General features: G+C 35.4%; 4 protein-coding genes across 7 annotated transcripts; 1 reads left to right on the forward strand and 3 right to left on the reverse strand.

The window, feature by feature from the left end:
- Positions 1 to 14306: 14306 nt before the first annotated feature.
- LOC113324677 (26S proteasome non-ATPase regulatory subunit 10-like) lies at positions 14307 to 18759 on the reverse strand. Its single transcript, XM_026572975.1, has 11 exons — positions 18690 to 18759; positions 18421 to 18591; positions 18208 to 18339; positions 17914 to 18053; positions 17405 to 17491; positions 16661 to 16803; positions 16543 to 16618; positions 15915 to 16067; positions 15632 to 15733; positions 14596 to 14766; positions 14307 to 14408 (listed from the first exon to the last, which is right to left on the reverse strand). The coding sequence occupies exons 1-11, from the start codon at positions 18757 to 18759 to the stop codon at positions 14307 to 14309; spliced, it is 1347 nt and encodes a 448-aa protein (XP_026428760.1).
- Positions 18760 to 34099: 15340 nt separating this feature from the next.
- On the forward strand, positions 34100 to 35299 carry LOC113323778. Its single transcript, XM_026572121.1, has one exon. The coding sequence runs from the start codon at positions 34162 to 34164 to the stop codon at positions 35197 to 35199; it is 1038 nt and encodes a 345-aa protein (XP_026427906.1). The 5' UTR covers positions 34100 to 34161; the 3' UTR covers positions 35200 to 35299.
- Positions 35300 to 35388: 89 nt separating this feature from the next.
- LOC113323777 (caskin-2-like) lies at positions 35389 to 41779 on the reverse strand. 2 transcript variants are annotated; one of them, XM_026572120.1, is made up of 10 exons: positions 41493 to 41779; positions 41241 to 41411; positions 41021 to 41152; positions 40706 to 40845; positions 40201 to 40287; positions 39319 to 39444; positions 38561 to 38713; positions 37280 to 37381; positions 36112 to 36191; positions 35389 to 35749 (listed from the first exon to the last, which is right to left on the reverse strand). In XM_026572120.1, the coding sequence occupies exons 1-10, from the start codon at positions 41554 to 41556 to the stop codon at positions 35689 to 35691; spliced, it is 1116 nt and encodes a 371-aa protein (XP_026427905.1). In that variant the 5' UTR covers positions 41557 to 41779; the 3' UTR covers positions 35389 to 35688. The 2 variants fall into 2 exon arrangements, 1 of the variants encoding a protein (XP_026427905.1); XR_003347838.1 differs by having other exon boundaries at positions 35688 to 35749; positions 36112 to 36336.
- Positions 41780 to 48133: 6354 nt separating this feature from the next.
- LOC113320234 (ankyrin-1-like) lies at positions 48134 to 54056 on the reverse strand. Of its 3 annotated transcripts, none has more exons than XM_026568163.1 (12): positions 53877 to 54056; positions 53733 to 53798; positions 53460 to 53630; positions 53250 to 53381; positions 52810 to 52943; positions 52217 to 52312; positions 51565 to 51690; positions 50844 to 50996; positions 50073 to 50174; positions 49150 to 49320; positions 48828 to 48907; positions 48134 to 48523 (listed from the first exon to the last, which is right to left on the reverse strand). In XM_026568163.1, exons 2-12 carry the CDS (start codon positions 53794 to 53796, stop codon positions 48499 to 48501), a joined length of 1254 nt encoding a protein of 417 aa, XP_026423948.1. In that variant the 5' UTR covers positions 53797 to 53798; positions 53877 to 54056; the 3' UTR covers positions 48134 to 48498. The 3 variants fall into 3 exon arrangements, with proteins under 3 accessions (XP_026423948.1, XP_026423947.1, XP_026423949.1); XM_026568162.1 differs by having other exon boundaries at positions 48134 to 48422; positions 48455 to 48523; positions 53733 to 54055; XM_026568164.1 differs by having other exon boundaries at positions 53947 to 54006.
- Between the last annotated feature and the right edge of the window lie 11087 nt (positions 54057 to 65143).

Below are 65143 nucleotides of genomic sequence, written 5' to 3' on the forward strand. Positions count from 1 at the left end.
TCAAAACATGTATTTTTTCCCACCCGCTCCACCCATGTTTTACAATACATATATAAGAGTATGATTATATAGTGGAGCTCCTCTTTAGTTTTCCACAATGTGGGACTAAAGGTCCCATTTCATTCACCCAAAAAATGAGTAAGTATCCTTAGACCCTTAGGTCATTAGATCAAACCACACCAAGACCATAAAACCTTTTATTAAAACTCATTTTCTCCAACAAGTCGAGTGCTCTCATAGTTTGTTTTTTTTACTGCTTTGATAATATGTCTTTGATGCGTAAATGATCACCTCAAACAATATCTTTATTTATGAACCATATGCAGGTAGTTTATAAGGTGTAGGGATAGGAGGTTAGGTATACTAGCACAGTCAAACTAAATGATAACTTCGGTCTATGGTCCACTTTTTTCGAAGGAGAAGTTATATTAAAAGAAAAAAGAGGAGAAAACTCTTTTACAAAATTACAAGAGATTACACAGACATGAAAGAGCTCCAATTGTTCCAAATAAGGTTGGAGTCTACAAATTTGAAAGTATCTAGATCAGAGGACCATAGAACTACTAACATTTTTACATGATCAATAACTTCAGAGACACATATGTGTCTAGAATTAAACACTCTTGCGCTTCTCTCCTTCCACAACATCCAACAGATCGCATAGTGGATAATTCTCCAAACCCCTCTAGCTCTTCCACTCATAACATTTTTTTTCCATGCATCAAAAAGCTGCAACAAGTTTGCTGGCAGTGGCCAAAAAATCTTGAAGGCTTTTATGAAATAATTCCAAACCTCAAAAAAATATCCACAGTGCATAAACAAATGATCATCTGATTCCTTTTTATTGTTGCAGAGAGGACATAAATCACATTCAATATCTATGCATTTGTGAATCAACATGTCTCTAGTTGGAAGAGAATTATGAAAAACAACCCATAGGATAAAAGTAACCTTGTGTGGAATGTTGCTCTTCCAAAGATGCTTCTCAAAACTGCACGCTTCAAAATCACCAGCCAAAATATTATAACATCTCTGTGTACTGAAATCTCCATAATAGTAATCTCATCATCCTCTTCCACAAGAGTAGGTCTTTTGAGTAAGTCCCACTCAAGTTGTTCATTCGCATCCAGATTTTTCTTGAAAATACAATTCCATCCATTCTCACTAAGCACATCAAACATGGTAGCATCCTTATCTTTAACAGTTTAAACACCACCGAGAAAATCTCTTGCAAACAACCTATGTTCAGCCATCCATCCTTCCAGAATCGAATACCTTTCCCGTTTCTGATAGTGAACCTTGCAATTTTTTGCACTTCTATAACCAAATTAACCATGTTTTTCCATAAACTCTTGCATTGGGGATGATTATCAACATCAGGAACCAACAACTCACTGTTTCTTTTAAACTTTTGATGAATTATCTTCCTCCATAAGTTATGTTTTGACCTCGAATATCTCCAAATCCATTTAGTCAGCAGAGCACGATTTGTTGTTCAAAATAAATTCCTCATACCCAGACCCCCATTCTCCTTAGGCATGCATATGTTAGTCCAAGCCACCCAAACTAACTTTATACTACCTTCCACAACTCCCCACAATAAGTTCCTAATTATCTTTATCATTTTCTCTTTCCACATTAACTAGAAGATGGAACAGAGAAAGATAATAGATTGGAAAACTTGCGAGAAAGCTCTTGATGAGAGTAATTCTTCCTGCTTTATTTAATTTTCTCTTCTTCCATGTAGCTAACTTTTGTTGCATTCTCACCAACACATAATCCCACACAGAAGTACTTCTCCAGTGAGAACCAATAGGCATACCCAAGTAAGTAAAGGGTAGTTTCTCAGTTTTGCAACCAAGTTCCTTAGAAAAAGCACCAATTACATTATCAGCCCCAATAGTAATCATAGTTCTTTTCTCAAGGTTTAACTTCAAGACTGTGATAGTCTCAAACACATCCAGAATAATGAGAAGTCTTCTAACTTCATCAGCATTAGCATCTAAAAAGATGAGAGTGTCATCTGCAAACTGTAAATGGGAGATTATGGTTTCATGATCCATCACAGTGAACCCAGTTAGTTGACCTCTAACCACTGCATCATTTATTAACTTAGATGGATAAATGTCATTCACCAAAACTGACAAACGAGTGGTTGTTACACACCACTTAATCCAAGAAATCCATTTCTCACCAAACTCATGCTTATGCAGAATAGTAAAGAGAGAATGCCAATTGACATTGTCAAACGCTTTCTCCGTATCAATCTTAGAAAGAATACCTGGCTTTTTAGACTTCAATCTGCTATCCACACATTCATTGGAAATAAGAACTCCATCTAGTATTTGTTTATCATGAATGAAAGCACCTTGAAAATCAGTAATAAGATCAGGCATCACCTTTTTTAACCTCTCTGCAAGCAATTTAGAAAGAATCTTGTAGACAATACCAATAAGACTTAAAGGTCTAAAGTCTTTTGGAGTGCAAGAATCTTCTTTTTGGGAATCAATGTAAGAAAAGAACAATTGAATCTCCAATTAATTGACCCAAACCTGTGAAAATCTCTAATCAGGTTCATGAAATCATCTTTGAGAGTGCTCCAACAAGATTTAAAGAACTCAGCAGTAAGTCCATCAGGCCCTGGAGCTTTATTAGCTCCCATTTTCTTGATTACTCCCAAACTTCTTCCTCGGTAAACTCTCTTTCAAGCCAAATTCTATCATCATCTTTCACTCTTGGAAAACAAAAATTTTCCATTTGAGAATGAACTTCAGCTTGTTAAGTGAAGATATTAACATAGAAACTTCTAATCTCCTCTTTGATGACATTATGCTCAAAACAATCAACACCACCAATTTGAAGTTTAGCAATTGTGTTTCTTTTTCTTCTTGCACTAGCAATACTATGGAAATATCTAGTGTTTAATTCCCCCCATCTAAAATCATTCTGTTTGGCCCTTAATTTCCATTTCCTAGCTTCTTGAACTTCAATACTTCTCAGCTTCAATTTTCCCTGCATTCTCTCCTCCAAATGAAGATGTTGTAATGCTTCATCCTCATCAAGAATATTTAACTCATGAATTCTTTTTGTAAGCACAGTTTTCTCTCTAGATGTAGAACCAAATTCCTGCAATCTCCAAGGTTTAATAAAATGTTTCAGATTCTGAAGCTTAAGAAAAAATTTTGAACTAGCACTTCCTTGATAAATCATGACATCCCACTATTCCTGAACTTTCTTCGCAAAGTCTTTATGCTCCTCCCATAATCTGTCAAGTTTGAAATATAGCTTTGAAGGCAAAGAAGGCTCAGTAATCACCAAAAGAAGATTGTGGTCAGATATATTTCTAGTCATCACAACTTGAAGTGCATTAGGGAAAGCATCTTCAAAGTCATGACTGAACAAGAACCTATCTAACCTACAGAGAAGGGGGTTTGAGTGATTGTTAGACCAGGTGAAAGCTCCACCAATCAAAGGTTGATCAACCATTTCCTGATCCAAAATAAAATCACTCAAAAATGCATTATTCCTTACATCTCCATCTCCTCTCTTTCTCTCTTCACTTGAACGAACTGCATTCATATCTCCTGCCATGCATATAGGGCCAGTCCACCGTCTTCTTATTTCTTTCATGTCTCCCCAAAAAGAAGCTCTCGGATTAAAGTCGCATGGACAGTAGGCATTGGCTATAGCCCATTTGAAACCGTTCAACCTAGTATTAATTACGAAAGTGATGTTATTGTAGCCAAACCTTTCATCCAACTTTTCAAGACGAGAACTATCCCAAATGGATAAAATGCCTCCACTGCTTCCCACGAAGGGATATAATGTATGGTCCGTAGTAACTAAGAAAACTAATCAATCTTTATAAGGTAGAGAGACAGGTCCAGTAGTGTTAAACTTTATAAAGATTGGTTTGATAGCAGAGGTGATATTGAAGCTATATTTACTAACCATTTTAAAAATATTGCTACTTCTTCTAAGCCTCAGATTAATAACGACATTCTGCAGCTTTTTCAACCTTGTGTTTCAGAATTACAGAATAGCAGTCTTATCCAGGTGCCTCAGGCTCAAGAAATAAAGGATGTGGTTTTTCAAATCAAACCTTGGGCTTCTCCGGGTAACGATGGGTTTCAAGCTGGATTTTATCAACATTGTTGGGATGTTGTTGGAACTGAGGTAATCTCCATGGTACAATATTTTTTCACTCATAAACATATGTCCAAGGCCATCAATCATACTTATCAGGTTTTAATCCCCAAAAATTCAAACCCAAAAACTCCTGTTGATTTCAGACCCATAAGTCTGTGCAATGTTAGCTATAAAATTATCTCTAAAATTTTAGCCAACCGCCTTAAACCCCTTCTTCCTGATATTATCTCCCCTACTCAAACTGCATTTGTTGCAGGAAGACATATCCATGACAATATTATTATTGCTCATGAGATTTTGTTTAGTATGAAACGTAAAAAGGTTAAGAAGGCTTTGGTTGGTTTGAAATTAGACATGTCAAAGGCTTTCGATAGGGTGGAATGGTCTTTTCTGCTTTATATATTTCGGCAACTGGGTTTTCATAATGATTGGATTATTTTAATAGAGCAGTGTATTTCTACTTCAAATATTTCCATTCTTATCAATGGCAGTCCTTCTTCAACTTTTTCTCCGACTCGGGGTATTCGTCAAGGAGACCCATTGTCTCCTTTTTTATTTTTTTTTGTTATGGAAGCTTTTTATAGACTCCTGCAGCTTAATGTAGACTCTGGTTGTCTTTCAGGGATTAGAATTAATCAGCACTACTCTGTAATTAATCATCTGTTCTTCGCAGATGATTGTTTGTTATTTTTTGAAGCTGATTCTACTCAAATGCAGCAGCTTCAACACTTGCTTCATATATTTGGACAAGCTTCAGGTCAGGTGATAAATATGCAGAAATCAACCTTATTTTTTGGCAAGCACACTTCTAATGCTCATAGGTCTAATATTGCTGGTATTCTTGGTATGAAAGTTATGGGCCTTGGCGAAAAATACTTGGGTATACCTCTTCTGCTGCATAGATACAGACATAAGAACTGTCAGGGTATTATTGATAACATGAATAACAGATTGCAGGGCTGGAAGAGCAAAATTGTGAATCAAGCAGGAAGAACTACCCAGGTTAATTCTGTTCTAAGCTCTATGGGTCTGTATCAAATGCAGGTTTTCAAACTTCCTGAAACATCTCTTCATCAAATGGAAAAAATTCAGAGAAGCTATTGGTGGAACAGTTATGTCAAGCCACATTCTCAAAAGTACATTTCTTGGAAAAAGGTATGTTTACCTAAAAGGCTAGGTGGTTTAGGACATAAAAATATGTGCAACTATAACTTAGCTTTTCTTGCGAAACTAGCTTGGCAATTGTTACATAACCAAGATGCTTTATGGGCGAAGTTATTGAAAGGTAAACATTTTCCTCATCATGACCTGCGTTTCTTCCCTCCACCGGTTAACTTAAGTTCAAGTTGGATTTGGCAAAGTATCTCTATTGGGCTTAAAATTGTGTTGAAAAATGCTAAATGGAAAGTTGGTAATGGAGCTCATATCAACATCTGGACTTCTAACTGGATTCCTTCTCTGAATTCTGCTTTACAGGACTGGGGTGATTTGAATACGTCTAACTACCAGTTGGTTTCTGATCTTATAGATACTGATACTGAACAGTGGAATGTGTCGCTTCTTCGTCTCCTTTTTACAGCTGATCAGGTGAACTCCATTTTAACCATTCCCATTCAGTTAGATCAAGAGGATAAATTAATCTGGCCCTTTACAACCACTGGTATTTTTACTACTGCCTCAACTTATAGGATGTTGTGTGATAAGGATATCCTAACAGATAACTCCATGGGTTTATCTCAACATTTTTGGTTATCCTTTTGGAAGTTGAAAGTGCCTTACAAGTTTCAGCTTTTTCTGTGGAGAGTTATTCACAATGTTGTTCCAGTCAAAGCAAGAATTTTCACCCATGTGCATAATGCTGATTTACACTGTGTTCTTTGCAACCACTATCAAATACAAGATCTGGATCATCTTTTCCTTCATTGCCCTTTCACTAGGGAAATATGGCAGTATTTTTTACCTCATCAGTTTCACTTTATTTTGCAGCACTCTTCTCTCTTATCCTGGATTCAGACTTGGCAACTCCAAGACTCTTTCATCAACATCCAGAAGTCCCCTGAGATTGTTCACTTAGCTATGTGCATCATGCATTTCATATGGAAGATTCGATGTAGTGTTTTTTTTAACAATACCACCCCCAACCATAACTTTGTAGTCCATCAGGTCACTTCATACATTCTCCAGCATCATCTAGGAAACACTCCTGCTAACTTCAGTCATCCTAATGTTCATAATGAGCGTTTATATCATAAATGGGAACCTCCTCCTTTGCAGTTCATAAAAATTAATATTGATGCTTCTTATCATTCTACTTTTTTGTTAGTTGGTATTGGAATTATAATTCGGAACTCTGCAGGGGTTTATGTCATGGGAAGGGGAGCCTTGAAAAGAGCTAGTAATGCTCAGCAGGCTGAAGCTTGGGCAATGTTGGAGGCTATGCAACTGGCAGATTCAAAAGGTTGGTCTCGAGTGATTTTTGAATCTGATAATCTGGGAATTTGTTCTTTTCTTCAACAACTATCTTCTCTTTGTCACTGGCAGAGTATACCCCTGTTGCGAAAATGTGTAAACATATGTAATATTAATCCTGGTTGGTCTTGTAGTTTTGTGTATAGGTATGCTAATAAAGTTGTGGATGCAACAGCGAAGGCAGCTTATAAACATAATCTATGTGGGGATTGGTGGTTTCATCCACCTCCTTTGTTAATTCCCTATATAGATTGTGATGTATCTGGTACTCATGTTTAATACAAGTTCTTTCCTTGTTAAAAAAAAAAAACTTTATAAAGATCGAATTTCATACAGAACACCAAGGTGCTACACGTGTTAGCTAGTAGGAAGTTAAATAAGTCAAAGTCTATCTGTGTGCGTATTTCATCGGTTCAAAAATGATGCACAAAATTGGATAGGGTTCCCAAAACTGTCCATTTACAGGGAATATGAGAGACTCGTTCCCAAGATAGGCTCCGACCAAATTTGAGGGCAAGTCTCATTCCATCTGATTCTCGGGGTCCCACCACTTTACAGTCAAACCAGAATCACTTTTCGTTGGTTTCTGATTAAATTGGATACTCTCCAATGACATCTGGTTTTCGGTGTCCCACCACTTTGCAGTCATTCCAGAATCACTTTTCATTGGTTTCTGATTAAATTGAATACTCTCCAATGAATTTAAGCATTTAAAGATAAAAGGAGTTTAGTCTCCGGTTGGTACTACACGTAATGGGTGGTAGTACCACAATGCAGGCGATATTTCTTTTTTTTAGTGCAAACAACTAAACAATAATAAATGCAGGAGAAGGAATTTGGTGATGAATGACTTATACCAAGGACCATGGAAAGAGAAGCTTATTATTGGGGCATCACTTTCTAATAGAGGGACTTCACCTAATAGGACAAAAATGGATCATCCATACGCAATTTCAAAAATCTCTTATCTAAAATAATTTTAAAATGACTAAACTATCCTTGTTCAATCAGTGATAATAATTTAATTACTTAATGATTAGATTAGTGAGTCTCTTTTATGCTTGGTGAAAAAACAAGATCAAATTAAGTGTTAGTTAAAGGAATTTTTTTTTTTGTTTTTTGGGGATTCCTTTTCAAGATCCTAGATTTTGATTCAACCAAAGTGAAGGAATTAATGGCTAGAAAAAATTAGGTATACCTCTAACTTAGCTCCAATGTGATTTTGTTTACTCAAAATAGGTGAAAGTAAGTAAAAAAGATTATATTCTTTTAGATTTTCAAAAAGATTTACGGTTGGTTCTTTGTTAACCAACCGTAAAACCGGTTTACGATTAGGTGACGACGGACTCCTAACCGTAACTGGTTACAATTGAGAAACCCTAATCACAAACCAATTACGGTTAGATTTTAGACTCTCAGAACCGACCGTAAACACATTACGGGTGAGGCTTTAGCTTTTCTATCCAACCGTAATTAAAAGTTTTAGCTATTGTTTCTACTTCCTTGAAATAATATTGGATAACTATTATATATCGTAAAGATTTGGTGACCGACCGACTGAATCAGTCAAAAAAATTTCAAAGATAGACACGCGTAGTATAATACCCATTAGATAAACATCTCCATTTATAAAGAATTATGTCTAGCCACGTGAGCAGATATATGTGAATTTTGTGTATGTTAAAACTCATGTACGGGATTATAAATAGCCAACTTTAGTTGGATGTAATGTATAAGAATCTTGAATTTTGGATAAGCAATAAAACACCTATGTATTAGAAAAAACCCAGTTGTAAATGGTTACGGTTAACTACAAGAAGGTGACTTACACCGTAAGTAAATTAAGGTTGCAATATCTCAAGCCATTTGTCTGATATTTTTGATGAGGAGTTTTCTGCAAATGCTCGTGTCAGTCTTGACGGTAATACACTTTCGCCTAACTCTTATCATTCCTTTCATTGGAAATTTTCGAGCAAAACCAATCTAAATGTCTCAAGGCTTCCACATCAGGCACTGATGCTCAGGTATATTTTTCTCTTTTAAACTATTTTCATTTTCCGAGTTATCATTGTTCGTTTAACTGTTATATGCATATTGGCTTCTTTTGCTTTAATAATAGCATGAAGGTTCTTACTTGTAATGTTCAAGGTCTAGCTTCTAAGGAAACTAGGGATAATCTTAATGATATCATCCAACAATATAATCCAGATATCATCTTTCTAATGGAAACGAAAGTTTCTGAGGCTAGAGCTAAAGTTTCGGCGCAAAAATATTCTTATCCAAACTCCTTATTTGTAAGTACCATTGGTCTTTCTGGGGGTCTAGTTTTTCTATGTGATATTGCTTGTTGCAATGATAACATGATTCACCTCTTGATTTCCTCTGATGCTTCTAAACAAGAGTGACTTTTATCCTGTGTTTATGATTCGACTTATTACGAGTCGAAGCAAAGGCAATGGGAATTTCTTAAAGACTTGAGTGATAATGTCTATCAGCCTTGGATTGTTATGGGTGATTTAAATATTCACCTAAACAATCAGGAGGCTACTAGTACAACTTCAGTTAAAAAATGGGTTTGTGAGGTTATTAACAGTATGGGTTTGATGGACATGCAGTTCATAGGGTCTAAGCATACCTGGTCCAATAGAACTAATGGAAAGGGTTATAAGAGGGTTAGGATTGATATGGCTTTACAGAATTCTAATTGGGTTACTGAGTATCCTAATTCTAGGGTTCTGCATCTTCCATTCTTAGGCTCAGATAATTGTCCTCTCCTTCTTATCACAGATCCAAGTGTGGTGAAACCCAGGAATAATTGGAAATTTTATAGATGCTGGTTATCTGATTCTTCATGTTCTGAATTAATAAAAGATTCTTGGCAGTGTTCTCATACAAAAATAGTTATTAATGACAAGCTAGATAAAGTTAGGAGAAACTTATCAAAATGGAATCGCTACAATTTTGGTAAAATAAACATCCAAGTGCAGCAGCTACAGCAACATCTTTCTTACATACAATCTTTTCCTTATAGTGACTCAATTTCAAATGAAATTAATTTCACTGTACAAAAGCTAGAGTACTGGAAGAAGATTGAAGCTGACTTCTGGATCCAAAGATCTGGAGATCATTGGTTTAAGGATGCAGATAATAACACAACTTACTTTCACACAAGAGCTAACAGGCGTAGATCTAGAAATCATATTTCGGCATTGCGTGATCCTAATGGTAAGTGGTGTCATACGCATGAAGAACTTGCAGATCTTCTTACTAATCATTTTGCTGCCATTGCCACTACTACTAATCCGGTTTTCAAGCAGAATTCTTTTGATATAATTTACCTTGTTATTACCGAAGAGGAGAATATATCCTTGACTTCCATTCCATCAGAAAAGGAAATATTTTTTGTCTTAAAATCTATTCCGAGTTGGAATGCACCGGGACCGGATGGTTTTCCGGCTGGCTTCTATCGAACACAGTGGTCCACTGTAAAGTCTGACACTATTGATATTGTCCAAGCCTTCTTCAAAACAAGTCAGTTACCAGAAGGTGTAAACAAAACAACCACTTGCCTGATTCCTAAAACACATCATCCTTCTACTCCAACTGACTATAGACCTATTGGCCTTTGCAATATCACTTATAAGATAATATCCAAGCTTCTAGTTACAAAAATGAAACCCTTAATGGAAAAAATTATTTCTCCTACTCAGGCAGCCTATGTCCCAAATAGGTACATAAATGACAACATAGTAATGGCTCATGAGCTCATACACTCTACGAAAAAATCCAAAAAGAAACAAGCACAGGTGGCTCTTAAATTAGATATGTCGAAAGCATTCGACAGGGTTGAATGGTCTTTCATTGATAAAATGTTAATGTCTCTTGGATTCTGTCAAAATTGGAGAATATTAATTCAGCAATGTATTTCGACTACCTCTGTCTCGGTAAGGCTTAATGGGAGCATGTGTAAATCTTATACTCCATCTCGTGGTCTTAGACAGGGAGACCCCTTGTCTCCCTATCTATTTATCATTGCAATGGAATATATCACTAGGTCTCTATTACATGTTGAAGCATTGGGGTAGCTGACAGGCATTCAAGTAGTTAAAAATTTTATACCCATCAATCATATGTTATTTGCAGATGATTGCATGCTTTTCTTTCAAGTGGAAAAATATAGTCTTAATCGACTGAAATATATTCTCCAAAACTTTAGTGAAATCTCAGGAGAAATGATAAACTTGAATAAGTCTTCTGATTTTATTATGGGGGATATATATGTCCAGCATAAGGAGTTCATTAGGAAAGAATTAGGAGTTAAACAACTCAGTTCTTCGGACAAGTATCTGGGTCTTCCAATTCTTTTAGGTAAAGCTAAAACTACTTCTTTTGCTTCTATTAAAGATTATTATCAGCATAGACTCCAAGGTTGGTGTTCGAAGACTCTAAATCTTGCAGCAAGAACAACACTTATCAGATCAGTTCTTAACTCAATCCCAGCACATTATATTAGTAATTTTAGAATTCCAAAAAACATCATTACTAAATTAGATCTAATACAGCGAAAATTTTGGTGGGGTCGAACAAAAAATAAAGGTTACAGTCCCATTTCTTGGAATACACTCTGGTATCCAAAAGAGGAGGGAGAACTTGCTTTCAGAAACCTTGAATTGTATAATCATGCTCTCATGACAAAGTTAGCATGGAGGATGTGTACGGAGGAGGATAAACCATGGTCTCAGTTAATGAAAGCCAAGTATTCTCCACACAGTAACTTTTTGTATATGCAAGAATCACCTAGCAATACATCTTGGATATGGAAAGGTTTAGAAGTCGGTCTACAATATGTTAGACAATTCCATAGATGGGATGTTAGATGTGAAACAAAATTTCTAGTTTGGTATGATAAATGGGTAAGAGGTTTAAATAGTCCTCATGTTCCAAAAGATGATTTTGCTGAGCCTATTAGGATTGTCTATGTCTCTGATTTAATGTTACAGAATCCAAGAAGATGGAATACATAATTGATTAGGAAGGTCTTTTCAATAGAAACTGCTAATCTGATTCTAGATATTCCCCTAGTTCAGTTTGGTACAGACAAACTCATTTGGGAACTAACTAGAACTGGTGAATTTACAGCAAAATCCACCTATAGAGAGCTTGTTAGACAATCTCATACTTCTTCTGCACCTAACAGTACTGACATACCTAAGTCAGTTTGGAAACAAATGTGGCATATGAATGTTCCACACAAGGTGAGGATTTTCATTTGGAAGTGCATGAGGGATATAGTACCCACAAAAACCAAACTGCATAAGTATAAAAATGATATCCTTCCTACTTGTGCTAGATGCAATCAAGCTGATGAAACTTTGGAACATCTTATCATGTATTGTGACCATTACAGATCTGTGTGGTTAGGCATGTCTGTCAATGTCTATGCTCTGCAATCACATAATATACAAGTAAAAGACTGGATCTTATCATGGTTTCAACAATATTATGATGGATCTCCTCAGACTAATACTGACTGGATCTCTATGGAAATGATCACAATGTGGTTCTTGTGGAAAAATAGATGTATTAAAGAGTTTGAAAACAAAAACCAAAACCTAAACTCTACTCTTTTTTCTATTACAAACATGTTGAAATACTGTTCGGTGAACCATGATGAAAGAACAATCCAAAAAGAAGAACATTGGTTGTTGCCTGATTTAGAATAGTTGAAGCTTAACATGGATGCTTCTTTTGATAGTGATTCTTCACATGTGGGTGTGGGATTGATTCTTAGAAATTCTACAGGTTCCTGCGAATGCATCAGAGGAAGACTCTTCCATGGAAGAATAGATCCTGAGCATGCAGAATGCCTTGCTTTTAAAGAAGCTACTCTATGGGCAAAAGAAAAAGGTCTGAATGTCATCAACTCGGTTAAACATCCCAAATCTTTAGTTCATTGGATGAATGAAGGTCTTGTACATGAAATAAGGCATCTACTATCTAATATTTCTTGGTTTAATGTAAATTATGTAAGAAGACAAGCTAACAATGCTGCGCATGTAATTGCGAATGAAGCTAGAACTGGTAGACAATCTTTTGACTATCAATGTAATATTCCTGAAATCTTCATGAAAGAGATCAGGAAAGATAACATGTCTACCATTGTAACTTAAGTTGTAGTTTATTTTTCCTTTAATATATATCTTGGTTTGAATCAAAAAAAAAATTAAGGTTGACAACTTACTATGGTTTAAACCTATCGTAATTTTGATTTGAGCAAAAAAAAAAATCCAACCGTATAACAATTACAGTTGGTATATTGTAAATTAACTCGGTTAAATATCCCAAATCTTCAGTTCACTGGATGAATGAAGGTCTTGTAAATGAAATAAGGCATCTACTATCTAATATTTCTTGGTTTAATGTAAATTATGTAAGAAGACAAGCTAACAATGTTGCGCATGTAATTGCGAATGAAGCTAGAACTGGTAGACAATCTTTTGACTATCAATGTAATATTCCTGAAATCTTCATGAAAGAGATCAGGAAAGATAACATGTCTACCATTGTAACTTAAGTTGTAGTTTTTTTTTCCTTTAATATATATCTTGGTTTGAATCAAAAAAAAAATTAAGGTTCGCAACTTACTATGGTTTAAACCTATCGTAATTTTGATTTGAGCAAAAAAAAAATCCAACCGTATAACAATTACAGTTGGTATATTGTAAATCAAAACCAACCGTAACTACTTTTTAAAAACCTAAAAGTGTTGTTATTCAGAAATATTTACGGTTACGTTTTTGAGAGTCACAACCGTAAATAGGAACCAAACTGCACGTCTATTTATTTATTTTTTATTTTACGGTTAGGAGTTCTTAATTTCCTAAAACAACTTCGGAGAACAACTTACGGTTGGCAAGCTGGACGTACCTAGCCGTAACTGGTTTAACAACCTAATTTTTCTACTTATTTCAATAAATTTCAAAAATCAAACTATTTTAAACACTAAATCATGGGAAAAATAGTTTGTCGAACGAAACATCAAAAAAAATTGGGTGCGGTTTAGAAATTCAAAATTGTGACCAGCTTTTTCTTGGTTCCCTTCTTAATTGGGTTGTTGACGACCACCAACACTATTGATTAGGAGAAGGATGAACGAAAAACTGATTTCATCAAAGTTTTTTTATTGATTATGTTGAAATAGATAAAAGGATAATTTAGACTTTTTAAATCACCTTTACGACCCCCTGACGAACTAAATAACATTATAATCATGGATGAAACCCCTCTATTGGAATATGAAACCCCAGTAATAGGTTTCTGGAAATAAGGCATTCAAAGTGAGATGCAAGATATCATAGAAAAAAGGGTAGGGACAGTGAAAGCAACATATGGGTTTAACATATTTTACTTGTTTCTAGATAGGTCTAAGTCAAACATCTTGAAGTCAAAACTCTTACCTAAAAGAAAAAAGAAAAGGGCTGTACATATGGTCAAATAAATTTCATTCATAAAGTTGTCAAAAAATGCCATAGCCATCTTCTTCCAGACAAGTCATTGTTCGTCTCTGAGCTTCAACAGCTTTCTTATAGCCAAGCAAGAAACAAAATAAAAAACAACCCGATATAAATTATAATATCACCAGGAAAAGACACAAAAGTTAAAACTAGATAAATTAATCATTATTTTTCTTAAGGGGTAGTAGAATTGAACCTGTATGCATCTTTGAGCTCTTGACTATTAGGACTCCACTCCAAACCGGCAAGGAAGGCTTTTTCTGCCTTATTGTACCTCTGCAATGCAACAGAAGAAAATTATGAACACAGTCCATCCTTCTTTTTTTTCCCAGCGCGATGAAATAAAGATTGTGTTCTAGAAAATGCTCATCAACGATGAACCAATTGCAAGATTAAGGGTAGCTAAGAGAAAACCTAGAAATCAGCAAGATAAACGAAAGAACGAAACGAGAAGCTGTCTTACTTTTAGTAAACTGTGCGCTACACCTCCCATGTAATATCCCTTAGGCCAATATGGTCTTCGCACTATGCATGCACTGGCATCTACTAAAGCCTTGGCACCTTCATACATGCGGGCCCAGCACATACTCCGGTTAGAAAGTATAATTGCGTCATTCGGATCAATTTCATTTGCCTATATTCGCATCATAAAACAGAGTAGTTATATAATGATTGCTTCACGTAACACAAGATAGAAGGAATATATGAACTCAAGATGGAAAAAAAATGAAAAATCAACAATCATTAAAAGCGACCAGTATTAATATAGAGGGCATTCAGTTCATACATTGAAGGAAGTATTAATTAGGTAAAAACTCGTGAGAAGAGAAAAGTTAGTCAAAGCTTTCAATAAAGATTAGGAAATGAGCAGAGCTCGAACAAACACCAAAAGTCTGATTGAATCAGTGAAAATGCATTTTCTCAATAAACTGAAAAATATCATGTCAGGCGTAATAAATAATGAGAACAACATCACAGGCTCACACTGGTCTAAAATACGACTACAAGTATTTTCTAGAAGCATCTGGAAAAACTACCACATATTTGATCAACAAAATGGTGGAGATATTTTCCAACATTAAACTAAACAACCATATAAAAGAGACGGATATGTGAACTTTACGAAAAAGTTCCAGCCATAGACTAGCATTGTTCCGGCATTGTTCAGACGTAGACCAAAATATCAGCAACTAAATAGTTAAGACTAGACTACGATGCTAGGTTATGCAGGAGGACCGTCTAAGAAATCGGGATAAAGAAGTCGAACAACATTTATTCAAGGATATATGACAGAACCTGAAATACACTACCTTAAATCTCAAAAGACTCAAATTGGAACCTCTAACAATGACATAAAAGACAAAACCTGTATACATAAAAATTAATTCACTGAAGTTAACAATTCTTGTTGCCATAAATTAACAGTAAGCATCATCAATATGTAATTCGGGGTTCACTTCCATCTAATGATATATAGTCACGTTAAAACGAAAAGGTACCTTTGAGTAGGAAAATTTTGCCTTATAATAGTCCTTTTTATTAAATGCATCTGTGCCACTTAACTTTGCCTCGTGCAACTTTTCCTTGGCTTTCAGCTCCCTCTTCAAAAGTTAAGGATCTCAAAGTTATTAAGCAATATGTACCATAACATAGGTTACAAAAAAAACAGCTATAACATGATAGAAATGAAACTTGTGTTTTATTTTATACAAACACAAAAACAGAAGGAAAGCCGCCAATTATTTGGTTTCAAACTACAAAAGTAAGTTATATGTGGAATACCTGTTCCTTAGCTTGATCAGACTGTACATGTGCAATTACTCCACCAATGCTCCAGTCGACATATCCCGGAATACGAGAAGTAACAGGGAAAAGAACCTCAACAACATTAGAATAACCATTGAGTGCGGCAATTTCTATTGGTGTGAATCCATCCTGTGATAAAAAAAACAAGTTGAATTTCTTAGGCCAAATTATGCCAAAGAGAACTTAGGATCTATTGTCAGCTTGTTTACAATGCAAAAAAACAGATGTCAAGCACTATATCTGGCAAACCCACCGGTTAAAAATGCAAGATCTACGTTTGAATAGAAGTCATACATATTTGGAACCATTTTATAGATTCAGAATGCTGGACCTAGAGAAGCATTGATGAAAAGGTTGCTTACTTGCATAAAATTCAACATGCATCTGAGGTAAGGTCACATCGATATTTAGAAGTGTCTCCAGAATGAAACCTTAATTAACATTATCATATTCTGGTGTGCTAGTTTACCAATTTTAAGTTTAGTTGATCATAAGAAGGATAATCAGTCTAACACTTTCTAACTCTGCGTTAGAAAACAACTTGATTCCTTTCATGGATCACCAGATGGCGTGGAGGTTTTCCTCAAGTATCTATGCATGTTACATTAGTATAATATATGCAACAAAGCGTGTCATCCGGATATTGAGCTTGCAGGTAGAGAGTAAATATAGGCCGACAACTACATTGAAATAGCGAAGTTAGAGATAAATGAAATATGTACAGGTCAGATAACATTATATTATTTGTGATATCTGAATTAGCACCAGCTTGAATTAAGCGCTTGATGATTTGTGTTAGCCCATCATCTGCTGCAGCTATCAGAGGTGTTTCTCCATATGATCCACCATCTGGGTCAGCACCAGCCTACAAAGATGGCAGAAGGTAGAAAGTTATTCATATTATATAGGCATCAAAATCATGAAAGTACTCAGTAGGATCATACTAGACCAATGCTAAACTCTAAAGAAGTTATTTCATTCAAAACGTAATGAACCACTACTAGAGCTTACGAAAATAAATTTTTGACCAATCCGAGGAGCAACTTCTGCAGAAAATAAAAATCAACATCTCTGAAATCTCTGATCTGTTTTTTACTTTGCTTCTTTGGTGACAGGATCTCCGGGATCTCCTAAAAATCCTTATTGTGTGTCATACGTCTACACAGACATCTATTTGCTCTTGGGGGAGCAACATACTGTTAGGGATAGCAAGTTTTCTTAATTGAGCTTGCACCTCCACCAGAAAATGTGAAAATAACTAAATTGGTTAAATAATACGTGATCAAAAAGAAGCAACTCTACTACTGCAGTAGGAACCGAAAATAATAAATCAAATCTAAATGCTGACATTAAAAACAAGGTAAATATTGACTAGCCCTTTGGAAGATTACAACCAACAAAGAGAGAACAGAATTGCAGCTATTGCTAAGGAAACTACCCAAAAACAGGGTGATTGTATTTGGTACCTCAAGTAAAGGCTCGACGCATTGTAAATATCCAGATACAATAGATCCCGCCAGTGGTGTAAACGAACAGCCAGGAGACAAATTAGGCTGCATAAAAAAAAGAAAGCTAAATTATTTTACTACGTATAATTGGAAAAGAAATAATAATAGCAAAAAAGGTCAAATGAATGCATTCAGAAAGAAATTCTTAGTAGTTGTGTTGTAGCTATCCATGGTTGACTAACCAAATGAAGCACCAACGAGTATTATCCTTAACTACAATTCCAAGTTACTTGCGGTCAAGTGAAAGGATAATTAGATCCCTCACTAGAGTATGATGTTGAACGAAACTCCTTTACCCGCTACTCGCTAAATTACAATAGTTCTAGAGAAAACAAACAAAACATATCAAACCCTGGGTGTGAGTGGTAGCACAACCGATTAACTATATAATAAACAGACATATGGTTCTATATGTAGATGATTCACAACTGCACATGTATTTATAAACAACAGGTAGTCCAACTCACATTTGCATTGTGATCCAACAAAATCTGCAACGCCTCGAGTTGGCCGAAATTAGCAGCCATAACTAGGGATGTGCCAATTTCACTTGCAGCATTTACATTAACACCTCTTGAGAGTAATTTGGTAACTATCTCCGTGTATCCTGCATGCGACCTCAGATTAAAACTTGTGCCCATAAAAGTAAAAGACGCAGCATAGAATCAAAACAATCACTTAAATTAACTTCAGCATTTATCTTCAGAAACTATGTAACACGAGAAAACTTCCAAAAACAATGCCCACAAAATGTGATATACCTTTTTCAGCAGCGGCATGCAAAGGCATATAACCTTTGGTATCAGATGTCTCAGGATCAGCACCCTTTACAAGTAAATATTCAACTGTGTTCATGTTCCCACCCAGTGTTGCTTGTAACAATGGAGAACCACCTATCCAACACAATTTAGTAGTAAGACACAACATACAAAAAATCCCCATTAGACTAACCCTAAAGATTTATTCAATTATACCTCTTTCATCTTTGGTATTGACATCAAGTCCCAATTCCTCAATCAAGTACTTGAGAACATTCAACTTTCCTCCTCTAGCAGCACAGTGAATAGCTCCTGCTCCGTTAACATTTTTAACATTCTTCACTGTGGTTGCCAATCCTCTTCCATCATCATATTTTGCAAGTAATTCTGATTTAAACACAAACACAAACAAAAATCAAAAAATTATACAAAATTTGACAGTATAAATCTAAAAATGTACTTGATTTTTTCTCAAAATTACTTACTCTTGAGTCGGTTAAGTTCTTCGTTAGTAGCCGCACTGATAATATCGGCATCGGCACGTCTTGATTCCATTACTGCTGAGAATTGTTAAGCTCTCATGATTATCAAGATATTAGAGAAACAAAGAAGATTCAAAAGAAGATGAATTGTATTACAAAAGAAAGTTATCAAAAACTAAAAACAAAACAGACAGCTATTGTCAGACACATTAAATACAGAAGAATTATAGTTGTCTTATTCAGACAGGACACAACATCTGACTGAGCTGACCAATAATACTCAAGTCAAGATTGACTTGAGTTGACTACTAACATTCCTATTAGCCCCCCTCAAACTGATAATGGACACAATAATCAGTTTGAAGAGATAACAACACTAAGGAACAAAAAAAGAAACATGTTTAACAGCTGCTAAACCACAACTATTTCTTAAAGTAGAAGTAGTGAAACCAGTAAGTAATCCTGCTGAAGTAGAAGTATTTGCTGATGTAGTTGAAGCAGAGACAGAAGATGCATGTGCAGAATTAGCTGATGAAGGAATATTCTCTGAAGAATCAATCTGAGAACTTACTGAGGACACAACATCTGATCCAAGTAACTGATACGGTAAAGAAGTAAACACATGAGCACACAACCCTTTTGTAAAAATATCAGCCAACTGATTTTCTGATGGTATATGTTGTACATTGAGAAATCCACTATGTACCAATTCTCTGACGACATGATACTGGATTTTTATGCGCTTTGTCCTGTAATGTGAGACTGGATTAGCAGACAAGTAGATTGTACTAGTATTATCACAATAAAGTGAAATAGGTAATTGTAAAGAAATATGCAGTTCTGACAATAAAGATGAAAGCCATTCTAACTCAGGTGTAGCTACAGATAAACATTTATATTCAGCTTCAGCTGTTGATCTTGAAACTGTGGGCTGCTTTTTACTGGACCAGGAAATCAAAGAATTCCCAAGAAAAACTGCATATCCACATGTAGACCTGGCAGTTTCAGGACAGTTACCCCAATTTGAATCTGTGTAAGCTGTTAACTTATCAATATCTCCTTTTCTTAATGTTATACCATAACCAATAGTTCCCTTTAAGTACCTAAGAATTCTCTTAACCAATAAAAAATGAACATCAGTGTGAGCATGCATAAATTGACTCACATAATTAACTCCAAAACAGATGTCAGGTCTAGTTAAGCAAAGATATTGCAGCATTCCAACTATGGTTCTGTAAACAGAAGCATTTGATAATAATTGACCTTCATGCACAGCTACTCTAGGACCTTTAGCAACTGGAGTAGAACAAGTATTACACTCTGTCATGTGTGCCTTTTCAAGCAATTCAAGGGTATACTTTTTATGTGTCAATAAAATTTCATTCTATGTTCTGTTGCTTCAATGCCTAGAAATTAATGTAAATCACCCAATTCTTTCATGGGAAAAGCAGAGATCAAATATTGCACAAGATGATCAAGCAAAGCATTAGAAGACCCAGTAAGTATAATATCATCAACATACAGAAGCAACACCATCGTATCTGAACCAGCAACATATACAAACATAGAAAAATCTGATACTGTCCTAACAAACCCATAAGAGATTAAGGAAGAACTAAACTTTTGAAACCAAGCTCTTGGTGCTTGTTTCAAACCATATAAGCTCTTCTTTAGATGACACACTTTATTAGGAAACTCCTTACTCTCAAAACCTGATGGCTGCTTCATATAAACATTCTCAATCAAATCACCATGAAGAAAAGCATTTGAAACATCCAATTGCCTAATTGACCAATTTCTAGATACTGCTAAACATAAAACCACTCTTACTGTTGTGGATTTAACCACATGACTGAAAGTTTCACCATAATCAAGACCATACTGCTGATTATATCCCTGAGCAACTAATCTGGATTTTAACTTATCAACTGTTCCATCTGACTTGAGCTTAACACGAAAAACCCATTTGCAGCCTAAAATATTCATATGAGGCCCGGGATCAACCAAATCCCAAGTACCGTTTCTCAGTAATGCAAAATTCTCATCTCCCATAGACACATGCCATTTAGGATCTTTCATAGCTTCTTTAAAAAATTTAGGTTCAGAAGGAGTATTTTGAATAGAAGTAAAAGCAGCGGACAAAGGATGTTTGATAGAATGATGTAAAACATGATCTAGAAAAGATTTTGGCTTAGAAATACCTCTTTGAGATCTTGTGACAACTGTAGAAGAAGGAGCAGTAGCTAATGAAACAGAAATAATATCTTCTAAAATAGGAGCAAAAGCAGAAGAAGTAGAAAAATAAAACTCATTTTCTGAAAAGGGGATTATAACATTTATAACCCTTATGTAAGGTACTATAACCCACAAAAATACATTTAACAGATTTTGGAGACAACTTATCAACTCTAGAGTGTCCCAAAAATGGATAACAAACACATCCAAAAACTCTAAGAAAAGAATAATCTGGAGAATCATTATATAAGACTTGAAATGGAGATTTATCATGAAGAATTGGAGTAGGAGTTCTGTTTATCAGATAAGTTGCTGCCAAAAAAGCATCATACCAATATTCCTTAGGACAAGAAGCATTAAACAACAAAGTATTCCCCATTTCAGTAATGTGTCTATGCTTTCTTTCAACAAGACCATTCTGCTCTGGAGTCTTTGGACAAGAGATTCTTAACAAAATACCAGAGTTATCCAAAAAACTTTTAAAAAGACCCTTCACCATCAGTTTGAAAAGCAATAATTTTATTATGAAATAAATTTTCAGTTAAACACTTGAAGTGTTGAAAACATTGTAAAGGTTCTGTTTTCACCTGCATTGGATAAATCCAATGAAAACGACTGAAATCATCAATGAAAAGAATGTAATATCTATGACCAGCAATAGAAGGAACTGGTGCAGGACCCCACTCATCACAATGAACTAGTGCAAGTGGAGAAGAAGCATGAGAAGAAGATAGATGAAATGGAAGTTTTTTCTTTTTGCTAACTGACAAGGTGAACACAGAGTAAGAGAAGCAGATGGCTTGACAATAATATTTTTATGATTATGAAGGTGTTGAACAATTTTTGAAGAGGGATGACCTAACCTATTGTGCCAAATATCAGTAGAAGCAACAAGAGAAGAAAAGGCATATTGGAGCACAGTAGAGTTTATAGGATAAAGATTATTTATCATTTTACCATGTGCCAACAGTTCAGTGACTATGCATTCTTATCTCATATCCATTAGGATCAAAAGTAATATAGCAAGAATTGTCTCTAGTAAATCTAGCTACTGACAATAAATTGTATCTCATATCTGGAACATGCAACACATCTTCTAGTCTAAAGCTAGTTTTTGGTGTATTAAGATTTGCACTACCAGTAAGAGAGATAGACAAAGTCTTACCATTTCCAAGCATAACATGATCCTTTCCTTTGTAATTTGAAGTATTTTGAAAAATGGACTTGTCACCAGTCATGTGAGTAGAAGCTCCACTATCAGAAATCCAGATAGTATTTGATGAAGAAGGATCATCATTTAATGCAGCATCATTAATATGCAATCCTGTAAAGGCATACTGTGAAGTACCAGAAGAAGAAGCTGCAGTGTGAGAATTTGCTTGACCCTCAGAAGTAACAAAGTTTGCCTGAGATCTCTGTCCACTTGAAGTACCAGTAGGAGGAGGATGATACCTAAGAAAACATCTTGTTGCAATATGCCCATTCTTTTTACAAATTTGACAGAACATCTTTGAGTAATCCATAAAAGGCCTTCTATCTCCAGTTGAGCTAGACCCATTTTGATGCTGACCAGTAGAAACATTTGAACAAGAACCATATTGATACTGACTGTTTTTATAGTTACCACTACTAGGATTCTTAATAGGACCACCATTTCTCCTATTATTAGTATCATTTCTTGCATATAATGTTGTAGAACTCCCATCATCATTACTGAAGCACTTTGTTGTTGTCTGTCAGCTAAGAACTGCTCATGAGAAAGCAATTTAGCATTCACTTCTCCAAAAGTATATGGTACTTCCCTATTTTGTGAAGAGATGAAAAACATATCATACTCATTGCCTAGCCCATTGAAGACAAACATTACCAAATCTGTATCACTTACTCTTACTCCAATTGATGCCAATGAATCAGTTATAGTTTTTATTTTCTGAAGATACTGAACAATAGACAGATTTCCCTTTTTTATACTATGCAATTGGTTTCTTAGCATGCTTTTCCTAGCAAGAAACTGTGTTCTAAAACTCATCTGTAGAAAATCCCATATTTCTTTGGCAGTCGAAAGTCCAAGAGCATCACCACTTACTGTGGGTGTGAAGGTTGCCTTAAGACATGTAGAGACAAATCTATCTAGTCTCCTCCAAGAAATCCATTTTGGATTAACAATCTCAATACCATCAACTGTAACTTTCTGAGATGGTTCAACTATTTCACCACTAACATACCCATACAAATCACAAGAAAATAGGACACCCTCAAATTGATCTTTCCAGAGAAGATAATTTGAATGATCGAATTTCATCGAAACGAAATTTGAGATATTATTAAAAGGCAAAGGAGTAAAATTACCAGCGGAAGACATTGTAGTATGATTGTAATGATTCTATAAAATTTCCATATCTGAATGAAGATTCGTTCTTGAATTGTTGATGTTGAGATTCAAATTTGTGCTTCGGTTACGTGTATTTTTATGATTGTTGTTGTTGTTGTAGGTTGTTCTTCGAGTTTTAACCATAAAATTCTTGCAAGAACCCTAAATTTTTGAACTTTGGGAAAAATTATTTGAAAATGATGTTACCCAATTTGAGCAGAAAATTTGTTGATAAAACTGTTATGCTCTGAAAGTGTGGAGAGAACCATTACCTATCTGATACCATGATAATTGTTAAGCTCTCATGATTATCAAGATATTATAGAAACAAAGAAGATTCAAAAGAAGATGAATTGTGTTACAGAATAAAGTTATCAAAAACTAAAAACAAAACAGACAGCTATTGTCAGACACATTAAATACAGAAGAATTATAGTTGTCTTATTCAAACAGGACACATCATCTGACTAAGCTGACCAATAATACTCAAGTCAAGATTGTCTTGACTTGATGGAGAGGAAGATTGAAACTAATTGTTTCTAGGGTTTTATTACTGCATAAATGAATTTATATACCACCACGACGATCCAATTTCGGAAAATTCCAATCCGTTCCCCCCAGAAATTTGACAGGAGATTTATGGAAAATCTAAACGAGTTCGAGACGGTTTCTATTTTTGCTTTCCTTTTTTGTGTTTGTAACGGAAATGGGAAGGGGCCAAGGGGGTGATTCCAGAAGGCGCCAATTTAAGTTTTTTAACGAAAACCAAAATCAATAAGAATTGTATTCCGGGAAGCCCAATGACTATAACCGCTGGCCAGGCCCGCTGACAAATAATCTGTTTTGCGGCGACAATTACATGATATATACGGATGGTTTCGGACTCAAGGTTATTGTAATCATCGTGGATAGACTTTATCAATGTATTATAGGGAAAGCGGTTGTTATCATCGAGGATAGACTTTATCAATATATTGTAGGGAAAGCGGCATCTGAATTGCAAAGGTAAATACAAAAATCGCTAATAAATATTGAGCTACCTGCTCTTGTTAAATTTCTCACACTTCATTATTGGTATGCGTAAACTGTTAGAAAAAAATTGTATCCATATTATAGGCATCTGGATATGCAATCTCTCCCTCTAGCGATGGACCAAAAATATGGTTCAAATGTGGAACAATCCTTCCACTACTAAGATTTATAGGGGGTGGGGTTTTAAGATTTGAGTGGGGCCTTCAAAATATATTTGAATGGTTGTTTTACTAAACAGCTGGAGTCTTGAATGAAGGACATTTTCATGATATATTGGATCTTCTCTTTCATGGCGATTTTTTCCTTTCACAAGCTCAGCCTCTCAATCGTTTCAATCTTTGATTGAATCATGTCGACAGTGTGCTAACTGAACTTGAACTTACGAGCCGTTCAAGGACGGATCTATGATCCTTTCCCTTGAGTCCTGGATTTATTGGTTATTGGAGCTTGTTTTACACCGCTTTTACATTCGTTTATAGTTTCATTAGTTTTACATGATTACTGCTAGATCGAAGGAAAGAACAGCAAGAATTAGAAGAAGATTATTGAAGGATAGTGAAGACGATAGCCAGAAGTTTGTACAAGGAGAAGATATGGTTCAAACACTTATGGATCTAGAGAGAACATTTTTCCAGCTTGCAAGAAAATCTTTTTCTATTAAGGTGGAACATTTTGGAAATACGAAGACTGTGAAAATAACGGAAAGAGGTAGAAGAGGATACCAATCGTGGTTAGCGTTTCATTCACAGATGATATTGTGGCTGAAGAACATTATAGATGAAATTGTTGAAGGAAGATCGGAGGAGAATAAGTGGAGAGAAATAATGGGAGAAAATGTTTATTTGGCTCAGATCCAGACAAACAATGAAGGCGGTTTTCTAAGAGTTTCAAGATTCAAAAGAGGGGGTGAAGGAAGATCTTTTAACTTACGCTTTCCCGAGGAAGAAGATAAACAATGTTGGTCTGTTTTGTCTCAAGCTCTGGACTTCTTCATCCCTAAAAAAATACCAAGGAGATCAATAGGAAGTTTATGGTCTAATGATGACTACCATAAACTGATCTCTCAAACATTCAATAAGGGCGTTGTCAAGATATCGAAAAATATTGGATGGGGGAATACTGCGAAGATGATCAAGGCTAGATTTGGTTGGAAACATTTTTTAAAGATGGATGAAGTAAATAATCTTACATCTTCAATTCAGTTAAATTACTTAGAATGGAGAAGGATATGGAGGCCAGTAATATGGGAAAAAGATAGAATTATTATCAAGATATAAAATGGAAAGGAGAGTCTCTTTCGGGTGTTTCAAATAAATAAGTAGGCGAGAGCTCAGTGTTAGAGCATTGCTCAGTCAAACTCGCATGCGTTGCTATCTCAAGCATGTTTGTCAATGTTAGTGATCAAAACTACAAGTCTTGATTTCTAGACTATTTATAGATGTCTAGGACTAGGACACAAATAGTGTAGTTGAGCTTAGATCTCCCGGTGTTCATCATTTGAAGACGAAGAACTACTAAGGGGAGCTTGTGGAACTTTATCGACAAAAAGGTATGCGGAGACTTAAACTCATCTATCACTAGGAAAGTCTATTTCTACTTTATCTCCTATATTGAGACACAAGTCGTATTTACGATATAGTTTTCAACTATACACATTTGAGATTTCGAGTTGAGTATATCTCACTTACATATTTCTCGAAATATGTGTTGGAAATATTTCGCTTTAGCCATGTTCATCTTTACTCGTGAAGAAACTCATGTTGACATTTCAATAACTTGAAAATTGATTTGATGCTAATATGTATGAAAACGGCTATTGCCATCCTCTAAGAATGTTTCACAATGATTGGAATGTAGAGTTTATAATGTAACCATCTTTGGATATAAGCATAAATAGTGTGTTCGCACATTAGTGTATAAATCCATAAACCGGGAGCCAAGTGAAGGCGACAAGATAAGTATGCGTACCCGTACGCATGCTGGTAGAAGTTTTCGAACCGAAAATATCTTCTGGGTTTGGGAATTACAAACTCCTAAACTAGTCACCTTAAGTATGTGCACCCGTACGCATACTAGAGGAAGTTTTCGAACCAAAAATATCTGTTGGGTTTGGGAATTACAAACTCTTAAACTAGTCACCTTAAGTATGCGTACACGTACGCATACTGGCGGAAGTTTTCAAACTGAAAATTTATGCTGAGTTTGGAAAAGTTAACAAACTCAAAATCTGGTTGCTTAAGTACGCATACCCGTACGCATACTTAAGCTGGTTATTTTATCAAATCGGTTTGTTCATGAACTTAAACATTTAAATCTTAAGGAATGCAATCTTTGCAAAACGTGGATATAATGTTCATTATTGATTCAAGTGAATCAAACCGATTTTGTTTCCGTTGAGTCTTCTATGCAATTGAACAACTCATTAACTAGTTCCATTTGAAGTCATTTGAACTAGTTATGGTTAATATGAATAAGGTTAATATGAGAGTAAACATATGGATAACCTCGGTTAACTGTTTGTGAACCAACATGGTGTACACGTTTGGGTACGGTTACATAAACCTAAATGAGGTACATTTCATTTGTGTGTAACAATCTAAGTTCGATCTAACGGTTGAAAGATATTAGCTTGGTTGAATCATGTTTTTCATCTAACGGTGAAAATTGAATGCTTCGTTGCCAAGGTAACTTAGGTTGCAAACCCTGATTTGAAAACTATATAAAGGAGAACTCTAACAACTGGGAAACCTAATCCCCACACCTCCTGTGTGATACTAGTTGTATTGCTAGAGTTGATTCTCCGTTAACCTTAGGTTTCTTCTCGAGACCCTGTAGGTTAACGACTAAAAGACTTCATTGGGATTGTGAAACCAGACCGAAACTACTTCTCTTGTAGTTGTGTGATCTGATCTTGTTGTATCTATCGTATAAGCATAATTGTATAATTGGACTGAGATTTATATCTCTGATAGGAAAGATAAAAAGTAATCACAAACAACTTCGTCTCATCGTTTGTGATTCCACTATATCTTGTTTCACTAGTCGATTAAGACTATTGTGAGGTGATTGATAATACTAGGTTGTTCTTCGGGAATATAAGACTGGTTCATCAATTAGTTCCTGTTCACCTTGATTTATCAAAAGACGGAACAAAATCTCTTGGGTATTTCTGTGGGAGACATATTTATTCAATCCTATAGACTTTTTTGTGTGAGACAGATTTGTTTATCAAGTCTTCGACTTTGGGTCGTACCAACTCTTGGTTGTGGGTGAGAACAGCTAAGGGAATCAAGTGCGTAGTATCCTGCTGGGATCAGAGACGTAAGGAGCGCAACTGTACCTTGAATCAGTGTGACATTGATTAGGGTTCAACTATAGTCCAGTCCGAAGTTAATTGGTGGTAGGCTAGTGTCTGTAGCAGCTTAATACAGTGTGGTGTTCAATCTGGACTAGGTCCATGGGTTTTTCTGCACTTGCGGTTTCCTTGTTAACAAAATTCTGGTGTCTGTGTTATTTTTTTTCCGCATTATATTTTTTTATAAAATTGAAATATCACAGGTTGTGCGTTAGATCAATCAATTAGAATATCCAACCTTTGGTTGTTGCTTTATATTGATTGACACTTGGATATTGGTCTTTAGTACCATCCAAGTTATCTCTCTTGTATTTAATTAGATTCGCAGATATCTATTTGCTTGAGTAAGAATTAAATCGAGAGATCGAGATATTGTACTCGTTGATATACTTTACTCTAGATTGAGTCTAACTGTCTAGTTGATTCTCTAGAAAGTATATTGGAGTAAGTCCTCTCAGATTGCCAAATGAATTGTTGGGTGTGGTTATTAGACCCCCCGCATTTTCACTCAGGTCTAAGGAAGAATTATCAAATAAAACCCACTACTGCCAATTGATCCTATCCCAACTGAGAAATCTGTGCGGCTAAGACGTAGTCAGGCCACATACTTGAAGTATGTGGCCCATCTTTATATTTTGACACATAATTTTTTTTCTCTAAAATAATTTTATTAACTAATTTTTTGGTCTTAACTGCCTACTCTTTAAAAGGGTACGTGTCGAAATATTAAGAAGGGTCATACAAAATGTATGTGGCCCGACCACATCATAATCAGAGCGCTGAGGAATGATTCAAAATCAGAGGTTTCCCAATAAGACTATGAAGTCCGGAATATTTCAAATACACTGGTAATTCATTAGGAGGTATGTTAAGTATATCACAGGAGACTTTATCAATCTCCTTGGATTCTAAAATTTCTTTTTTCAGAATATCAGTGAGAGGATATTTTGATCACATTCCGGCAGTGTTACTGACGATGGTTGATGGAGAACATATTGTGTTGACTGTTCAATGGGATTTTTAGTATACTCCAAAAAAATTATTATCAAATCAAGATTCTTCAAATGAAGTCAAATATTTTGAGGAAAGAATTGAGGAGTATAAGAAGACCGTAGAAGAGAATGTTTCAAATACAAAACTTTTTGTCAAAAAAAGAAGGAACGGAACTTCTAGTTCCTCAAAATCAATCACACAGCCTTTAACAAGGTCTGGAATGAGGTTCACACCAATTCAGCAGGAGGAAGACTCAGAGAATAATTATTCTTCAGTTGACTCAAATAGAAAAGAGATGGAGGACTCTGTTGTGAAAAATTTGGAAGAGGTTCAACAACTCAAGGAGGCTGAGGATGATGGGTTGATAGACAAAACAATGCAATCTATGGTTCAGGTGGCGTGTAGTTATGGAAGTATCAATGAAGTCCAAAAATAAACACTGAAAAAAAATATGACTACACTGGTCATAAGATATAGACAGAGATTTCATAGCAAGGATGATATGGAAGAAGGAACAGAAAAGGATGATAATGAACATGTAGATGGAAATAACCATTCAGTGCATCAGGAGGAAGATCACAGTGTTGAAGACATAAGAGCAGCAAGGGAGGAAGCAATTATTAATATATTTTAAAATCCTCTGTTGGAACATAAGGGGCATGAATGAGTTCGACAAACAATTGCAGTTGAGAATTTGGTGGCATCTCAAAGATGTGGTGTGTAAGTCTAATTCAGGAGACTAAAATTCAGTTCATGTTTGATTGGTTTGTCAGACAGTTATGGTATGATGATAATCTTGGTTGGAGTTATATACCATCGGTGGGAAATAGTGGAGGAATGTTGTCCATTTAGGATAACAGCAGGTTTGAAAAACTACAGGAAAGAATTAGCTTCAACAGTTAACAGAAGTAATGGATTCCAATGGGAATTAACTAATGTGTATAGTCCATGTGAATACAATTTTAGGGCTGATTTTTGGGAAGACATGAATGAGGTTAGAAGATTGTGGAATGTACCAATTTGCATAGCTGGTGAAATGAATGCAGTGAGAACTAATGAGGATAGGAACATATGGGATGATGATAGTAGAAACATGTCTTTTCTTGATGGGTATATTATGCAACATGTTCTGATCGATGAACCACTTATTGAAGGCTCCTTTACATGGTAAAATAATCACTATATTCCTCTTTTGCAGATTAGGTAGATTTTTGTTTGATCATGATTTTGAGGAGTCATATCCTAATGCTCTTCAAATAGGGGTAACAAGAACCATCTCAGGTCACAACCCCATTCTCATAATCACTGAGCCTATTATGCCTTCAACACCATACTTCAAGCTTGACAGAGTTTGGATTGAACATAAAGATTTTGCTAAAAATATGAAGAACTGTTAGAAAGTTATGACTCTTGAAGGTAGTTGTGGTACTAAATTCTTTTTGAATCTTCGGAACTTGAAACATTTAATTAAGCCATGGAGAATTCGGGATTTTGGAGCTATTGGAAGGGATAAGACTGCTCTTAAGGATAGAATTCATGAACTGAATATTCAAGAAGAGAATGGAGATCTACAACACAACCAGTTGGAGGAGAGGTTACAATGTAAGCTGAAATTGAAGAACATCAAAAATTTGGAGGCTAGAAAATGGCAGTTGAGAGCTAAGCAGAATAACTTTAAGCAGGGAGATGATTATACTAGATACTTTCATAGCATTGCTAGTGCTAGAAGGAAAAGAAACATCATTGTCAAATTGCAAGTAGGTGGATTGGACGGTTTTGAGCATAATTTAATTACAGAATAAATCAAAGCTTACTATGTTAATTTGTTCACTCAACAAGATGAAGTAAACTCTCAGATGGAGAATTTATTTTTTCCAAAAGTGAAGGAGGAGGATAAATGTTGGCTTAAAAGAGAGTTCACATAGGAAGAAGTTTGGGGGGTTATTAAAAAGATGGGTAGTAACAAGACCCCTGGGCATGATGGTTTCACAGCTAAATTTTTCAATAGTTGTTGGAGTACTATTAAAATGGACCTCATGAATCTCATCAAGGACTTTCACAGGTATGATTCCATAGACTGGAGATTCAACTGCTCCTTCTTAACTCTTATTCCTAAGAAGGAAGATTCTTGCACTCCTAAGGATTTCAGACCTCTAAGTCTAATTGGAAGCGTTGACAAATTTCTTTCTAAATCACTTGCTGAGAGGTTGAAGAAAGTAACGCCAAAATTGATATCTGATTTCCAGGGAGCCTTTATTCATAATAACCAAATCTTAGATGGAGTTATCATTGCTAATGAGTGTGTTGATATTAGGTTGAAATCTAAGAAGCCTGGAATTTTATGTAAGATTGATATGGAGAAAGCCTTTGGCAATCTTTGTTTACAATTTTGCATTTACATAACTTTGACACAAAGTGGATATCATGGATCAGATGGTGTGTATCCACTTCTCATATTTCAATCTTGGTGAATGGGAGCTCTATTGAGATATTCAATCCTAGTAAAGGTTTAAGAAAAAGTGATTCTTTATCACCCTATTTGTTCTTATTGGTGGTGGAAGTTCTTTCTAAACTGATCAATGATGCAGTGGATAGGGGTCAACTTATTGGATTTCAGGTGGTAGAGTAAGAAACTATGATTTCTCATCTTCAGTTTGCAGATGATGCTCTCATTTTTATTGATGCTAGTGCAGATGAAGTTCGAAGATTTTTCATTATATTAACTGTCTTTTGAAACCCTCACTGGATTGAAATTGAACATGAAAAAAAGTACCATGATAAGTGTAGGTGATGAGGAGGTAATTTATTCTTTAGCAAAGGAACTTGGTTGTAAATCAAAAAAGCTTCATTTTACTTATCTGAGAGTGCCAATTGGTGTTCATTGGAGATGTACAACTATTTGGGAACATGTTATACTCATAATGCAACAAAAACTAGCATCTTGGAAGAAGAGAAAGTTGAACAAAGCTGGGAGACTATTATCTATTAAGAACTGCTTGGCCAGTTGAACAAACGACAACTGTCGGCATGGTCGACATATTCAAAACAATGACGGCTAAACCATATTTCACAACCCAGTTATCTATGCTGCAAAAGACAATTGGAAGGCAGGGTTCATATTTGTGACCCTGGCGACTTAAACATGCCCAAATAATCGTCACGTTTGTATTTACAAAAACATTGACGACTAAAATACTGCTCATGAAAAGTCGTAGCATTTGGAAATCAAACCCAAGCCGACTACAGTAGTTGTCATGGTTAGACAATCGTCGACCTTCACGATACTGGGCAACAAAACTGAAAAACCAAAACCCAAATCATCATTTGCATGGGAAAATCACGATATCTCCCACGTAAGTTATGTACCTGGTTATTTTCAGCTCCCTTTTCTTCTTTTGGGCCATTAGATTCTTCAATTATTGGCTCAAGACATTCATCACTTCCATATTCATCTTGAGTTTGAGGAAAATAAAAGTGAGGATCATGCATATAATCCATTTGATCATGATTTTGATCATCGTACAAATATTCATCTGTAGTAGGAAAATTAGAAGGCTCCCCTACTTCAAAATCAGGATTAAAATCACTCATATCACAAATTTCTCAAAATCCCCAACTCCCCACCCAAAAAAAAAAAACTTCTTCTGCTACTTCACTATATTTTTCTCTCTCAATTATTTCTAAAACCCAACTTATAAATCAACTAACTAATCTAACTAATCTAATCATATCAATTAAATTGGTGTTAATAATTTCATGGGCAGTTTGGCCATTTTGAAAATAATTGGTTAAGGAATGTTGTGTTTTACTTCACTATGACCCAAAATTTATCTCATTAGGTATACCTCAATTAATCTCGGTATACCCAATGCAGCCAGCTAAATTACGCCAAAGCTCAAAACTTATAACAAATCGGGTTACAGCCCAAGGGTTACAGTAGCTAGGAAAAGAAATGAATTTTGGGTCATCTTTTGAGACCAATTGTTCATAGTTTCTTATATAATGATGCATTCTCGACTCTCGAGTAAATGAGACGAACCAAAGATGCATTTACAAGTCGGACTTGGCCAATTGATGTAATGAAAATTGCCAAAATCATTTAACAACCAAAAATGACTCAAGGACTGCCAAAAAAATCACCACGCAGAAAACCGAACCAAAAACTCTCATTGCAATCTTCTACAAGGCCCATCATAATCATACCAGAAAAAGTGTGAGTATGCGGTTTTACGGTGGTTTTAATTTTGCGGTCCGCCAAAAATCATTATTTAAGAGCATCTCGAACGGGACATGCATATTGGGTGTCAAGTGACGACATTTTTGGATGAGATAGAGACGAATTTTCCTAATTTGTAGGAAGTTTGGGATAATCATCTCCAACGAAGGTTTTTGATGGTGAAACTAATAATCTATTTGTAATCGTTTAATTGCTAGACATCTATCCAAATGTTCTGATCTTATTTCATGTTCACCAATAATATTCAGTTGTTAATTGTAATTTTTAGGAAAAAACAGATGATTTAGATTCTTCACGTTCTCTAGGACAACCTCTAAAACCAGAAGATGGGTTAGAGGATGTCTAGATAATTGTCGTACACATCATCCTCACACTTAATTCCCACATCACGTTGGAGATGAATTTTTACAAAAGACAAGAAAAATCCTAGGTGGCCCGATAAATAGGAACTTTAAGATCTCCGGTTGGAGATGCTCTAAGAGCGTCCACAGTGGTGCGAGTATAACCAAAGACCAAAGACTAAAAAAAAAGACCAGATTTGGGTTTAGTCCGTCATGTGACGTAGTGGGAAAAGAATATATTTGGTCGCGCGTTGATAAACATTACGCCTGGGATCAGGCGTTGGTAAAGATAACGCCCGAGTGGGGCGTTGGTATAGTATACGCTTCAGAAACAACAAAAAAAAAAAAAAAATGGGGCGGAGGTATAAAGCCCGCCCCATGCAAGTTTCATAAATTGTGAAGTTGAAAATGGAGTGGGGCGTTAAGTATATGAACGCCCCATTTCGCGCGTTAAGTTTATGAACGCCCCATCGGGCGTACATTTAACCAACGCCCCGTTTCAGGCGTACATTATATCAACGCCCCTTGTATAGCGGACATTATATCGACGCCCCATGAATGGCGGAGATTATATCAACACCCGATGTGTAGCGGAGATTATATCAACGCCCGACTATATTTGCATTTGGTCTTGAATTTGGTCTGGATTTTACTCTTTGATCAAATTTTGATCGATGGTCCGTCCCACTACGCCAGCCCACTCGACTGAAAATTTGGGTTTACGACATGCTCTAACAACATTCAATTTTTCACAACTTTTTCGGCACGTGGAAAACCAGTGACTGTACAAAGTGGGATATATCTGACATTATATTATTTGTTTCTGGATAGTAGGTTGAATAACACATCTCCCTCCTTTTCATAGAATCACAGCGAGTGGCTACAAAAATCGAGCTCTTGTATCTCGCGAGATGATTACCATTACTGATTTATGTTGTTACCAATGCCAAATTCAACCGTTGGTTACTCTCAAACCATTTCACATCTCCCGCCCCGGCAATCCCTTGAAAAACGTTAAGAAGCTCAGATTCTCACTTAATCAGAAGAGGAATGTTGCTATTGAAGCATCAAATACGAATTCGCGGAAACGATACGCACCAAATGATCGAAAGAAAAGAGAAGAAAAGCCGGTAGAAGAAGGAATTCCGATTGATCAAGTTAAAACCCTAGTCAAATTTAAATCAAGATACAATTACATTCGTGTTATAGAAGTATCGAGAAGAGCTGATCATCCATTTGCAGGTTCAAGATTACTTCTATTAGACGCACCAGGAAACATCCACAGTGTATCATTCATTTTCAAATTACTCACAGAAACATATTTCGATGTTTTTGCTACATTCCCCCCAATTTTGCCTCCAGGAGGAGGTCCATTAGGAATTCTAGGGTTTGGAGCTGGTTCAGCTGCAAGAATCATTTTGAAATTATATCCAGAAGTCATAATTCATGGATGGGAACTCGATCCATCTGTTATTTCAGTAGGTAGAGAGTATTTTAGTCTTTTGAAGCTCGAGAACGATAACCCAGATCGGCTTTTTATTAACATTGGTGATGCTTTAAATGCTAGTGTTAGAGATGGTTTCTCAGGGATTTTGGTTGATTTGTTCTGTAAAGGGAGTGTGATTCCTCAACTTCAAGATTCAACAACTTGGGAGAAACTGAAAGCTAGTTTGAGGAAAGGGGGGAGGATTATGGTTAATGTTGGAGGGAGCTGTATTGAAGCTGAAGATTCCAGTATCGATGGGAAAATGGTTATGGAAAAGACGTTGAATGCTATGTATAAAGTTTTTCCGGGGAAAATTTTTGTTTTGAGTCTTGGGAGGAGGAAAGAAGATAGTTCAATTGCTTTAACCGGTGATTTACCTCATCTGGATTCATGGAGATTACTGTTACCGGCTTCACTGAGAGGTTATGTCAAAATGTGGACTCCTTTTAATGGGGTACAATGAATTAGTTTTATATAGTGGAAGATTGTAGTCATTGTTTCATTTGATAGAATTGAACGAAAAATATATTCAAATTTAATGCTAGTCCAATTGTGTTGTGTAATGCAACTTTGTTCAAATTGTCACTTTGCTAAACTCGTAGGAATTTCAGGTTGAATAAATACAGGTTTAGCTTACAAGTTTAACTGCCATGTTTTGTAGAGGAAATAGATAATAACTGTAGTAATTAGTAAGAAGATATCATCAGAGTGACAGAGATGTAGAAGTTCTTTTTAGTAATCGTTGGCTTGTTGCTTCATCTAAAAAAAAAGATAGTAGGTCTTACATCTTAGAGTTAAATTTTGAGTGATCAGTTCCTAGGCTTTGGTCTGGATTAGCAGGCTCCTCAACTGAAGTGGGTTCCCTTGAAAGGGATGGTGACACAGGACTAAGCTATAGTTAATCTGGTCGAAGTCAGTTTGGATCTAGAAGCTTGGCTGGCTAGAAAAAGGCTCAACGCTCAGATAAGTTCAAGGAGTCGAAAACCGCCATGGTCTGAGCTTCAACAGCTTTCCTGTAGCCAAGCACGAAGCACCAAAAAAAAAAACAGATGAGAACATAATATCACCAGGAAAAGGAGATTTGGAAACACTTGAAGTAAATGACTTGGGGAACACTATATCGTCTCAGGTAAATGACTTGGGGACATTTGGCTAATAAGAATTATACCGGCCAGAAAATAGGAAAATGATTTCTTTTGCATTTAATGAATCTGGTTAAACCATCTCAAGTTTTGACAGCCAGATTGCCAGATGAAGTAACTTGAAACTTCATTTTGTGATGCTTGTGTGTGTTTTAACAAAACATGAAGTACTCACAAATGTTAAAAATAGATCACTGAATTATTATTTTGCAAAGGGGGTAACAGAAATGAACCTGTATGCATCTTTGAGCTCTTGACTATTAGGACTCAACTCTAAACCGGCGAGGAAGGCTTTTTCTGCATCACTGTACCTCTGCAACAAAGAATGCAACTAAAGAAACTTGAAAACACAGTCCATCGCTTTTTATTTTTCTGCGCGCTGAAAATAAAGATTGTGTTCTGGAAAATGCTCATCAAAGATGAACCAGTTGCAAGATTATGTGTAGCTGCGAAAATACCTACAAAGTAGAAAGATAAACAGTGGAAACATGAAACACGAAATACATTTCGCTTTGTCTTACTTTTAGTAAATTGTATGCTACACCTGCCCTATAATATGCCTTAGGCCAATCTGGTCTTAGCATTATGCATGCATTGGCATCTTCTAAAGCCTTTGCGCCTTCTTTCATGCGGGCCCAGCACATACTCAAGTTAGAAAGTATCGCATCATAAAACAGATAATGGTTGCTTCACGTGAGAAAAAGAAAGTATGAATATAGAGCGCATTCAGTTCATCAATTGAAGGCAGTATTAATTAGGTAGAAACTCGTGAGAAAAAGAACAAAAAAATTAGTTAAAGCTTTCAATAGAGTTTAGGAAATGAGCAGAGCTCGAACAAACACCAAGAGTCTGATTGAATCACTGAAAATGTATTTTCTCAATAAACTGAAAAATACCATGTTAGGGGTAATGAATATTGTGAACAACCTCACACTGGACTGAATACGACTTCCAAGTATATTCTTAAAGGTTCTGATAAAACCACCAAGTATTTAATCAACAAAATGATAGAGATATTAAGGGATACGTAAACTTTACGGAAAAGGTCCAGCCGTAGACCAATGTATCAGCAACTAAAAAGTTGAGAGTAGACTATGCTGCTAGGTTATGCAGGACTGTCTACCTCTCTTAGATGAAGAAATCGGGATAAAAAAGTGGGAGCAGTTTATTCAAGGATTTACGACAGAATGCCGAACATACAACATCACTAGTCAATTGAATCTCAAAAAACTCAAATTGGAACCTCCAACAATGACAACAAAACTTATATACTTCAAAATGAATTCACTGAAGCTAACAATTCTCCCTGTCATAATTTCTACTAAAAGCATCATCATCATTATGTAATTCAGTGTTCAGTTCCATCTAATGATATATAGTCATGTCAAAAAGAAAAGGTACCAGTGAGTAGCAAACCACTGCCTTACAGTAGTCCTGTTTCTTGAATGCATCTGCGCCACTTAACTTCGCCTCTTGAAACTTCTCCTTGACTTTCAGCTCCCTCTTCAAAAGTAAAGGATCTCAAAGTTATTAAAACAATATATACCGTAACACAGGTTACAAAAACAGCAGCTATGACATGATAGAAATGACACTTGGTGTTTTATCTTATACAAAATGGGTATACATGTAAAAAACAAATAAATCATGAACTATGTATCATTGGATGAGTGGCATAAACTTGGTTTGCTTCTTCAATGGAAAAGATGTTATTTTATTAGAAGAAAACGAGTGCATTGTTTAAACATGCGTCATCTATACCTATACCTGATGATAAACTAAAATTCTATACTTGCTGGGGTTATTCCGACCTTAATGCATCAACCTAAACGACATTACTGGAAGAGGAAATTGCCATTTCCTAAAAGTTTCTCCATCTATAGAAGAAGTTGCAAAAGTATAACAAAGGGTCTACCAACGATACATATTGCACTATCTTATACGCAACACACGATTACACGGCTTAAATTGGAGAACAAAACTATTTCTTTGCACTCTATATGCATTTCACACGAAATTGATTCGTTGAGATCTTGAAATGCCATAACGAAAAAAGTCCAACTTTTATTATTGTAAGAAACATGAGGTGAAAACGATGGAACGTTGGCAGTTGATTCCAAGTACCTAGTCAGAAAGAAAAATAAAATTGTTAACATTTAAATGCGAGGTTATTTCAAACTTGATTCATCAACCTAAACCGACATTACTGAAACTGAAAGAACAAATTGCCATTTCCTAAAGTTTCTCCGTCCACAGAAAGAATAAAGTAGAAAAGCTATACCAAGTGATGCAGAGAAGTGCATCACCAAGCATCTACCATTGATGCAAGTTAGTTATTGTTACATATTGCACTTGCTTATCCGCAACCCATGGCTTAAATTGGAGAGCCAAACTATTTATTTGCACTCTATATGCATTCACAGGAAGTTGATTCGTGTAGATTCAGAAATGCCGTAGTGAAAAAAGTCCAACTTTTAATACTGTAAGAAAGATGAGGTGAAAATGGTGCAATGTGAGCAGTTGATTCCAAGTAACTACCAAGTCAAATTCTACATCCATATTTCTCACAAGTAGCTTGAGGCGCGCACCAGAAGCTTTCCCTAATATTATAGCAACAATAATAGAAGAAAGGCCGCCAATTTTTTGGTTTCAAACTACAGAAGTAAGTGATATGTTGAATACCTGTTCCTTAAATTGATCAGACTGTACATGTGCAATTACTCCACCAATGCTCCAGTCAATATATTCCGGAATACGAGAAGTAACAGGGAAAAGAATCTCAACAACATCATAATAACCATAGAGCGCCGCAATTTCTAATGGTGTGAGTCCAAACTGTGATAAAAAAAAATTGAATTTCTTAAGCCAAATTATATGACACAGAGAATTTAGGATCTATTGTCAGGTTCTGTACAAATACCAAAAAAAGATGTCAAGCACAATATCTAGCAAACCACAGTTTAAGAATGCAAGATCTACGTTTGAATAGAAGTTGTACATATTTGGAACCATTTTAATTTTATAGATTCAGATTGTTGCGCCTCGAGAGGCATCAATGAAAAGGTTGCTTACTTGCATAAAATTCAACATGCGTCTGTGATAATAAGGTCACATCGATATATAAAAGTGTAACCAAAATGGGACCATAATTAGTATTTTCATACTCTGGTGTATTAGTTTACCAATTTTAAGTTTAGTTGATCATACGAAGGATAATAAGTCTAACACTTTCTAACTCCACATTAGAAGACGACTTGGAATGCATCACCAAGACAGCGAGGAGATTTTCCTCAAGTATCTGTGCATGTTACATTGGTATAATATATGCAACAAAGCCTGTCATCCAGATGCATTGAGCTTGCAGGTACAGAGAAAATATAGATCGACAACTATATCGAAGTTAGAGATAAATGAAATATGTAAAGGTGAAATAACATTACTCTATTTGTGATATCTGGATTAGCACCAGCTTGAATTAAACGCTTGATAATTTCTGTTAGCCCATCTGTTGCCGCAGCTGTCAAAGGCGTTTCTCCATGTGATCCACCATCTGGGTCAGCACCAGCCTACAAAGATGGCAGAAGGTAGAAAGTTTTCACATAATAAAGGCATCAAAAATCACGAAAGTACTCAGTAGGATCATACTAGACCAACTTGCTAAACACTAAAGAAGAGAAAACAAAAATCAATATGGGGGATTAACATCTCCATATTTTGAACCACTAGTAGAGCTTAATTTTGACCAATATGGTGGAGCAACCTTAAACAAAAATCAACATCTCCGAAATCTCGGATCTGTTTTTTACTTTGTTTCTTTGGTGGCAGGATCTCTGAGATCTCCTGCTGTTGTTTCTTTGGTGGCAGGATCTCTGAGATCTCCTGAAAACCCCTATTGTCTGTCATACGTCTACACATACATCTATTTGCTGTTGGGTTCTATGTACGGTACCAAATGATTACACAGGTGACAGACATCTTAATTATGCATCAAATTCAACTCCTGCTGAATTCAGTATCCAAGAGACGAGCTTCTGGTTTTCCTGTCAATTTGAATCATCCCAGATATTGAGATATTTGGTGGAAATCCTTAGAAAAAAATGTGAAAATAACTGAACTTATTAAACACGTGATCAAAAAGAAGCAATTCTACTACTGCAGTAGGAATCAAAGATAATACACCAAATCTAAATGCTGACATTAAAAACACAAGATAACCATTGACTAGCCCTTTGGAAAGTAAAAATCAACAAAGAGAACAGAATTGCAGCTATTGCTAAGAAAACCCAAAGACAGGCCTGCAGCAGGGTGATTGTATTTGGTACCTCAAGTAAAGGCTCAACGAAACGTAAAAATCCAGATATAATAGATCCTGTCAGTGGTGTAAACGAATGGCCACAAGTTAAATTAGGCTGCGTAGACAAAAGAAAGCGAGATTATTTAACTACATATAGTTCGAAAACAAATAATAATAACAAAAAAGGTTAAATAATGACATCCAAGAGAGCAATTCTTAGTATTTGTGTTGTAACTATCCATGGTTGACTAACATCACTAACCAAATCAAGCACCAATGAGTATTCTGCCTTAACTACATTTCCAAGTTACTTGCGCACAAGTGAAAGGATAATTAGATCCCTCACTAGAGTATGATGTTGAACAAAACTCCTATACCCGCTACTCACTAAATCATAATAGTTCTAGAGAAAACAGACAAAACATATCCTAAAACATAATGTCAAAATCTGGGTGTAAGCAGTAGTACAACCGATTAACTATACAAGAAACAGACAGGGATATGTGGATGAACAACATGTAAATCCAACTCACGTTTGCATTGTGATCCAACAAAACCTGCGCCGCCTCAAATTGGTCGAAATTAACAGCCATATCTAGGGGTGTGCCATTTTCACATAAAGCATTTACATTAACACCTCTTGAGAGTAATTTGGTAACTATATCCGTGTATCCTGCATGATGTGACGTCTGATTAAATTCCATGCCCATAAAAGTAAAAGACGCAGAATAGATTCAAAACAATCTTAGTATAATCTACACAATAGAGTATTCTTTTATGGTTATAGCAGAAATTTAACTTCAGCATTTATCTTAAGAGACTATATAAGACGAGAAAATGTAGTATACCTTTCAAAGCAGCGCCATGCAAAGGAGTATAACCTTTGAAGTTCGATGTCTCAGGATCAGCACCCTTTCCAAGTAGATATTCAACAGTGTTCATATCTCCACACATTGTTGCATTTAACAATGGGGATTCACCTGTCCATCACAATTAGCAGCTAATTAGACACAACATACACAAAATCTCCATTCTTAAACTAAGCCCTGAGTATTTATTCAATCATACCATTTTTATCTTTGGTATTGACATCAAGTCCTAATTCCTCAATCAAGTATCTGAGAATATCTAACTTTCCTTCCCTAGCAGCAAAGTGAACAATTCCTACTCCATCATCATCTTTAATATTCCTCGCTGCGTTTGCTAGTCCTCTTCCATCATCACGTTTTGCAAGTAATTCTGGTTTAAACACCAAAAAAAAAAAAAAATAGACACTGAAAATGTAAAGATGTTTTTGATTTTTTATTCAAAATTACTTATCCTTGAGTTGGTTAAGTTCTTCGTTAGTATCCGCACTGAGAATAGCTTCACGTCTTGATTCCATTACTGGAAGTGAAAAAGAATATGAAAATTTGAAGAAGAGAAAATTATTTTTAGGGTTTTACTATTGAAGAAAAGAATATATAAAACTACCACGACGACAATCTACTTTCGGGAATATCTGATTCGTTCCCAGGGATTTTGACTGGACATTTATCGGAAAATCTAAACGAGTGAGTGACGGTATTTATTTTTATTTTTTTTCTTTTGTTGAGATTGTAACGGGAGGAAGCCGGTGATTTTATAAGGCGGCAAGGCGCCAAGAAAGCTTTTTTTATAGAGAGACAAGAGCCTCAATCACCATAACTGGGTTCGAGGACCCGAGTGTAATGTGGATATATCTACAACCCGATGGACAAACAAGAGGAAGGGGGTTGTTTGTATTTGTCTGACTCATTACGTCTGATGAAAAAATTACTAATCAGTAGGGTTATAAAAATTATTAATCAGAAGAGTTATACACAAAGAATGAATCCAATCATGTATATGCCCAGCGAGTCAAGCACAAAATGGTATCCGGTTCAAATATGCCCTGAATAAGATATATGAGCCAAGACAGATTTCGAGTCAGACAACGGAAAAATGAAGAACCAAATGATATGATGTTTGCCTCGCACAAAGTCGGGTTCAAATCATGAGTCAAACCCAAACAAACAAAGTGAAAATGTGTGCTCATGCACCTCGTAATATAACTCAGGTCGGCCTCACTATTTGCGACGTCTATTATAACGGTTTCACCCATCGAGGACAGGGAAGGAGTCGGAATCTGTCGTGGAAAAGCAATAAAAAAGAAATATGTTTCGGTCAGGCATATATGGATTTCAGTTTCACAGCCCAAATTTAGGCTTTGGAGTCAGCCCAGAAGACCCTTGTCATGGCCTGGCTTGGTGCCTCGTTGAGATTGCACTTCTATATCTGGATAGTACTAGATTACAAAGAGTTCATTACCAAGTGAGTGCCTTATCCGGCCTCGTTCATGATTTCCAGAAGGGAAGGAGCCAACAAATGTCGAGTCTAGGTAGGATTATTATCAAATCCGTCTATTTTAATGGTTTCTGATTGAATTGAAAACTCCAAAAAAAAAAATCTAAACAAAACCAGAATCAAGAACACGCTTTGAACTAGAAAAGAATCCACAAGAAATACAAAGATTTAGGTTAGATATACTAAAGAGAATTTTTTTAAAGTACCCTCGTGTTTTTTAAACCCATAAAATTAATGCCCCTGTTTTTTTCAAACTTTCTAAAATGCCCTCATCGTTTACTTTTACCACTTGGGCCCATATAATGGAGTCAATGGGAGTTTACCTAGTCAAAACTGCGTCAAATTACTAAAAACCCATCACTTATCTAAAAGGGTGAGAAATATCTTCACCCGACCCTATCTTTTTTCCTCTCTTCTGTCTCTCTTTCTTCGTCTCAGAGAAGAAAAAAAACTAGTTTGGCGATTCAATTGAATCGATTAGTTAAATCGATAGATGTTTATGGTTTGATTCATCAGTCTATTGAAGATTAAATTGAATGGTTTCATCGATGGCGACGAATGGAAAGGAAAAGGTGATGTCCAGGTAAGATATTTTGAAACCCTAAGTTTTGATTTTGTTAGATCTGTACTTGCATGATTAAATCAAATGATTTTGAAGCTTTTTCAACCAATATAAAGTGAAACCCATAACTTTTTTTTTGAATCCTTCACTTTTTCGTCATTTTTTATCTGTTTCTTTTGTTTTTTCTGTGAAAAACAAAGGGAATCTTCCTCTTGTTTTTGCCTGTCACTTAAAATTGAAATGATGAAAGTCTTTTATTTAATTTTTTTTTAATTGTTTAATTTTGTTAGAATTTATGTTTGTATTTGTATGTGTATTGGGTTTGTATTTGTATGTGTATTGAGTTTGTATTTGGTTTGTATTTGTATGAATGTCTTATAATGTTGTTTTGTATTTCTATATATTTCAGTGGCAACATTGATAGGGGAAAAAACAAATTTAGAGACATAAGTTGTTATTGTACTGACAGTAAGATTCAGTTTACTTTCAAAAAGTTACAAACAGATAAGATGAATTTGAGGATGTTTCAGCAAATGGTTCACATGAAGTTGTGTTTGGAAGATATAAATGAAGTTATTTTAATGTGGATATCAGAAAATGGACATCCATGGACTCTAAAGAATGATCAGTGTTTTTTTTTGTTTCGGGACAATGCTATGGCAAATGGCAATGGTTTCATTCAGTTGGTAGTCAACATTAAAAATCCAGAATGGGATGTCATACCTAAGAAATCAGTATCAAAGTCACCTCAAGTGAGAAAAAGCCCAAGACTTGGAGGTGATAACAACAAAGTGATGGTTGTGGCACTGCTAGGAAGTTGTTTGGGCAGGGCAGTTCACAACCTACTCAAGCAAGTGTTGTTGGTGATAATTTGAGAGAAGGAACAAGTAGTACACTAATTCAAGTAGATGAGGAACCACTTTTAGTTTATGATGACTTTTTTGATGATGAATATTGGTTAAAGAAAATAAAAGAAAAACAACTAGATGAGGCTGTAATTCAACTTGAGAACAAAGAACTGGATGAGTGCCATCCTGTAGAAGATCCTGAAGCTGCAGCTGCTTATAATAGTGGTGAAGACAATGAAGATTCAAGTGATGCTGAAAGTGAAAATGCAGTTGAAGGTGCTTATAACCTAAACACTTGAGTTATTTTTTTGTATTTTTGTGCATTTAATATTTACTGATACACTAGTTATTGTTGTACTAACTGATTCAAGTTATTCTTATGCAGATAATGATGATGCAAGTGATGATGGTGCAGAAGTAAATGACCAAGGTTGAAGACTGACATGGAACTTTAATGTTCTTGCTTTTATGGTTGTAGCATATTATTTTTGGGCTCCCATTATTGTTTTTGTTTTGTTATGGCTTGTTTATATGAGTGATGAAGGTGTAAAACTAACTAGAGATTTTTGTTTTGTACTTGTTTAGGTAAAGAGGGTGAAGAAGACCCACAGTATTACAAGGATTTCCAAGATGATAACCCTGAGTTTGAGGACGAACCTGGTGAGCTTTTTGATGAGTCAGATTTTGTTAAACCACTAGATCCTAAACAAATGATAGTAGGTACTACCTTTCCTGATAAAGATGCATTCAAAAGACATCTTAAGTTATTTTGTGTTAAAAATGAATGTGAATTTAAGGATCAAAAGAGTGACAAAAAAAGATTTAGGGTTTGGTGTGAAAATAGGTTTGACCATAGAGGAAAGGTTGAGTGTGAGTGGTTTGTGTTTGCTTCAATACTACCAAAGCAGTCTACATTTAAGGTTAAGTCTGTGAACTTAACCCATACTTGCAAGGGAAGGATTGTAGAAGACAAGATTCCTAATAGATACCCTCCATTAGTAGCTGAAGTTATACAAGAGCAGTTGAAGAATGGCTCTGGAAAAGTAATTCCAAGACCAAGACAAATTCAAGAGGATTTCAAGGCTTCTCATCTCATTGATATTACTTATCATACAACATGGAAGGCTAGGAACTTAGTGATGGAAGCTAAGTATGGGAATTATGAAGAGAGTTACAAACTAGTTCCTCAGTTTTGTAAGATGGTGTGTGACTCCAACAAGGATTCAGTTGGAACTTTTTCATATTGTAATACTGACATGGCTTTTGAGTCAATGACAATAAGCTTTGCTGGAGCTATCAAAGGATGGAAGGAAGGGTGTAGATCAGCTGTTGGGTTAGATGTTTGTCATCTAAATGGTAAGTGTGGTGGTGTGTTGATGGCTGCAACTGGGTTAGATGGTCAAAATGGTTTAGTCACATTAGGAATTGGTGTTTTTCCTGCTGAAACAATTGAGAATTGGACTATGTTCCTCACTGACTTGAAGCCATTACTCTTAAGCCATGAAAAGCGATTGACATTCATTTCAGATACGCAAAAAGGGCTTCTTGAAGCTGTTCCTGCTGTGTTCCCGGACTCATATCACAGATATTGTTGGAGGTGCGCTTCTCTTAACTTTATTTGGTTTGATCATTAAGTGTTTGTTGTGTTACTTAGAGTATGATATCTAACTATAAGTTTTTGTTGTTTCAGGAACTTGTATAACAATTTCAAGAAGCACTTTAAGGGACAAAATTTGTATAGCTTACTGTGGAATGCAGCCAAATGCTACAAGAAGAAACATTTCTATGTAATATCTCAGAAATATTTCTTACTGTTGATATGTTTATGGTTTGTATATGTGTTATAACCCGCTAATTTGTTTATGGTTTATGTTTGTTGTATGCAGAATCATATGGAAGATATGAAGAAGGAGAATCTTGCTGCTGTGGTGTACCTTGAAAAGGCTGGTTTTGAGTCATGGTCTAGGGCCTTTTTTGATGACACTAGTAAGTGTGAACACCTAAATAACAACTTTAGTGAGTCATTTAATTCCATGGCAGAAAACCTTAGGGACAAACCAATATGTAGACTAGGAATTCTTTATAATCAGTTGGTTATGAGTTTGTTTCACAAAAGAAGAAAAGAAAGTGCAAAATGGAATCCAAATGGATTGGTTCCTACTTCTATGAAACTGATTGGTAAATTGTGTAAGTTGGTTAGTGCTTTTAAAGTAGACCCATGTGTGAGTGGTAAATTGTATGAAGTTACAAATGAGGGTAACAAGGCAGTTTTTATTGTGAACTTGGAAGAAAAACAGCGCAGTTGTCTACAATGGCAACTCAAAGGGCTTGTTTATCAACATGTTGTTTGTTGTTTGAAGCCATTCAGACCTGATTGGACAAAGTAAGTATATACTTTATCAGACTTTATTTTTTGCATCTCAGCTTTACTAAGTTTGTATGTTGTCAACTATAATTGTCTTGTTGTTGTTTTTTTTGCAGGTATTGCTCTCATTATTACTCAGTTGCTGCATACAGAGCCACATATGCTCAAGTTGTCTTTCCATTTCCTCCTCAAGAAGATTGGCATGAGGTACTTTCAGTCATTTTGTAGCTCCATTTTGTAACTCAAATGCATGTTATTTAGACCTTGGGCTCCCTTAGACCTTCTTAAATGTAATTCCATTTTGTAACTCATTGTTATTTTTGTAGTTGGAAGAACATGAAAAGGTTGAATTGGAATCTGCTATCAAGATCAGGAAATCAGGAAGGCCTAGAGTTAAGAGGAGGAGAGCATGGGATGAGCCAAAAGTACCTACAAAGGTATATTCATGTTCAAGATGTAAATCAACTGGTCATAACAAAACTACATGTCAAGGTGGTGATGTTGACAAGAATCCAAAAGCTAAGAGGCAGAGAACCCAAGTAGATGGTGCTACCTTCACATCTTTTGACAGACCTGCTCCTCAGAAGAAGCAATCATCTCAACCATATGGGATTAGAAAAAAGCAGCTGCATCTTCTTCTAAAGCTAAGAAAGCTCCTGCTAAAGCTTCTACAACTTCAAAGAAGAAGAACATGAGTCAGACAAATAAGTGAATGGTAGAATGTGGTTTGCAGTAGTTAGGGTTATGACTTTTTAGAACAATGTTATTTTGGATTATCTTTATTTTGGACAACAATGTTATTTTGGAACAACTTTATATATAAAATAATACTTTTTAAATCATGTATTACATATGAAATGAAACAGGTTTACATGTTAAGACCTTTTCCTAATTTTGTAACTAAATCATTCATTTGTTGTGTTGAATCTCTAAGTCTCTCCTCTGCAGCAAGGAAGATAGCATCTGTAGCCCATCTAAATGCATCACATTTTTGGCAGGTAAGGTAAGTTATTCCCTTGTTGTGTTGATTGTTGCATATCTTCAGGTACATTCTGGAATTGCAGGCTGAAGAGAAGCAAAGTTGATGGTGCAGTGGACAACTTTCAAAGCAGTGATCATCTACTCCACAAGCTTGGCAGCTTTTATCTGAAGGTAACAACACCAACTTGGATTTACAATGGTTAGAAGTATCTTCAACCCATTCAAAATAATTGCAGGTAGGTATTGTGCACTTTAAAAACATTTTCCCATAGTTTTCATTTGTTGTAGATTGAAGCAATGCTCTTACACCATTACAGGGAACATGCTTGCACCTAGAATATAGCCAAGGACACACTTTTGTGTCATGATTACCTTGTTCACACATAGCACAATGAGTGATGATTTTTTTCATTCTCACCTTATGGTTGTTGTTGTTGTTGCTACTACTACTACTACCTGGAGAGTATTTTGCACCTTCACCATTCATTGTTTCTGAGTTTTCTTAGCTTATAGTGAATTTTTTTGAGTTGCAGAAACATATGAAAAATCATCTGTATATATACAGGTTGAAGAAGATGGAATTGGGAATAAGACCGTTGGGAGACTAGATCTTATTGTGGACCGTTGATTTTTCTTTTACATGGATGCTACGTGTTTCTTATTGACTCGAGTTGAGTCGGCGTTTCAACTCGGCGATTCAAGTAGATTCAACTCTATTTAGTTCAAAGGGCTTTTTAGACTTTTATTGCGCTGCCATCTAAGCAATAACAGTTGTTAACTGCCGTTTACCGTTTTTTTACCGTTTATTATATAAAACGGTCAAACCACATTTTAGAAAGTTTAGAAGGAAAAAAAACGGGACATTTTTTTAATGTAAAGTTAAAAGTAGGGGTACTTTATCCAAAAACCCTATATTAAATGAGGTGACTGTACACGAAAGTGGGATGTGGGATGTATTCAACATGATATGATTCTAGATCTTACAACTTGAAGTTAGACATTAATACTTCCACCATCAAACTGATACGCTTGCACAAAATGTATGAATTCCTCTCGAGGTTCCAAGATGGAAAAGCATGGAAACAGGTAAGGCCTTGTGTTTTCAGAAAGATGGCAACCTAAGAATAAGACTGCACATATAGTGAAGTAAATTTCATTCAGAAAGTTGTCAAAAAAGTGCCATAGCCATCTTCTTCCAGATATAGTTCATTTCTGAGCTTCAACAGCTTTCCTGTACCCAAAGCAAGAGGCAAAATTAAAAGACAACCAGATAAGAACATAATGTCACCAAGAAAAGAGATTCGAAGACACTTGGGAGTAAATCACTATGGAACACTATATCGTCCGAGGTAAATGACTTGGAGACATTTAGCTAACAAAAAACATCTCCAGTTTTGATAGCCAGATTGCTAGATGAAGCAACTTGAAACTTCATTTTGTGATGGTCGTGTGTGTTTTGACAAAACATGAAGTCCTCACAATAGTTAAAAATAGATCTATTAATTATTATCGCAAAGGGGGTAATAGAATTGAACCTGTATGCATCTTTGAGTTCTTGATTATTAGGACTCAACTCCAAACCGGCAAGGAAGGCTTTTTCTGCATCACTGTACCTCTGCGACAAAGAATGCAACAAAAGAAACTTGAAAACAGTACATCACTTTTTATTTTTCAGAGCGATGAAAAATAAAGATTGTGTTCTAGAAGATGCTCATCAAAGATGAACCAATTGCAAGATTGAGGATAGCTGCGAAAAAAAACCTAGAAAACAGCAAGATAAACAGCGGAAATCGAATACCAGAAATCCACTTTGAATTTCATTGAATGAAGGAAAAAGAAAGAAAGAAAAACACTTACTTTTAGTAAGTTGTATGCCACACCAGCCCTATAGTATGCCTTGGGCCAATCTGGCCTTAGCAATATGCATTCATTGGCATCTTCTAAAGCCTTCTGCCCTTCTTTCACGCGGGCCCAACTCATACTCCGGTTAGAAAGTACATTTGTGTCATACGGATCAAAATTATTTGCCTATATTCACGTCATATGACAAATTATTAAGATAATGAAAATATGAACTCAAGTGAGATAGCAATAATCAGTAAAACCGACCCAGTAGAGGGCAGTAAGTTCATCAATTAAAGGAAGTATCAGGTAGAAACTCATGTGAACAAGTAGTCAAAGCTTTCAACAGAGTTTACGAAATTAGCAGACCTCAAACAAACACCAAAAGTCTGGTTGAATCAATGATAATATATTTTCACAGTGAACTCAAAATATCATGTCAGGGGCAATAAAATAGGGAACACAACCTCACACTGGACCAAATACGATTTCAAGTATTTTTTTTTGGAGCACCGCCTTTTGTAACAACAAAATGGTGGAGACATTTTCCAACATTAAACTAAACAGCCATTTGAAAGAGATGGACATGTAAACTTTACGAAAAAATTCCAGCCATAGACCAATGTATCACTAAATAATTAAGACTGGACCAGGCTAGGTTATGCAGGAGTGTCTATCCCTCTTGGATGAAGAAATTGGGATAACACAGAGTTTATTCAAGGATTTATGATAGAACGCCGAATTACTAGTCGGTTGCATCTCATAAAAACTCAAATTGCAACCTTCGACAATGAGAACAAAACTTATACACATAAAAAGGACTTCACTGGAATTAACACCTCTCACTGTCATAAATTCAAGTAAAAGCATCATCCTTATTTAATCAGGGTTCACTTCCATTTAGTGATATATAGAGTAACGTTTAAAATAAAAAGTACCTGCGAGTAGCAAACTATTGCCTTAAAATAGTCCTGTTTCTTAAATGCATCTGTGCCGCTTAACTTCGCCTCGTGAAACTTCTCCTTGGCTTTCAGTTTCCTCTTCAAAGTTAAGGAACTCACGGTTATTAATAAAAAAAAATCACTGCAACATAAGTAACAAAAACAGCAGCTATGATATGATAGAAATCACACTAGTGTTATATTATATACAGAATGGGTATACATGTAAAAATAAATAAATCACGAGCTAACTTTGGTGTAAACTTGGTTTGCTTCTCTGACAAAAAAGATGTTAATTTCTTAAAAAGAAAAAGTACACCTCATCTAAACTGTCACAGAATGAAAAACTAAACTTGATGTTAATCCAAACTTGATGCACCAACCTAGATGACATTACTGAAAGAACAAATTGCCAGTCCAAAGTTGCGAAGGTATAACAAAGGGTTCTATCCAATGATACATATTGGTAGTTGTTTATACATATTGCACTAGGTTATACGCTATACTATTTTTGCACTCTATATGCATTCATACGAGATTGATCCATTGAAATGCCATAATGAAAAAAGTGCAACTGTTCTTATTGTAAGAAACATGAGGTGAAAATGATGCAACATTGGCAGTTGAGTCCAAGTATATAGTCAGGAAAAAAAAAAACGTTGACATTTAAATGCGAACTACCAAGTCAAATTCTATAGTATTTAAGCAACAATAATAGAAGGCCGCTATTTGGTTTCTAACTACAGAAGTAAGTTATATGTTGAATACCTGTTCTTTAGCTTGATCAGACTGTACATGTGCAATTACTCCACTAGCGCTCCAGTCGATATATCCCGAAATACGAGAAGTAACCGGGAAAAGAATCTCAACACCATGATGATTACCAATGAGTGCGGCAATTTCTAATGGGGTGAGTCCAAGCTGTGATATAGAACAAAGTTGAATTTCTTAAGCCAAATTATATACAAAAAGAAAAGATGACAAACACAACATCAAAACAAGCCATTTAAAAATGCAAGATCTACTGTTGTGTACACATTTGGAATCATTTTATAGATTCAGAAAGTTCGGCCTAAAGAAGCATTAATAAAAAGGTCGCTTACTGACATAAAATACATCATTTGTATGAGATAAGGCAGCATCAATATTTAGAAGTGTCACCAGAACGGAAGCTTAATCAATATTATCATACTGCGTCAAATTAGATTACCTAATTAAAATTTGGTAGATCACATGATGGATGATCGTCAGTCTAACACTTCCTAACCCCACATTAAAAAACATTTTGATCCTTTTTCATGGATCACCTAGATGGCGAGGAGATTTTCCTCACTATCTGTCATGTTAAATAAGGTAACATATGTGACAAAGCATGTCATCCGGATGTATTGAGTGTGCCGGTAAAGAGTAAAGATGGGCTGACAACTATACAGAATTGAAATAACGAAGTTAAAGATAAATGAAACGGGTAAAGGTTAAATAATATTACATAATTTGTAACTTCTGGATTAGCACCAGCTTGAATTAAGCGCTTGATGATTTCTGTTGATCCATCATTTGCTGCAGCTATAAGAGGTGTTTCTCCATATGATCCAACATTTGGGTCAGCACCAGCCTACAAAGACGGCAGGAGGTAGATATTTTCATATTATGCAGGCATCAAAAATCAAGAAAATACTCAGCAGGGTCATACTAGACCAACTTGCTAAATTTAGAAGCAACTATTTCACTGAAAACATATTGAACAACTACTAGAGCTTAGTAAAAGAGAACTTTGACCAATCTGCGGAGCAACTTTTGCATAAAACAGAATCACCATCTCTGAGAGATCCCATATCTGTTTTTTACTTGGCTTATTTGGTGACAGGATCTCAGGGATCTCCTAAAACCCATATTTTGTGTCATACATCTATACCCACAGTCTATTTGCTCTTGGGCTAAATGTATGGTATCAAAATGATTACACAAGTCACTAACATCTTAATTAATAATTATGCGTCAAATCTAAATGCTGACATTAAAAACACAAGGTAAATATTGACTAGCCCTCGGGAAGATTACCATCAACAAGGAGAGAACACAATTGCTGCTTAGAAAACTACCCAAGGACAGGCCCGTAAAAATGTGATTAAATTTGGTACCTCAAGTAAAAGCTCAACGCATCGTAATGATTGGGGTAGAAGGGATACAATAGATCCCATCAGTGGTGTCAATAAACGGCTAGATACCAAATTAGGCTGCATAGACAAAAGAAAGCCTGATTATTTAGCTGTGTGTAGTTGGAAAAGAAATAATAAAAAGAATAGGTTACATAAATATATTTTAGAGAGAAAATCTCAATAGCTGTTTTGTAACTATCCGTAGTTGACTAACCAAATCAAACACCAATGAGTATTCTGCCTTAACGTCAATCTCAGGTTACTTGCAAGTGAAAGGATAATTAGGACCCTCATTAGAGTACGAGGTTGAGCAAAACTCCTTTATCCGCTGCTAACTAAATTATAATAATTATAGAGATTAGACGAACAAAACATATCCTAAAACATAACGCCAAACTCTGGGTATAAGTGGTACAACCAATCAACTGCATAAGAAAGGGATATAGGGTTTCTATATGTAGATTATTCACAACTGTGCATGTCTTCATAAATAACATGAAAGGGGTACAGGGTTTCTATATGTAGATTATTCACAACTGCGCATGTCTTCATAAATAACAGGTAAATATACTCACATTTGCATTATGGTCCAACAAAATTTTCACCGCCTCGGGTTGGCCCGAAGCCTCACGTAGGGGTGTGCCGTTATCACTTAGAACATTCACATCAGCACCTCTTGAAAGTAATCTGGTAAGTATCTCTGTGTATCCTGCATGGGACCTACATTAGATTTCATGCCCTTAAAAGGAAAAGATCCAGACTAGAACTAAAACAACTATCTTATTATCCAAAAAAAGATATAAAATAAACAAATAACAATCAATGGTTCATAACTAAAGCGAGAACGAGCTTCTTGCACAATAGAGATGGGTTACAGGCTAACAGCAGAAACTCAGCATTTATCTTAAGAAACTATACAACATAAGAACTTTTTTCAAAATTAATGCACCAAAATTTGAAATCCAAAAAAAAAATAAAAAAAATTGTATGTTAACATCTTACAGATGTAGTATACCTTTTTTAGCAGCCCAATGCAAAGGACTATAACCAACGTTGTTCGCCATCTTAAGATCAGCACCCTTTTTAAGTAGGTAATCAACAGTGTTCATATTCCCACCTATTGTTGCAAGTAACATTGGAGATTCACCTGTCCACCACACTTAGCAGTTAATTAGACACAGTACACAAATTTCCAAGTATGCCCTAAATATTTTTTCAATTATACCTTTTTCATCTTTGGTATTGACATCAAGTCCCAATTCCTCAATCAAGTATTCGACAACATTTAAGTGCCCTTTTGCAGCAGCAAAGTGAATAACTCCTGCTCCATCATCATCTTTAACATTCCTCGCTGTGTTTGCTAGTCCTCTTCCATCATCACATTTTGCAAGTAATTCTGATTTAAACACAAACAAAAAATTTAAAAAAGAATTATGGAAAATTAGACAGTAAAAATTCAAAGATGTTCTTGATTTTTTTATTTTTAGAAATTACTTACCCTTGAGTCGGTTAAGTTCACCGCTAGAAGCCGCACTGAGAATAGCTCTACGTCTTGATTCCATTACTGGAAGTGAAGAGTAATATGAAAAATTGAAGAGAAAATTGTTTTTAGGGTTTTACTACCGAAGAAAATAATACATACCACTACCACGACGACATTCTATTCTCGGGAAATTGTTTTTAGGGTTTTACTGGAAAATTCTGATTCGTACCTACGAATTTGACTGGACATTTATCGGAAAATCTACAGGAATCGAGTGACGGTGTTTTCTAGAAGGCGCCAATAAAGCTTATTTTAAGGAAACAAGAGTCAACATAACCTGGGTTCATTGAGGACCCGACACCCGAGTGTAATGCGGGTAAGTTGGACGAACGAGAGGAACATGTTGTTGTTCCTCCCCACGGCCCCACACCGCACCAGGCTCTCGATTTGGATCTGACTTATTGTATCTGTCTAAATTAAAAATTATTGGAAAATCATCACGCGGTCTGATGGTTCTCAAACTTCCTTCCATAGGAAAGGTTGGGGATCGGACTCTTATAATAGCATAAATCCTAAGCTAATGTATTTAGGTGTAGTTTTAGGGATCAATGTCTAACCTATCAAAAAAAAAGTTTAAAAATTATTGTATTAATTAGTACAGTTATAAGAAGGTTCTGAAGTCGGATACACATGATACTTGATACAAACAGATAATTCCTAGTTAAATGAAAAAATAAAAAAAATAGTCAATCTGACATCTGATTCGTGTTCAGTCAGGTAAAGATTTATATTGCGAGTCAGAGACAAGCAATCAAAGTGGAAGTATGTGGTCATTCACCGCCCCTAGAATATAATATATGTACATATTAATTAGCCTCTGTATGTATAAATAATTTGATTTACGGTGTTAATTGTTACTGTTTTCGTCCATTGTGTACGTGAAGCTAAAAAATCGTATATCAGCCAGGCATAAATGGACTCCAAAGTCCGATTTTTCGAAATTATTAGGATTCGGGGTAGCACATCAACATGGGCAACTACGAAGTGTGAACCCTTGCCATGGGGTGGCTCCATGCCTCATTGGGAACTTCTTTATCATAGAATCACTAACCAGAATTGCATACTAGATGGTAGTAACCGATTACAAAGTGTAGGAAGGATTATCGTCAAATCCGTGTATTATGATGGTTTCTAATCGAATTGAAAACTCCGAAGTCAAAAGAAAAAAAAAATCCGAAAAAAACCAAAATCAAAAGCCTAAGTTTAACTAAAAAGAACTACATGAGAATACAAAGATCAGTTAGATATTAAATGAGGTGACTTTATATATATATATATATATATATATATATATATATATATATATATATATATATATATAACTTTTTTTTGATGGTTTGGAATAATGGATTTGGACTACATACTTAATTCCTTGAAGAATTATTTTTGGCAATTACGAGGTTCGAACTCCTACCTCCGTAGTGAAAGGGAGTATACCAACCATCAGACCACTTGATGGTTAGCGAGGTAACTGTACACGAAAGTAGGATGTATTTGACATGACTTGTTTTCAGACAATATCATACATCTTGTTCAAGACAACTCAACAGCACTAGGTAATAGTACAACTTCTACTCCTGGAAAATGATTTATTCATTTTCTCCTAAAAATAAGCTAAATTAAAAATAAAATAAAATCATCATTTTTCATAAAACAACGAGATGAGTAGTTTTTAAGAAAAATATATGAACTAGTCTTGAGGTTCCAAAATAGAAAAGCACAGAAACATGTAAGGCCTTGTGTTTTCAAAAAGATGGCAAACTATGAAAAACGCTTTACATGTAGTGAAGCAAATTTCATCCAGAAAGTTGTCAAACAATGTCATAGTCATCCATCTTTCTCCAGGCAAGATATAATTCATTTTGTGACAAGTGCTTACATCGCATTTAAACGTCATCTTCTTATACCAATTGTTAACTAATTAATCAATTCAAATAAAAATGAAAAATAATGAAAATTTTTACAGAAGTGCGCAAAAATAAATTCAAAGTTTCCCATATAATGATATATTTTTGAATAAGCGACATAAGAAAAAAAATGCATTTTAAAAAATCGGACTCGGCCTATTGATGCAATGAAAATTGCCCAAATCGTTTAGCAATATTCAATTCTTCACAACTTTTTCGGCACCTATGGAAAAACCAATGACTGTACAAGGTCAGATATATTTGACATATGTAGCTGCAGGAAAACCCATATTTATACCCAAAGATTAAACCTAAATCTATTATCAAACTTATCAATTAAGTATATGAGGTAAAGGTTCACGAGTAAACAAGCGTAGTAAAGAAACATGTGTGATTTACGTGGTTCGGTTTTAAAACCTACGTATGCGGGATAAGATCTACGTGGTTCGGTTTTAAAACCTACGTCTATGTATGGGTGATGATTACAAGCTCCGAGTGAAATATAAGATATATCTCAATCTCAAATGAGCTATCATATATAAAATGATACTTGATTCAAATAGTCCCGAATTAGATGTATGAGATCAAAGACAGCGGGCTGGAAAAATGAACAAATTTTCACATTCCCACCTAACAATGAGATAGGCAGATAAGATGGGCAAGCAGATAAATTTGGGAGTTTGCTTCTCCTATCTCAATTTGAAACGAAATAAACTGAGACGCTCAGCCTTGGTTAGGTCGAGGCTCAAGTTGAGACGTTCCTCCTCAATAGAGCCGGTAACGGCTAGTTCCATCCAACGACTCTAATCTTATTCCTATAAATTTAATCATTTTCAACTCCAAAATTACACCTTCTACATCCAAAACTTCTTATAATTTCACTTTCACTCTCAAACTCATAATTTTTATATTATAAGGAAAAAAATAGGTTGTTTCATCACAACCAAAAAATACTTAACAGAAATACTCTACAAAAAACTCGCGGTCCAAGGTATAGTATGGATGAAAATAAGGTTATACGCAGATCTTATGTAACATTTACGCTTGATTCCATCGATGGTGTTCAACAACAACATATAATTCTCTTTGGGGGAATATTTATAGGCTTTTTAGTCAGGAAACTGGGAATATTCAAAAACTTATGGGTAGTTTTGATAATGCAAATGACTAATCAAGTCGCATTTTGAAATGGTTAAATTGATTTTAAAAACCAAAAAACTATTGAAATTAACCATAATTAAAAATTATTCTTTAAACTAATAATATATTATTTATGAGAATCATGCCTTACATTGCTCACGTGATGTTGGTCTTAAATTCCGGCATGATCTCGTTCGAGATACAATAGCTGATATGTGTTTTCGTGCAGGAATGCCAGTGAGAAAGGAAGTCGTTGTAGGTTTCCTTTCACACGATGGTGGGAAACTAAGGCCAGCAGATATTTTAGTATACAATTGGGATAATGGTCTTGATGTGTGTTTGGATGTAAAAATGCGGGGGTCTAACAACCACACCCAACAATTCGTTTAGCAATCTGAGAGGACTTACTCCAATATACTTTCTAGAGAATCAACTAGACAGTCAGACTCAATCTAGATTAAAGTATATCAAAGAGTATAATATCTCTAACTCTTAATTCAATCCGCAATCAGCAAATAGAAATCTGCGAGCCTGATTGAATATAAGAGAAGTTACTTGAACGGTACAAAAGACCAATATTCAAGTGTCAATTAATGTAAATCAACAATCAAAAATTGGATATTCTAATAAATTGATCTTAACGCACAACCTGTGTTGTTTCAATTATATAACAAAATATAATGCGGAAAAGAAATAACACAGACACCAGAATTTTGTTAACGAGGAAACTGCAAATGCAGAAAATCTCCGGGACCTAGTCCAGATTGAACACCACACTGTATTAAGCCACTACAGACACTAGCCTACTACTAGTTAACTTCAGACTGGACTGTAGTTGAATCCTAATCAATCTCACACGGATTCAAGGTACAGTTGTGCTCCTTACGTCTCTGATCCCAGCAGGATACTACACACTTGATCCCTTAGCTGATCTCACCTACAACTAGGAGTTGCTACGACCCAAAGTCGAATACTTGATAGACAAATATGTCTCACACAGAAATGTCTATAGGATTGAATAAATCTGTCTCCCACAGAAATACCCAAGAGTTTTTGTTCCGTCTTTTGATAAATCAAGGTGAACAGGAACCAATTGATAAATCAGACTTATATTCCCGAAGAACATCCTAGTATTATCAATCACCTCACAATAACTTAATCGACTAGAGAAACAAGTTATTGTGGAATCACAAACGATGAGACAAAGTTTGTTTGTGATTATGTTTCTATCTTGCCTATTGGATATATAAAATCTCGAGCCAATTATTTCAATTGTACTCAACACGATAGAAACAGCAAGATCAGATCACGCAACTACAAAGATAATAGTTGGGTCAGGCTTCACAATCCCAATGAAGTCTTCAAGTCGTTAACCTACAGGGTCTCGAGAAGAAACCTAAGGTTAAAGGAGTATCGACTCTAGTTATGCAACTAGTAACACACAGGAGGTGTGGGAATTAGGTTTCCCACTTGCTAGAGTTCTCCTATATATAGTTTTCAAATCAGGCTTTTCAATCCAAGTTACCTTGGTAACAAAGCATTCAATATTCACCGTTATATGAAAAACCTGATTCAACCAAGCTAATATCTTTCAACCATTAGATCGAACTTAGCTTGTTACACACAAATGAAATGTACCCTCATTTAGGTTTATTTAACCGTACCTAAACGTGTACACCATGTTGGTTCACAGATAGTTAACCGAGGTTAGCCATATGATTACTCTCATATCAACCCTATTCATCTTAACCATAACTAGTTCAAATTACTCAAATGAAACTAGTTAATAGTTTTTCAATTGTTTAGAAAACACAATTGAAATCAAATCGGTTTGATTCACCTGAATCACTCATGAGCATTATAACCACGGTTTTCAAAGATTGCATTCCTTATGATTTAAATGTTTAAGTTCATGGACTTGACCAATTTGACAAAGTAACCAGCTTAAGTATGCGTACGGGTATGCGTATTTAAGCAACCGGTTTTTGAGTTTGTAAAGTTCCCAAACTCAGCAGAAATTTTCGATTCAAAAACTTCCTCCAGTATGCGTATGAGTGCGTATACTTAAGGTAACTAGTTAAGAGTTTTTACAAAACCAAACTCGACAGAAATTCTCGACCTTCACCAATTTCATATACACACATATGCATACTCTTGGCTTCGGTTTTATGTACTTATACACTAATGTGCGAACACACTATATATCTTATATCCAAAGATGGTTACATCATCAACTTTTTATTTCAATCATTGAAACATTCTTCTATAATGTCAATAGGCGTTTTCACACACTATTAGCATCAAAGCAATTTTCAAGATATTAAAATAATCATTATTGAAACCTTCCAAGTCTTACACCAAATGATTGTATCACACAAACCATGTAAGATGTTACTCGGAAATTTTCTCATGATATAAGATGAACTTGGTCGAAGCGAAAGCTTACCAACACATATTTCGAGAAATATGTAAGCAAGATATACTCAACTCGAAATCTCAAATGTGTATAGAGAAAACTATATCGTAACACGACTTATGTCTCAATATAGGAGATAGTAAAAATAGACTTTCCAAGTGATAGGTAAGTTCAAGTCTCCACATACCTTTTGTCGAAGAAGTTCCACAAGCTCCCCTTAGTAGTTTTTCGTTTTCAAGAGATGAACATCCAGAGATTTAAGCTCAACTACACTATCTATGTCCTAGTCCGAGACATCTATAAATAGGCTAGAAATCAAGACTTATAGTTTTGATCACTAACATTGACAAACATGCTTTAGATATCAACGCATGCGAGTTCGACCGAGAAATGCTCTAATAATCTCCCCCTTTGTCAATTTTAGTGAAAAAACTATCAATACATATGGATTACAAAAAAGATAAAAAAAAATGTAGCTTATTGTCCACATGCTTGATTTCCTTGTTATCTTCAACGTGACTCGAAATCTTCGTCACTTCCAAGTACTCCATGATCCTAAAGGTTGTAAGTTCAGCATCACAGTTGTTGAAGATCCATAGCTATAACAATGAGAAAACAAAATACTCTCAATCATTGTTATACAATGTCATAGTATTATTATACAACATCAAAGTTCAATTGTATCACAGCTTTGACAATAACACTATGGTGATATGCATCACTCCCCCTTAGTCAATACATATCTCAACATGAAAACCACTCCCCCTTACATAATGATCCTTAAATCATATGTATTTGTAGTGTGAACTACACATTAATTCTCCCCCTTTTTTCAAATTTTTTTTGGTAAAGGTACGAAAATTAGTGGGATCCTAATGAAATTTCCACGGAGATATATCATGACCAAAAGGTGTATTAACATACCAACAAATTTAGATGCAATCATAAAGCCGAAGCTAAATACATTCATCAAGGAGTTAATGAAGATACAAGATAACCCCTAAAAATTCCAAAGCCGCACTCCCCACAAAAATTTGGCAATTAAGCACAAGTTAAAAAGAAATCCCCCCCATAAAATGTCATCCCCGAAGAAACAACACAGACGACCTTAATTTCACAAGAAAATAAGGATTTCTTTGGACAACCAAATCACATGAAAACATGAATTTGTATAAAAAGAATCAATTGAAATAACCACAAGAGAAGCCATAGTTAGTTCAATCAAAAAATGACAACCAAATTAATCACAAGAAAAACATGATTAATTCAATTGGAATACACAACCAAATTAACCACAAAAAGCGATCAATTTAATTGGTCATGCTCGACATAAGCGAATTTATGGAGCAACAACTAAAATAATCAAAAGAGAATGATTAATTTAGTTTATCATGTTCGACATAGGAAACCTTATGGAGCAACAACTAAGTTAATCATAAGAATGAACAACTCAGTCGATATGTAACAACACAATATATGCACAAAGATTGTGGATCGGAGATCGACCAAATACTGCGGAATAGACAAGGATTCATTCTATTTTTCATCACTATTCGCACAATGACATATAATAGACTTAATCCTTGTAAACAAAATTTTTATCCTTTCTTTTTATCAAAACATGACATAAAAGGCTTTAACTTTTGTAATGTCAAAAATTCATTCTATCTTCCATCAATACATTCATATCGACATAATATAGATAACTTTTGAACAAGTATGGGACAGTCACAGGTTCGCGGACGTAAACAACATATCCCATAGAAATTTACAATATATAAAATCATAAAGATTAAAATTACAAAAATCATCTTCCAAAAAATACTTTAGAATTTAAATAAATAAATCTAAAAACAATGAAGATGAAAATCGTTGGACATAGCTATGTGTACTCACAATAATGGCTATTCCAAACCCTAGTTATTCTTCTAAAAACCAAAAAGAAGATTTACTATACAATGAAATCAAAGTTCATTGAGAACCTCATACATTTCAATGAATCCATCATAGAAGGTATCACTGATTTCCTTAATTCTCTTGACCGTAGACACACCATGTTTGTGAGTTAGAACACTAACTTTACTATCAACCACCCGAGCAAGTTGTCTACCTTTGACATAGTCCATGATAAGTTTCTTCTGGTTCCGTATCAGAATATTTTGATTTGCAAGGATTTTGGCCTGACCATCTAAAAATTAGTTTATTTTCAGTTGGAGATTTGCAAACTCGACATTTGAATCATTTTGAAAACGAGTTAAATCCTTGACGGAATTATCAATCCAGGAGTTGTGGTCCTTTCTTGCAAGCATCTTCTTTAGAACCAGCTCTTGAATCGAATCACGTCCTTGAGTGTCTTATTCCATATCAAGCTGCACAATCTCTTGAGATTTTGCTAGGTTCTCCATGTAAATTTTGATAGGGATAAACTAATACAATATAAGGTATATATGTATCAAGAGAAGACACTTCTCAAATAAAAAAGGAACACTATAAGCTCGGAGTAGGACACGGACGTTCACGGACCGTTCACAAGAGAGGGATGAGATTTTAGCGACAAGCTATTAAGAAGAAAACAAAACGTTTGCCAATATTGCTCAATAATTATCAAAAATTAGAGCATGAATCATGAAGTAGGCTTGCATGACTCAGATTGGTTGACAACATTTCACAACAGATATACAATAAATCTTGAGACTCCCATAGTCATCATCCTTGTACCTCTCAAGATAGATTCAAGATGGGATTACCTAGAGTTAAGTAACGGAACGAGGAGTAACCTCACTACTAAACATGGGAGAAGGTTTGTACAAGTTGTTTGACTGTTTTACCTGTATATTTCCTTCTTTCCATCGATTCTAACGTATTCCAGAGGAATTTGTCACAAACCTTTTCAAAAGTCCATCTGAAGGATTTTTCTGAGGACTGAGTCTAGGACCTCTAGAAATCGGTTACAGAAATTTGGATGGTTTCCATTTTCTTGATCTAGACATACCAGACTTATTATTATAAACACAGGGTAACTGTTCATTGGTGGCAGGAGGATTTACACCATAATGAGGAACATGTAACCTATGATGATTTTCAGACAAGAGATCATTTTTATAAGATTTCTGGTTTTCTGTAGGTAAGAAACTCACTTTAGATGTCGTTAGACGATTTACTCCATTGGCAGTAGAAAGAAGCAAATTCTGAAGATTAGAAATCTGTTTCCTTTTGATAAAACAATGAAGAGCATAATGATTCCTTTTCCCACAGAAAGAACAACATCGTGGTTTAGAGACGTGATTCCCTTGACCCAAACCTTCATCCTTCACGTGCACATTTTGCAAATGACTCTCAGTAGGTACTTCCTTGTAGGAATTTTTCTTTACATTGGGTAAGACCTTATAAGTATTAGGAGAAGGTGTAGAAGATGACTTAATCATCAAAACAAAGTTTTTCTTTTTCAGGGTGTCACACTGTTCTTGGGAAAATTACAGAGATGCAACAAGTTTCTCTTTTTCAACATAAAAGATGTTTATTCTGATGAATGAGCCATGATTAAATTCTTTTCTCTAATTGAGTCTTCTCTAACTGTATCTTCAACAGAACTAATATTTTCACGCTGCAGACTAGTTTCTTGAACTAGGTTTTCGACATTGTCAGAGAGAGATTCAATATAGCAATAGAGTTCACGTTCTCTTTCAAGGGATTTCTCAAGTTCATCAATAAGCAAATCATTGTTTTCTTCAAGAGTCATAATTTCAGAAGCTTGAATATTAATGATATCAGCTGATTTTTTAACGATATGGTGAGTTCCATTTCGGATTCTGACACAATCCTACGAATCTTGTTTTTCCCTCGGGATTCGGAAGAATCTACTAAAGAGTTATCCTTTGAGGCAAACCCAAGATTTTTGGTGTAATCCGAACCTTTGGAAGACATATAATATGCGTTATCTAAAGAGATACTTCTTAGGTCCTCAAAACGCAGATTGCTACAAACACAGACTTATGAGGTCTTTAATGTGTTTGCCTGCTCTGATACCAATTGAAAATGCGGGGGTCCAACAACCACACCCAACAATTCGTTTGGAAATATGAGAGGACTTACTCCAATATACTTTCTAGAGAATCAACTGGACAGTCAGACTCAATCTAGATTAAAGTATATCAAAGAGTATAATATCTCTAACTCTTAATTCAATCCGCAATCTGCAAATAGAAATCTGCGAGCCTGATTGAATATAAGAGGAGTTACTTGAATGGTACCAAAGACCAATGTTTAAGTTTCAATCAATGTAAATCAACAACCAAAGGTTGGATATTCTAATAGATTGATCTTAATGCACAACCTGTGATATTTCAATTATATAACAAAATATAATGCGGAAAAGAAATAACACGGACACCAGAATTTTGTTAACGAGGAGACCGCAAATGCAGAAAAACCCCGGGACCTAGTCCAGATTGAACACCACACTAGCCTACTACCAATTAACTTCGGACTGTAGTTGAACCCTAATCAATATCACACTGATTCAAGGTACAGTTGCGCTCCTTAAGTCTCTGATCCCAGCAGGATACTACGCACTTGATTCCCTTAGCTGATCTCACCCACAACTAAGAGTTGCTACGACCCAAAGTCGAAGACTTGATAGACAAATATGTCTCACACAGAAATGTCTATAGGATTGAATAAATCTGTCTCCCACAGAATTACCCAAGAGTTTTTGTTCCGTCTTTTGATAAATCAAGGTGAACAGGAACCAATTGATAAACCGGACTTATATTCCCGAAGAACAGCCTTGTATTATCAATTACCTCACAATAAACTTAATCGACTAGCGAAAGAAGTTATTGTGGAATCACAAATGATGAGACGAAGTTTGTTTGTGATTACTTTTCTATCTTGCCTATCGGAGATATAAAATCTCGAGCCAATTATTTCAATTGTACTCAACACGATAAAAACAGTAAGATCAGATCACGCAACTACAAAGATAATAGTCGGGTCAGGCTTCACAATCCCAATAAAGTCTTCACAACCACTTGAATCACTCATGAGCATTATAACCACGGTTCGCAAAGATTGCATTCCTTATGATTTAAATGTTTAAGTTCATGGACTTGACCGATTTGACAAAGTAACCAGCTTAAGTATGCATACGAGTATGCGTATTTAAGCAACCGGTTTTTGAGTTTGTAAAGTTCCCAAACTCAGCAGAAATTTTCGGCTCAAAAACTTCCTCCAGTATGCGTATGGGTACGCATACTTAAGGTGACTAGTTAAGAGTATTGCCAAAACCAAACTCAGCAGAAATTCTCGGCTCGAGAACTTCCGATATTATGTTTATGGGTACGCATACTTAACCTGTCTCCTTCACCAATTTCGTATACACACATATGCATACTCTTGGCTTCCGATTTTATGGAATTATACACTAATGTGCGAACACACTATATATGCTCATATCCAAAGATGGTTACGTCATCAACTCTTTATTTCAATCATTGAAACATTCTTCTATAATGTCAATAGCCGTTTTCACACACTATTAACATCAAAGAAATTTTCAAGATATTGAAATAATCATTATTGAAACCTTCCAAGTCTTACACCAAATGATTGTATCACACAAACCATGTAAGATGTTACTCGGAAATTTTCTCATGATATAAGATGAACTTGGTCGAAACGAAAGCTTACCGACACATATTTCGAGAAATATGTAAGCGAGATATACTCAAATCGAAATCTCAAATGTGTATAGAGAAAACTATATCATAACGCGACTTATGTATCAATATAGGAGATAGTAGAAATAGACTTTTCAAGTGATAGATAAGTTCAAGCCTCCATATACCTTTTGTCAAAGAAGTTTCACAAGCTCCCCTTAGTAGTTCTTCGATGAACGTCGAGAG

This window comes from Papaver somniferum, chromosome 11, assembly GCF_003573695.1.
Source record: "Papaver somniferum cultivar HN1 chromosome 11, ASM357369v1, whole genome shotgun sequence".
Lineage (NCBI taxonomy): Eukaryota > Viridiplantae > Streptophyta > Magnoliopsida > Ranunculales > Papaveraceae > Papaver > Papaver somniferum.

Coding starts and splice junctions, on each gene's coding strand:
- LOC113324677 (XM_026572975.1), bottom strand. CDS start 18,759: ATGGAATCAAGACGTGCCGATGCCGATATTATCAGTGCGGCTACTAAC. Junction 16,619..16,660: donor AATATAATGTTATCTGACCT/GTACATATTTCA, acceptor ATTTCAATGTAG/TTGTCGGCCTATATTTACTC. Junction 15,734..15,914: donor CTGATCAAGCTAAGGAACAG/GTATTCCACATA, acceptor TAACTTTTGAAG/AGGGAGCTGAAAGCCAAGGA.
- LOC113323778 (XM_026572121.1), top strand. CDS start 34,162: ATGATTACCATTACTGATTTATGTTGTTACCAATGCCAAATTCAACCG.
- LOC113323777 (XM_026572120.1), bottom strand. CDS start 41,556: ATGGAATCAAGACGTGAAGCTATTCTCAGTGCGGATACTAACGAAGAA. Junction 40,846..41,020: donor GCATGGCGCTGCTTTGAAAG/GTATACTACATT, acceptor CACATCATGCAG/GATACACGGATATAGTTACC. Junction 39,445..40,200: donor TCGTTGAGCCTTTACTTGAG/GTACCAAATACA, acceptor CCATCTTTGTAG/GCTGGTGCTGACCCAGATGG.
- LOC113320234 (XM_026568163.1), bottom strand. CDS start 53,796: ATGGAATCAAGACGTAGAGCTATTCTCAGTGCGGCTTCTAGCGGTGAA. Junction 52,944..53,249: donor GCATTGGGCTGCTAAAAAAG/GTATACTACATC, acceptor GGTCCCATGCAG/GATACACAGAGATACTTACC. Junction 48,908..49,149: donor TGGCATACAACTTACTAAAA/GTAAGTGTTTTT, acceptor TCTTTGTCGCAG/AGGTACAGTGATGCAGAAAA.